This window comes from Moschus berezovskii, chromosome 5, assembly GCF_049115385.1.
Source record: "Moschus berezovskii isolate FMDL1 chromosome 5, NW_MosBer_1.0, whole genome shotgun sequence".
In the NCBI taxonomy this organism is placed as follows: Eukaryota; Metazoa; Chordata; class Mammalia; order Artiodactyla; family Moschidae; genus Moschus; species Moschus berezovskii.
The window spans coordinates 91301200-91373288 of record NC_142464.1 but is presented as its reverse complement, the minus strand read 5'-3'; positions in this window follow the sequence as shown (position 1 = coordinate 91373288).

Genomic DNA, 72089 nt, shown 5'->3' with positions numbered 1-72089 from the left:
TGAAAGATAATATTCCCTTTTTCTGACATTCAAAATTCTAGGAGCCTGTTTTCTATTTGTAATTTATATGCAAGGGATGATATACACATGCTAATGGAAATCTGTTATTTGTCTGAGCATATACAAAATTAATTCAAGTTCTTTGTATACTATGAACTCAGAGTTGAGCATCTATTTGAAAAACTAAACTTCCTTCCTGACTCCAAATAAAAGGATAAAGGGTTTAGGTATATGCTACTATTCATTTAAAAAATAGTAGATTCAAATATATTAATCTTTGAAAGCATGTTGGTGAAATTATTGATGAATATTCTGTCATTATCTGATAAAAATTATGAACTAAATGAAAAGAGAAACAGAGAATGTTAAATGAATGGATGGATGGAAGGAAGGGAGAAATAATTTCTGTGAGCAATGTGATAAGAAAAAAAAAAATCTATTCATCAGCATAAACATTACAATGTGACAGGAAAGGCAGAAGGAAGAAATTTGACAATCTAGCCATTTAACACATAAATCAAACTAATGGATGTAGAAATAAGGAAGCCACAGATAAAAGACTAGTGTAAGCAGTTATTCCATTTAAATGTGAAACAATTCTAGGTAGTACTTCAAGCTATTATTAAGAAAATGAATATTTTAAAGGGTGGAAGGTGAAAAACAAAAGATAACAGAACTAACAATCAGAACTAAGGAGTGGGAGGAAATGTAAGGACCTCATCACAGCAGAGGGGCAAATATGCCTGTAATCAAGACATATTTGAAAGAAATACAGTTATTCCAACCACATTAATTTTTGTCATAATATTTTGTTGTGTGTGTGTGTGTGTTAGTCACTCAGTCGTGTCTGACTTTTTGTGACCCTATGGACTGTAGCCATTCAGGCTTTTCTGTCCATGGAATTCTCCAGGCAAGAATACTGAAGTGGGTTGCCATTCCAGTTTCCAAATATTTTGTTACTAATAAAGAAATATTTTAAGTACTAGTATTACTTGCTTAGCAGATTGAGTTTTAGCCATTCCCTCTCTTTTGATTTAACTACTTTTCCTTGTAATCATTTAAATATAATTTAGTAATTGATATTCAAAGAGCTACATATAATATGGCCAAATTTTTATAGAAGTATTTTAATCTGATTGTAATTTTTCTATATGTAAAAAAAAAGTGTCTAGAAAGGTACTAACCTAATTTTAATGATAATCCCTATTTCCTGATAGCAAAATTTAAGCAGTTAATTATTTTTCCTTTTAATAAAGTCAATTTTCTAAAAGGAAAATTTACTATTTTTTTCAAAAATAATAATTTGAATTTTTTGTGGTGATTATAATTATTAGCAGCCAGAAACTTTTTTAAGGGATTGGAGAACAGAGAAAAATTTGTAACAGAAAGTTAAAGTAGGGATTTCATTACCTTTAAAAAATACTCTAAATGGAAATATAACATTGGATTACTGTGAAATAATCAGGACAACAGGAGCAAAAAAGAAATTGCAACGAAGTTTCATATTTGATTTTCTCTGATTTTTTTAAAGGACCACCAGCTTTTAGATGTGGTTTCTTCCCAAATATACTTACACTATGATATACTCTTTATGGAAGGTTAGTGAACACCACTTTAGGTAGAATCAGAGGCACGTTATAAATAATAAAATAAAAACGTTGTATGTGGATAATGAAACAGACACTTGGAAGTCTTTAATTAAGCATTCTGAATACTATAATAGTTTTTCTGTTTGCAAAGTGAATAAATTTTGATTATTTCCAGTATTTTAGATCCAGTCCTAAAACTTTGAAATGGTCTATAACCACAGGTTAATTTTATGAACATATATTTTTGAGCTCTAATCTGAAATAAGGCTAGAGCTGAAAAACCATGTTATTATCTAGAGTTTAGGTGAACCTTCCATCTTTCTTTAGGACCTGCCAACAAAGAGCCTCATAATGAATTAGGGTAATAATATGTTTAAATATGAAGATGCTTGCCCACTAATTCAAGTCTTGATTTGTGATTTTTTTTTTTTTTGCATTAGCATCTGTTCATGGAGATGACAAGTTGGTGTGGGAATAGGGAGTGCAAGTATATTCCCAATTGAGTTAATGGGTATTATATTATCTCCTATTAAAAAAATAGTTGACTTTAAAAATTCATTGCTAATATCTATATCACAGATTTGCCCAAGAGGGAAATTTACTATGGTTTCCTATGGTATATGTTAAATGAAAATATCATTTTAAACTGCCCTATATTGACAGATGGCTCAGCAGACAATTTTACTTCAGAGATCCCTGCTTGATTCTAGATTGTGCAGAGTGGGCCAAGATAACAACCATGGAAGCTCAAATCTCCTTCTTCATAAGGATTAGATAAGGAGTATGTAACCACATCAAGATTTGAAGACTTTGAAATACAGCAGCTGTATCTGGAACCTACCAGCACTTAGGATGATTAACATAATGAACAATGAAGAAAAGAGTTAATTGCAGAGGGCCACCAGGGTAGTCAAGAAAATTATCACAAGCATTCACTACAATAGATTAGATAAAAAGAGCATACTTTAGTGTATCATATAAAGCAATTTTAAGACGTTAGTTGCATGATGAAAGTCAATGTTTGCAAATTATTTCAGTCAGTTTATACTTTTACTTCAAACATTCAAGAAGGAAACCTCAAGTAGGTATTTCCTGAGTCTCATATCAGACTAAGATATTGAAATCTCCAAGTTAACTATTTTCCTCACATAAGAAAATGATTCAAAATTAAATATAGGGCAAATGACCACTGTATATCTTTTCAAAGCTATCCTAGCATATTGTCCAAAAATTTTGCCTCAAGTCATCTGAAGCCAGAGAGGTTTCCTACTATTTGATTATTTTATGTGCTGTTTATTGTGGTCCATTGTCTGCAATATTAGATGCTACTCAGAAGAATACTGATAATTTGCAAATAATTTTTAATTAGTAAAAACACTAATAATTTCTGTTAGAAAAGATAACCCCAAATATGTTTTTAAATTGATTTATAACTATTTTAACAATCATCCAATCTAATTTTAACTTTCTTTCTTTTATTGACTATGTATACCCTGGACTCTTTCTATTGATTTTTAAGACTAACTTTAGCATTCTGCTAATTTCTGCTTTAGTGACTTTAACTTTTGACATATGCTCACTATAAAATGAGCACTTTTGTACTTTCATATTTGTATTTCAATTTTTATATTTTGTATTTGCTTTTTGAAATGCCTACATAATCCACTTGCCTGTTAATTTGAGAGCAGGAACTTTGTTTTACCTCTATAACCCTAACAGCTCTATTGCAGCCATCCTCGCACTCGGTAGGCTCTCCATAGATGTATTTACACGTGTATATATGCTGTGTTTAGTCACTCAGTCATGTTGGACTCTTTGTGACCCCATGGACTATAACCCGCCAGGCTTCTCTGTCCATTGGGATTCTCCAGGCAAGAATACTGGAGTGGGTTGCCATGCCCTCCTCCAGGGAATCTTCCCAGGAATGTAACAGGGCTCTTCTGCATTGCAGGCAGATTCTTTACCAGCAGAGCTACTGGGGAAGCCCTATATGCCACACATAAAGTAAAAGTCACTCATTCGTGTCCAACTCTTTGTGACCCCATGTACTATACAGTCCATGGAATTCTCCAGGCCAGAATACTGGAGTGGGTAGCCTTTCACTTCTCCAGGGGATCTTCCCAACCCAGGGATAGAACACAGGTCTCCTGCATTGCAGGCAAATTCTTTACCAGCTGAGTCACAAGGTGAGCCCAGTATGTGTGCATATATGTGTGTATAATTTAATTTTGAAATACTTGTTTATATAGATATCTACCAGCTAAACCAAGATAGAAAGGGAATTATTTGTGTAGATTCAGACTATTCAGCTCGTATGTACAAGAAATGAGGGAATAAACCCAAAGCCATTGTACTTGGTTACCTCAGGAAAAGTTTTTTTTCCTAAAGACTTAACGTTAAGGGGAAAAGCTATCCTGGTAAGTACACATGACGTTTCTTCATTTGATCCTTATCTGACAAAATGTAAAACCGCTATGATATGCCTTTTAAACTTTTAACATAGAGCCATTGAATATAAAACCATTCAGAATATAACTCTGATCTGCTACGATGTGACTATCATAATCTTGCACTTTCTTTGGGTTCTACTGGATGCCTTTGAACAGTGCATCATAGACATATAATGTAGCTTAATCCGGACTGAAGTTGTCCTCAGAATCATAGGGAAGAAGGAGAAAGTGAGCATGGGGAAAAAAATCTCTTTAGGGTAGGGAATGGGAAGACATTATATGCTGACTGTAGACTAATGACAATAAGACGGTCATTTAGACAACAGAAAATGGGGTCTACCTCTTTGAAAAAAATCCAAGAAGTGTATGTTTCTAACCAGTCTATAAAATCCCCACAGCTACCACAACCAAACAAATGAGACTTCTCTGTCCCTCTTGGCCATTCATATATTTCTTGTTCCAGAAATTTTCTTGTGACTCTTAATTTTGTCAACACAGTAAAAATATGAGAACAGTTTTTAACAATTAGTAGGTACCTAAAGTGTGTCAGGTACTATGCTCTGCAATTTAAAAAAAAAAAAATTCAAAGGAACTCTAGGTGAAATTAAAGAAATTCAGGCACAGATAATTGCGAATTTGCCAAGTATTACAAACAAAAGTGGCTTTTATTTAAATGTATTTATTTTAAACTGAACATATGAGATTGGTTTATTTTGAATCTTGTGTCTCCCAGTTTGGGCTATAACTTTATCCTTCCAGGAGCTGTTATAATCCCAACTCACTCACACTAAGTTGTACATTAATAGGTCACTCTTCTCTCTGACAGAAAAGTATGTTTTAATTTAGGATACAGACTTAGCTTCTTAGATCTTCTGAGATTCTCAAAGTTCGGTCCAAGAAAATTTGAGCTGAAGTAGAGACTCCTGACTCTTATGCTAAGAAGTCAGTTAGTAGAAAATGTAAAGTAAGCTTCTATTATTAGAAAACAGAGAATTCGACATTAAACCAAACATACTTAAAACTTTTTTGGTGAGCATACCAAATCAAAAATTTTAAATAATTGTTAAGAATACAGAAAGAAAAGAAGCTATAAGAAACCACATACCTGCTTCTGATCTGAAGTACTTGATTAGACTTCTAAAGCTAGAGGTATGTGAGTCAGAAAATATATTTCTAGTGTAAAAATTTCCAAAAGAAAGAGGATTTTCCAATTAGAATCATTAAAAATTCCAGGTTTGGAGTTATGTTCAGTCTTCAACATATATTGACTTATTTTTTTTTAAGGATTTTTTTCCCCTCCATTTATCTTCCTTTCATTTTCTTAAGTCTGTTGTTGTTCAGTTGCTAAATCATGTCCTACTCTTTGCAACCCCATGGACTGCAGCACTCCAGGCTTCCCTGTCCTTCATTGTCTTTCGGAGGTTGCTCAAATTCATGTCTGTTGAGTCAGTGATGCTATCTAACCAAGTTAGTCACTCCAATATGACTCTTCTCTTGGTTCCACATTAAATCTCAATTTTTATTCTGTTTGTACTTCTAGTTTTGGGTTTCCCTCATAACTCAGTTGGTAAATCATCTGCCTGCAATGCAAGAGACCCAGATTAGATTCCTGGATCGGGAAGATCCCCTGGAGAAGGGAATGGCTACTCATTCCAGTATTCTTGCCTGGAGAACCACATGGACAGAGGAGCTTGGCAGGCTACAGTCCATGGGATCACAAGGGTTGGACATGACTTAGCGACAAAACCACCTCCATACTTACAGTTTAGCTAGAGCCTTCTTTCAGACCCATTAAATTTTGCAGAAATGATGTGGTCCCTATCTATATTCCCTAGTATCTCTATCTGAATCCTCATGTTTGCCATCTTCAAACAATGTGACATTATTGCTAATGATCTTTCCAAAAACCTTGTAAGAAAGTGAAATTTGGACAGATTAAAGAATTCACTCAAAGCTATGCTGCTGCAGCTATTGTATTGTTTACAATAACTTTTGGAGAAATTATGACATTTGATAGTTATAACCTAGTTATTTAAAATTTTTCTAGCCATTATTTCAAAAGAGATCTAACTTCGCTATCTTACAGTTAATGAGCATAGCATGTTTGCCTTTAATTTCAATGCCTTTCTTCATCTAGTCCTTTTATATACCAGGAAAAGTACAAAAACATTCTTAGGAATCTTTTTTTTTAATCATGTAGTTAGTGTTTTTCATTTTTCTTATATTCATTACAATTTAACTCCTCTCTTTTTCTTGATTATAATTAGTCTCTTTCATATATATGATACAAACTTTTAAAAAGCTGATATAATCTCAAATTCTGTTCCAGAAAAGAAGACATACCTTTTACTAGATATCTCACTATTAGAAAACCTTGGATGTTATATTTAAAAGAAATCCAAAATTTGGAAAGAAGAAAAACTAGTTAGACACCTCAGAACCCAGGAATAACAGTGCAGTGTTTCCTATGTTTCCTTATTGCCTTATACCACAGACTTTGAGGAAGAAAAACCTATAGCCTGGAAATGTCAATGGGCACAGTCAAAAAAGTCTCCAAAATGGCTGCTTTCTCTCACCTAAGGACAAAGAACGAAGCAGCCTAGAGAGAAAGAAAACTTTATATAAAAACTGTTCTACTCTATACAAACACCACAGAAGAAACTGTGGTGACACCCCACACATGCGAGCAAAGGCCAGATGGGGAGCCTAGATGTGGACTCTTTCTAGGCACATGGCACTACCTCCCTCAACCAAGCTGATATCAGAGAAGCAGAGTAATGGAGCCAGGATTTCTATGCCTGGCAGTGAGATAAATACCTACTTCCCCTGATTATGGCATCATTGAAGACCACACAGGGAGTCTGGCCTCCAACTGACACTTGTCTCTACCAAGTCATCCCTCCCCAATGAATGGTACCATCAAGTCAACTTGAAGAATAGTGAACTTGAAGACAGAATGACAGAAATACTCAGTCTGAGAAAACAGAATGAGAATATAATGAATAGAAGTTCAGGGACCTGTCAGACCTAATATTTGTGTCATTTGAGTTCCTTAAGGAAAGGGGAAAAAAAATGGGCAGGGTTAGAAAAGCACTCAAATCATGTTCTGAAAACATTCTATATTTGGCAAAAGACAAACACCTACAGATTCAAAAGGCTGAAACAAATCCACACTTCATTACCCCAAAACAATCTACATTAAGACAAATCATAGTAGAACTTCCAAAAACCAAAAACAAAAGAAATGTTTTGGGAATAAGAGAGAAATAACACCTTACCTATAAGGGGTAAATAATTCAGTTGAAAGGATTTCTCAAGAGGAATCATGGAGGTGAAAGAGATGTATAGCACAACATATTTCCAGTGCTGGAAGAAAGGACTGTCAGCACAGAATTTTCTATGTAGCAAAAACATGCTTAGGAATGAAGGGGAATTTAAGATATTCTTTTTTTGCTGTAGTTTAGTCACTCAGTCATGTCAAACTCTTTGAAATTCCATGGACTGTAGCCTACCAGTCTTCTCTGTCCATGGGATTTCCCAGGCAAGAATACTGGACTAGGTTGCCATTTCCTTTTCCAGGGGATCTTGCCTACCGGGGATCAAACCCATGTCTCCTGCATTATGGTGTATTCCTTACTGCTGAGCCACCAGGGAAACCCTAAAGTATTCTTTGATGAAAGAAAACCAAGAACATATCACCAATAGACAAGCCTTTAAAGAAAGGGTATTTTCTAAATAGGAAGAAAATGATAAAAGAAAAAAATCTTGTAACATCAAAAGACATATAATGGATAATTTTTAAAAATGGATAAATTAATCCTTTCTCCTCTTGAGTTTAAGTTGTGTTTGATGGGTGAATCAAAAATTATAAGATTGTCTCATATAGTACAAAATGTATGCAGAGATAATATTTAAGAAAATTATAAATGGGGAGGACAAAGGGGGACAAAAGAGGTAAGGTTTCCAAACAATTCAAAATGGCAGAGTACTGATAACAGTAGAATTGGTCAATCTGTGGATATTTATTGTAATGCCTAGAGCAACCAGTAAAATTTCTTTAGAAAGAGATACACTCAAAAATAATATAAATAAATCAAAAAAGAATTATAAGAATGGCCCAAGTAACTAACAAGTAAACAGGAAAAAGAAAACAGAAAAATAGAGACAATGAAAATAAGAAGGAAGTATTATACAATATATCAAGAAATATTTTAATGTAAATGGTTTAAACACAAATTAAAAGATAGCAACTTAATGAATTTAAAAAACTGAACTATATGCTGAATTTCTACTAGAAATTCACTTCAAATATTAAGATAATAGGTACATTTAAAATAAAGGGATGTAAAAATACATTTTGTAAAGATTAATCAAGAAAAACAAGTGTGGCTACATTAATATCAGGTAAAATCTACTTCAGATTATGGAGAATTATCAGATAAGAGAAGGAAATCTGATAATAATAAATAATTCAATCTATCCAAAGGCTATAGCAATCCTAAATATGTATGAACCAAAAAAAGCAAAGCTGATAGTGGTCTGAAGAAAACACTAATAGAATTAAAAAGAGAAATAGATGAATCCACAGCAACATTTTCTAATTTAAGTACTCTTCTCTCAGCAATTAATAAGACAACTAGACACAAAAACAGCAAGAGTATGGAAAAACTAAACAATGGTGTCAACTAATAAGATCTAATCAACATTTATGGAACACTTCAGCCAACAACAGCAGAATGTACATTATCCAAGTGATGTTAGGATATATACCAATAAACACCATATCCTGGGCCATAAAACAAATCTTTATAATTTAAGATAATAAAAAAATACAGTGTATTCTCAAAACTGGAATCACACTAGAAATCAAAAACAGAAAAAATACAGGAAAATCTCAAAATATGTGGGAACAAAGTAATTCAATTGTAAATAATTAATGGGTCAAAGAGGAAATCTCAACAAAAACAAGACAACAAAATCAGTGAAAATATGTATCAATATGGGTGCAAAATAGCTAAAGATATGCTGAGAGGAAGACTTATTGTACTTACTTTAATTAGTAATTGAGGAATATAAGTTTAATATTCAAAAATTAATATAATCCACCATATTAACAAGCTAAAGAATAAAAGTCTTTAGAATAAAGATTTGTTTAAAATGAATGATCTAAGTTTCCACTTCAAGAACCTAGTACAAGAACAAAATTATCAAAGACATTCACAAGAAAAGAAGAAAATAGAGCAGAAATCAATAAAATTGAAATAAGAATAATACAACAAAATTTTATTCTTTGAGAAGATAAATAAAATTGAGAAACCACTTGCATGATTGGCATAGTAAAAACATGAAAAGATAAGAATTATTAGCACCATGAATGAAATAATTGATTTTATTATAGACTCTGCAACATCAAAAAGATAGTAAGGACATAATGAACACTCACTACTACTTAACAAAAGAGAGGAAACAATTCCTCAAAACCCACCAACACTTGCATCCCTCAATTTTGAAAGTTTACTTTATGTCACTTTGCTTTAACAAAAGACCTACTTTAATACATTATCTCACTAACTGGAAGAGATCCAAAAGGATTTTCACTTTTACAGAAAGAGGCAAAAATGATTTTTTATTTTTTTTGCATCAAGCTGCTATAGAGAAGCAATAGTGGCAAGGTCCTTGCCCAGGAACTACAGTGAACATTTCAGCACTAAGGCATCACAGATTGAACTGTGTCTGAAAGCATTTGTGCTTTATCTCCATTTATTGTGTGCATCCATTAGCAAGACATGGCCCAAGGTAACTGCTTTTTTAGTTTATTTGTTTACTTTATACCATTTCAGCTTAAAGTTTTCATAGAAATGCTATTACTGTGGACAGCAGGGGAAACCTATACCAAAACACGCCAAATACAATGCAGGAGAGGTGGGTCCTATACCTGGGTCAGGAAGGTCCCTTGGAGGAGGAAACGGCAACCCACTCCAGAATTATTGCCTGGTAAATCTCATAGATGGGGGAATCTGGTGGATTACAGTCCATGGGGTCACAAAGTGTCAGACATGACTTAGTGACTCAACAACAAGAACAAACTATTAAATACATTAAATATATAATTTTAAAACTTATCAAAGAGAAATCTCTCAGTTCAGATATTGTCACTAGAGAATTGTGTTAAATCTTAAAGTGTTATTAGTGCTAATTCTAGAGACTATCTTAAGTAATATAGACACATAGGATACATTTCTTAATTTGATTTAAGAAGCAAGTATTATTGTGATACAAAAATGTGCCAAAGCGTAAAAAATAAAAGTGTAGATCAATATATATTATAAATTTACATTTTAAAATTCTAAACAAAATATTAGAAAATTGGATTTCACAATTACTAAAAATAATTATATACATGGATAAAGTGAGGTCATTCCAAGGATGCAGGACAGTTTCAATCAATGTAATATACCATACTAAGCAGTTCTATGTATCACAATAAGGCAAGAAAAGGATAAAAATGGCATACAGATTAAAGGAAGAAATAAAACCATTTTGAAGATGATCTAATATTCCAGTTTGCATATAAAATCCCAAGTAAGTTACCAAAAAAAAATCCCAAAATAAATAATAAAGTTCTAGAATTAATAAGTGAGTTTAGCAAGATTGCAGGATATAAGTTGAACTACGTAAATCAATTGTGTTTGTATGTTCACTAATAAATATGTGAAGACGAAAATTAAATATTGGAAAAGACTCTGATGCTGGGAAAGGTTGGGGGCGGGAGGAGAAGGGGACGACGGAGAATGAGATGGCTGGATGGCATCACCGACTCTGTGGACATGAGTTTGAGTGAACTCCGGGAGTTGGTGATGGACAGGGAGGCCTGGCGTGCTGTGATTCATGGGGTCGCGGAGAGTCGGACACGACTGAGCAACTGAACTGAACTGAACTGAACTATTTAAAATCATTCAGAGGGACATTGGCAAGATAGTAGAATAGGAGGCTTCTGACTTTCCCTCTTCCTATAACTACACCAAATATATAGTTAAACGTGTATCAAATACCTCAGTGAAATCCAGAAACTAGCTGAATGTTTTTCTTACATGATTGAGAAATTACCCATATAGAAATAGACAAAAAATGAGATAGTCATGTTATAAGCCTACACCTTGCACAGCTCCTTAAAGGAACCCGTAACTCCCACTTTATCCCTGAGGAGTATACCATTTGAATCATACTTAGCTTGCCATCTTTTGTGGATACTATGCAAAGGATGGCTCTCAAAACACTTTGCTTAAAGAGGCAATGGGGGTTAGTATTTGCAAGTCCCCTAGGACCAAAATAAACAAGCAATTTTTAAATGGGGATACAAGGACTTCCTTCAGGCTCAGGGCAAAGGGAGAAGGCAATGACCATAGGTTCCCAGTTTCTCCCTAGAAAGGGATTGCCTGCATACTTCCTAGCTGCTGCCCAATGATTGGACTTCTAATTAACCTCCATGTGGGAGCTTTTGGGGATCATAATTAGTAATCCTCTAGAAGCTTAAATGGGCATGTGGGGACTTCATGTGCCTTCATTCCCCAGCATGCCCCAGAACAAGAAAGCACATTTTTAGTTTTTCCTCTGAAAAGAGCTTGTCTATGTATTTGGTAACCCAACTTCTATAGCTCCCACCCAAGAGACTCCTAAATCACTTATCTCTGGGAACTGATCAAGCTCAGCATTCATGACTCCCCTGGTACAGCAGAGAACAAAGAAGCAGTTCTGTACATGAGCATTAGCATGCATAAGCATTAGCAGTGGCTAGTTCCCCTGGCTTAATATAAGTGAATATGAAAAACACCCAACTTACAATCTCTCCCTGATAGGGGCCAAACTTCATATGTAGTGTCCCAATTTTCCCTGATGCTGCAAAAATTTGAGTTTCTAGTTAGCTCACATCTAGGAACTAAAAGAGCAGGAAATTAGTGCTTCAGGAGTTTCAATAGGTATGTGGGCATTTTCTCTGCTCTTGGAATCTTGAGAGGACTTGGCATACTTTAAATTTTGGGGAGCCACAAAGAACAAAGATGGTGGTTTGGACAAGCACAAAAATTTGAGAAGTTCCTAGAATCATGGGCTAGGCTAATTGGGAAACTGCAGTTCCTACGTGATGCCAGTCTCTTAAGATGGGAAAAGGTGGTTCTTTTTATCTCATGCATAGAAACGATACAAAGAGTTAAAGAAAACAAAGAAAGGTGTACATCCCAAACAAAAGAACACAATCTCTAGAAGTTGACCCTAATGTAACAGAGATTAAGTAAATTAAACAACACAACTTATACGAGACAGCAAAAGAGACACAGTCTTTTTGACTCTGTGGGAGAGGGTGAGGGTGGGATGATTTGGGAGAATGGCATTGAAACATGTATATTATCATATGTGAACCGAATCGCCAGTCCAGGTTCGATGCATGATACAGGATGCTCGGGGCTGGTGCACTGGGATGACCCAGAGGGATGGGATGGGGAGGGAGGTGGGAGGGGGGTTCAAGATGGGGAACACTTGTACACCCGGGGCAGATTCATGTCAATGTATGTCAAAACAAATACAATATTGTTAAGTAATTAGCCTCCAATTAAAATTCAAGAATTTTTTTAAAAATTAAAGAAAAAATAATAATGGTCACAAAGATGTTCACAAGGTTAGGAGAGGAACACACGAATGAAGTGAGAATTTTAACAAAGAGAAAATATTAAAGAGTACCAAACAGAAATCATGGAACTGATTAATATAAGAGCTAAACTGAAAAATTCAATATGAGATTTGAAGACCAGCCTAGATAAGTCAGAAGAAAGGACTATAGAATCTGAAGACATGTTATTGAATATCAGTCAGAGGAGCAAAAAGAAAAGGGAAAAATAAATAAAAGACAGATAGTTTAAGGGATTTGGGCCATCATCAAGTTGAATAATAAACTAATGGGAGAGCGTCTGCCTCCAATGCGGGAGACCCGGGTTCGATCCCTGGGTCGGGAAGATCCCCTGGAGAAGGAAACGGTAACCCACTCCAGTATTCTTGCCTGGAGAATCCCATGGACGGAGAAGCCTGGTAGGCTACAGTCCACGGGGTCGCATAGAGTCGGACACGACTGAGCGATGGAACGGAATGGAATGGGAGATCCAGGAAGATAAGAGAAAGTATAGAAATCTAATTAAAACACTTAAACTAAAAAAAAAAAAAAAACTGGGGAAAATATAAATATATATTCAGATCCATGAAACCCCTCCAAAACATGAAATAAGATGCTCCCAAGGAGACCCACAGTGATAATGAATTACCCACAGTATGACTGAATTGTCAGAAGCTAAAGACAGAGAATTTTGAAAGCAGCAAGCTAAAGTTTACCCCGATGCTGGGAAACATTGAAGGCAAAAAGGAGAAGGAGGCAGCAAAGGATGAGGTGGTTGGATGACATCACTGACTCAAGGGACATGAGTTTGAGCAAACTTTGGGAGATAGTGAAGAACAGAGAAGCCTGGTGTGCTGCATTCATGGGGTTACAAAAAACTGGACACAACTTAGAGACTGAGCAACAAAACAGCAAAAATATGCAACCAAGACGTGGACAATTTTCTATAAATGTATAATACAAGACTGAACCAGGAAGAAATATAAAATATGATTAGACCAATTACCAGTAGCAAAATTGAATCAGTAATAATATTTTTAAAAAACTCCCCAAATTTAGCAGTACAGAATCATATGGATTCATAGGTGAATTCTACCAAATATTTAGAGATGAGTTAACATTCAGCCTTCTCAATCTGTTCCAAAAATATTTGCAGAGGAGGGAATTATCTCTTAAATCATTTTACAAAGCCAACATGTGTGCATGAATGTGTGCTCAGTTGCTCAGTCATGTCCAACTCTGTGCAACCCCGTGGATTGTGGATCACCAGGTTCCTCTGTCCATGGGATTTTTAAGGCAAGTATACTAGAGTGTGTTGCCATTTCCTCCTCCAGGTACAAAGCCAACATCCCTGATATGAAAACTAAACAAAATTCACCCCCCCCCAAAAAAAATTACAGGCTAATATCATTGATGAACACAGATGCAAAAATATTCAACACAATATTAGCAAACTTAATTCCACACTAAATTAAAAGGATCATACATCACAATCAAGTGAAATTTATCCCAGGGATGGAATGATGGCTCAATATCCACAGATCAAAGTGACATACAGAAATAAAAATCATAGGATCATCTCAATAGATGCAGAAAAAAAGCTCCTGAAAAAATTTGATAATCATTTATCATTAAAAACTCTAAATGAAGAGGGTATAGAAAGAACATATCTGAACAAAATAAAGCCCATATCTAACAAGTCCACATGATATTCAATGATAGAAAAATGAAAGAATTTCCTGTAAGGTTAGAAACAAGGCAAGGATACCCCCTCATTATTTTTATTCACCACAGTATTTACGTCCTAACCAGAGAAATCAGATAAGAAAAATCAAGGAACCAAAATTGAAAAGAAAGAAGTAAAATCATCACTGTTTGCAGATGGCATGATATTTTGCATTGAAAGTCCTAAAGATTACACCAAGAAAACCACTAGAACTCAATGAATTTGGTAAATTTTTAGAATAAAGTTTCAAAATGTAGAAATATAAAGAAACACATCAGCTCTAAAAGTTCCAAGACACTCAGAGAGGTAATTAGATGCTGGAGGAAATAAAACTCACCTTAATACTTACAAGTAGGTGTAACCAGAAAAACCGAAGAATTAAGAGATAAACAGAATGGGATTTATTGAAAAGAATTAGCCTACATAACTGTGGGAAGTGGCCAGCCAACTCTGGAATCTGTAAAGGCAGAGCAGCAGAAAGACCAGAAAGAATTTTGGGGTACAAAATGAAGCTGCTATTTACAGGCATAGTATCTTCTTATTCAGGGAAGCTTTATCTCTGTTCTTAAGGCTTTCCAATTAATGGGATCAGGGCTGCCTAGATTATTTAGGATAATCCTCCTCACTTAAAGTCAACTGACTATGGACTTTCATCACATCTACAAAACACCTTCACTGCAACAACTAGATTAGTATGTGATTGAGTAAGGGGAACTATAGTCTAGCCAAACTGACACATAAAACTGACTCACAGTAGGGATCACAACTCCTGCTTTATTTGTGAAGATGACTCAGAAAAAAAAAAGTAATGTGAACGCATATTAGTTTAATGGTGACCTTTAACCTATGGGTTAACAGTAGAATATGTTTATATGGTATTTTCCTAAAATGGCATGAAATGCATTATAGAATACAAATTCCTTTTATTATTCAGCACAACTTATCTCTCTTCAACAAAGCATACAAAGTAAAATTCTATATTTCTGAATTTGTTATAAAAAAAATAAGCTTAATGTTTGCATAGGTAAAACTTTTGTTTTATATCTCTTTCAAAAGTGCCTTCCTTCATTAAAGTTAACTTTAAGATAAAAATGCTTTGGAAAACAATATTTAGAGCATTTGTTTTTTATCCTGAGACAAGTTTTAATCTATTTCTCCACATAATTTGGCTAAAGCACAGAGAGAAAAACCCAAAATTTGGGCATCAAGACCCCAGAATACTGGGGACACAATTCAGGACTATTATTTCAGCAGTCTATTTTGCTTTGCTTTTTAGAGATAGGTGTTCTAATCTCTTTCTTTCAAGTCACTTTTTTTTTTCTTTTTGAGCAAATTTCTCATTTCATTGCAATTTCAATTCTGATAATTTTCCTTTAAAAGACTCAAAGTGAATGAAAAGAATACAATTAAATGCTCATTATCTCCAAGTATTACCACTTTTTAAATCTGATGTTTGATTTAACAATAGTATATTAATTTAAGGTATACAGCAGAGTGATTTGATATTTTTTAGATTATACCTCACATAAAGTTTTATAAAACATGAGCCATATTCCCTGCCTTCTCCATTATAGCTCTCATTTATTTTAAAGTATAACCATTTTAAATCAAATAAAGCATTTGCTCTAAGGCATTTAAGTTCTTCCAAAATTTATTAAAATTATAGGTAGTTATCATAGTTAACATTTTAAATACACAGAAAATATACTTTTTTTGAAAAGAGGGTCTAAAAGAATAGATACAATAAACAATTTAATTATTTTTAATTGATAAAAGAAAGCCAAAGTCATGATATTTAGTATAAGGATTTGCATCTGATTTGCCATTCCCAGATGAAAACTATTCTCCAAATGAGGCTACAATAGTAGGTGAACTGAGAACTTCTAGAAGTTCAAGCTGGATTTAGAAAAGACAGAAGAATCAAGAGGCTTGCTTCTTGGAAGAAAAGTTATGACCAACCTAGACAGCATATTAAAAAGAAGAAACATTCCTTTACCAAAAAAGGTCCATCTAGTCAAAGCTATATTTTTTTCAGTAGTCACATGTGGATGTGAGAGTTGGACTACAAAGAAATCTGAGTGCCCAAGAATTGATGCTTTTGAAATGTGGTGTTGGAGAATAATCTTCAGAGTCCCTTGGATTGCAAGGAGATCCAACTATTCCACTGTAAAAGAAATCAGTCCTGAATATTCATTGGAAGGTATGATGCTGAAACTCCAATACTTTGGCCACCTGATGCGAAGAACTGGCTCATTTGAAAAGACCCAGATTCAAGGAAAGATTGAAGGTGGGAGGAGAAGGGGACAACAGAGGATGAAATGGTTGGAAGTATCACCAACTCAATGGACATGAGTTTAAGTAAACTCTGGGAGTTGGTGATGTACATGGAGGCCTGACATGTGCAGTCCATGGGGTCGCAAAGAGTTGGCCATGATTGAATGACTGAACTGAACTAAACTGAGGATCCAGAGATCAATTGCCATCATCCATTGGATCATCAAAAAAACAAGAGAATTCCAGAAAAACATCTACTGCTTTACTGACTATGCCAAAGCCTTTGACAGTGTGGATCACAACAAACTGTGGAAAATTCTTAAAGACATGGGAATGCCAGACCACCTGACCTGCCTCCTGAGAAATCTGTATGCAGGTTAAGAAGCAGCAGTTAGAAACCATCATGGAACAATGGACTGGCTCAAAATTGGGGAAGAAGTACGTCAAGGTTTCATATGGTCAACCTGCTTATTTAACTTATATTCAAAGTTCATCATGAGAAATGCTAGCCTGGATGAAGCACAAGCTGGAATCAAGATTGCTGGGAGAAATATCAATAACCTCAGATATGAAGATGACAGCACCCTTATGGCAGAAAGCAGAGAACTAAAGAGCTTCTTGATGAAAGTGAAAGATGAGGGTGAAAAAGATGGCTTAAAACTCAACATTCAGAAAACTAAGATCAAGGCATCAGGTCCCATCACTTCATGACAAATAGATGGAGAAATAGTGGAAAAACAGACTTTATTGTTGGGGGTTCCAAATTCATGCAGATGTGACTGCAGCCATGAAATTAAAAGACACTTATTCCTTGGAAGGAAAGCTATAATCAACCTAGACAGCATATTAAAAAGCAGAGACATTACTTTGCCAACAAAGGTCCATTTAGTCAAAGCTATGGTTTTTCCAGTAGTCATGAATGGATATGAGAGTTGACTGTAAAGAAAGCTGAACGCTGAAGAACTGATGCTTTTGAAGTGTGGTGTTGGAGAAGACTCTTGAGAGTCCCTTGGACTGCAAGGAGATCCAAACAGTCCATCCTAAAGGAGATCAGTCCTGGGTGTTCATTGGAAGGACTGATAGTGAGCCTGAAACTCCAATACTTTGGCCACCTCACGTGAAGAGTTGCCTCAATGGAAAAGACCCTGATGCTGGGAGGGATTGAAGGCAGGAGGAGAAGAGGATGACATAGGATGAGATGGCTGGATGGCATCACCGACTAGATGCACATGAGTTTGGGTGAACTCTGGGAGTTGGTGATGGACAGGGAGGCCTGGTGTGCTCTGGTTCATGGGGTCACAAAGAGTTGGACAGGACTGAGCGACTGAATTGAAATGAACTGAACTGAACTGATAAAATATTGAGCGAGGCAAAAATTTGTGGGAATAGTCAGTCTGGGAAGGAGAAAGTTCCTTATATAGGAGAAACAATGTACAATGGCCTAGGTTCAAAGAAAGCAATGTATTCAAATAAGTGTATATATCTGTATTAAAATATAGAACATGAAAGAGCTTCCTCCTCCTTCTTGGTAGGCCTTAGTAGGAAATAAGGCCATAAATGTTATAAATTATCCTATTTGTCTTTGCAAGTAATTTATACTTTTATGGTAAATCAGTTAATTCGCTCAGTCCTGTTTGACTCTTTGTGACCCCATGGACTGCAGCAAATACCATTTACTAAATTGGCAGTGCCTATGATCCATCGACTAGCATTGTTCGTACAAAGCTACTGGTGATGGAATTCCAGTTGAGCTATTTCAAATCCTGAAAGATGATGCTGTGAAACTGCTACACTCAATATGCCAGCAAATTTGGAAAACTCAGCAGTGGCCACAGGACTGGAAAAGGTCAGTCTTCATTCCAATCCCAAAGAAAGGTAATGCCAAAGAATGCTCAAAGTACCGCACAATTGCACTCATCTCACACGCTAGTAAAATCAGGCTCAAAATTCTCCAAGCCAGGCTTCAGCAATACATGAACCGTGAACTTCCAGATGTTCAAATTGGTTTTAGAAAAGGCAGAGGAACCAGAGATCAAATTGCCAACATCCGATGGATCATGGAGAAAGCAAGAGAGTTCCAGAAAAACATCAATTTCTGCTTCATTGACTATGCCAAAGCCTTTGACTGTGTGGATCACAATAAACTGTGGAAAATTCTGAAAGAGATGGGAATCCTAGGCCACCTGACCTGCTTCTTGAGAAACCTGTAGGCAGGTCAGGAAGCAACAGTTAGAACTGGACATGGAACAACAGACTGGTTCCAAATAGGAAAAGGAGTACATCAAGGTTGTATATTGTCACCCTGCTTATTTAACTTATATGCAGAGTACATCATGAGGAACGCTGGGCTGGAAGAAGCACAAGCTGGAATTAAGATTGCTGGGAGAAATATCAATAACCTCAGATATGCAGATGACACCACCCTTATGGCAGAAAGTGAAGAGGAACTAAAAAGCCTCTTGAGGAAACTGAAAGAGGAGAGTAAAAAAGTTGGCTTGAAGCTCAATATTCAGAAAACTAAGATCATGGCATCTGGTCCCATGACTTCATAGGAAATAGATGGGGAAACAGTGTCAGACTTTATTCTTTTCAGCTCCAAAATCACTGCAGATGCTGATTGCAGCCATGAAATTAAAAGACCCTTACTCCTTGGAAGGAAAGTTATGACCAACCTAGACAGCATCTTAAAAAGCAGAGACATGACTTTGATAACAAAGGTCCATCTGGTCAAGGCTATGGTTTGTCCAGTGGTCGTGTATGGATGTGAAGAAATCTGATAGCCGAAGAATTGATGCTTTTGAACAGTGGTGTTGGAGAAGACTCTTGAGAATCCCTTTGACTTCAAGGAGATCCAACCAGTCCATTCTAAAGGAGATCAGTCCTGGGTGTTCATTGGAAGGACTGGTGCTAAAGGTGAAACTCCAATACTTTGGCCACCTCATGCAAAGTGTTGACTCACTGGAAAAGACTCTGATGCTGGGAGGGCTTTGGGGCAGGAGGAGAAGGGGACGACAGAGAATGAGATGGCTGGATGGCATCACCAACTCAATGGACATGAGTTTGAGTGAACTCCGGGAGTTGGTGATAGTCAGGGAGACCTGGCATGCTGTGATTCATGGGGTCTCAAAGAGTCAGACAGTACTGAGAGACTGAAAAGAACTGAACTGATGATCCATCCATATCCTATCCTTTCAAATCTTGCACCTCCTCATTCTAATAATCATTTCATCCACCTAATCACAACAACATGTTCCCAGAGTGAAAACCCAGACCACGTCATACACAAATGAATTATCTGAAATTCAATTTCAAGCTTTGTGCTCTCTAACAATCACCCACTTTTTAGGTCACTTATCTTATTACTCCTAATTAAAAACTACATTTTAACCTTATTCAGACATCCATTTCACTGACCATGCAATTTCTCTATTCATTTATCTTTTTATCATGTATTTTAGATCATTTGTGCAGAATTAGTATCTTTCCCTGATAAAGAGGCTTATTATTTCTTTTTCTTCTCTTTTCTTCATATTAACTTGTAATAGTGTAGTTTATTTACAGTAACATTCATATCACTCTCTTTGTAAGCTCTTATCCTTGGCTCAAGTGATAAAGAAATCAGACAAACATTTACTCCTTGCAATTATTACATTTCTGTTACAGGTCCTTTGAGGTTCTGATATATAACTTTTTTTAAAATTGAAATATAGTTAATTTACAATATTACAACATTAATAGCAAATAACATTTTTATTCGGTATATTTATAGCTTATACTCCATTTAAAATTATCATAAAATGTTGGCTATATTCCCTATGCTGTAGAATATATCCTAGTAGCTTATATTTTATAGGTAGTAGTTTGAACCTCCTAAACACCACCCTACCTTGCTCCTCCCAATTTGGTGCAGAGCTCTTTACCTCAGAACTTAAAATGTCAATAGCTCCAGTAACTATTTCAGAGAAGACATAAATTATATGCTAGCTTTTAGTGCTTCATCCAGAAGTTCAGTCACTCAGTTGTGTCTGACTCTTTGCGACCCCATGGACTGCAGCATGTCAGGCTTCCCTGTCCATCACCAACTCCCAAAGCCTACTCAAACTCATGTCTATTGAGTCAGTGTTGCCATCCAACCATTTCATCTTCTCCTTCAATCTTTCCTAGCATCAGGGTCTTTTCCAATGAGTCAGTTCTTCACATAAGGTGACCAAAGTATTGGAGTTTCAGCTTCAGCAGCAGTCCTTCCAATGAATATTCAGGACTGATTTCCTTTAGGATTGACTGGTGTTGTCTCCTTGCAGTCCAAGGGACTCAAGAGTTTTCTCCAACACCACAGTTCAAAAGCATCAATTATTTCGCCCTCAGCTTTCTTTATGGTCCCACTCTGACAGCCATACATGACTATAGGAGAAACCATAGCTTTGACTACATGGACATTTGTTGGCAAAGTAATGACTCTGCTTTTCAATATGCTATCTAAGTTTATCATAGCTTTTCTTCCAAGGAGGAAGCATCTTTTAATTTCATGGCTACTGTCACCATCTTCTGTGATTTTGGAGCCCAAGAAAAGAAAGTCTGTCTCTGTTTTCATTGTTTCCTATCTGTTTGCCATGAGTTGATGAAATCAGATGCCATGATCTTGGTTTTTTTGAATGTTGAGTTTTAAGCCAGCTTTTTCACCCTCCTCTTTCACTTTCATCAAGATGCTTTTTAGTTCCTGTCTGCTTTCTGCGTAAGGGTGGTGTCATCTGCGTATTTGAGATTATCAACATTTCTGCCAGCACCCAGAAGTTATATATGTCTGATTTTCTTACATATCTTCACAAAAAAAACCAAGTCACCTAATTACACTTATTTCCAAGGGATAAGGAAGTACAATCTTACTAAATATCTGGAATAGGAGAAAACTGGAGTCCTGCTGATAGCCCTAATGACAATCATGCCTGACCATATCTATCACTGGTTACATACAGCTAGCTCCCTGTTTTTTAAATGTATCTTCACTGTAACAACTGGAATCTCCAGGAAAACAAAGATAAAATTAGAAACTCCCCCAAAGATTTACTTTTATTCTTTTAACATTTATGCCAAGAAATAACTTTACTCAGTAATGCTACTATTACTTCCTAAAATATAAATCCCCCAATCTGCAAAACAAATATTCACAATCTCTTATCACTCCTTAAAAAGCAGCCCCTCTTACCTAATCTGATGACCTTCTATACAAACTTAGAAATAATAAGCAATCAGTAAAGAACCATTTAGTAATATTATACTCATATCCACTAATCTGCCGTTTATATCTTTATCTCCTAAAGCCCCAAACCTTCACTTATGCCATTGATCCGATCTCTCAGGGGTTATACAGAGATATTATTCTCCATTTTTCCTCTTTTTCTTATCAGTTTATCTTATACTCCTGGATCATTCTGTAGAGTACATAAACACCTTAGCAGGCCACATATTTTAAATAACAATTAAAAACAAAACCAATGGACCCAACTACAGAAATCTCTTAACCTGTAGCTATCTTCAACAAAAGTTGAATTTTTAACTTTCTTTCACAGCTTAAAACAGTTTCCTCAAGGAACTTTCCTGTCTTGCTTCCCATTCTTTCCACAGCTTACTACATTTGTCTGTCTTTTTTCTCTACTAAGAAACATTTTTCTTGCCAAACTTTCCATAGGCATGTTGCCAGGTCCTAGTTGTCACATGCTTATCTTATTTGACTTCACCAGCCACTTCAGTGACTGTTACCACAACCACATCTTTGAAACACTTTCTTGTTTTGCTTTCTGGTTTTCTCTTCGCTGAGTGACTTCTGTCTTAGTAGCTTCCCTCCATGGCTTATCCACTAAATATTGATATGTTAGAATTATTAATTCTGAGCCCAATTCTCTTTTCTTATTATTCCTTTTGACTATTGCTATCATATGGTCACATGCCTTTAAATGTATACATAAAGCAATTTTTAAAATCATCTTCCATTTTGTACTTCACACTTGTTTATCCACCTTAACACATTTATTTTGTTATCTCTAGTAAAATGTCTTCATTGAAGACCATGTAAATTATGATTCGTGGTGCTGTCTAATGTGCAGCACAAAATGGTTACTATATACATAAGATTAAGAGGTCCATAAAAGACTTTTTGATATCTAGCACTCTGTAATCTACTTTCCAACTAGTTTTTTTGTTTGTTTGTTTTTGCCTGAGGAAATAGTAATACCATTTACATTACCACTGAATTTTAACACTAATATTCTTCTTTTTATCTAGTTTTACTACAGTCTCAAATCAATTCAACACAGTCTTAAGCACTCTATCCTAAACTATACCCAGAATCAGATCAGCTTAGAGGATTCCACTGTGGTACTCTTGTCTAAGTCATCGGCATCATTTAGTTGAATTACTGTTATCGTCATTCTTTTTACCCTTTTGACTCTACTATTGGTTTCCTATTACAGAGTCAAAGGAAAATATATATTGTTAAAATATCAGAGTATGCCATCGTTCTGTTAATAGTCTACAGTATTTTTTATCCCATCTTCAATAAAATTCTGATAAACTCTTCTTACCACGTTCTTATTTTTGATTAAAGGAGACTAGACAGCACAGCTGAAGAACTATGGATGGAGGTTTGCGACATTGTACAGGAGGTGGTGATCAAAATCTTTCCCAAGAAAAACAAATGCAAAAAAAGGAAAATGGTTGTCTGAGGAGGCCTTACAAATAGCTGAGAAAAGAAGAGAATTGAAAGACAAAGGAGAAAAGGAAAGATACATCCACCTGAATGCAGAATTCCAGAGAATAGCAAGAAGAGATAAGAAAGCTTTCTTCAGTGATCAGTGCAAAGAAATAGAGGGAAAAAAATAGAAGGGGAAAGATTATAGATCTCTTCAAGAAAATTAGAGATAACAAGGGAGCATTTCATGCAAAGATGGGCACAATAAAGGACAGAAATGACCTAAAAGAAGCAGAAGATATTAAGAAGAGGTAGCAAGAATACACAGAAGAACTGTACAAAAAAGATCTTAATAACCAGATAGCCACCATGGTGTGATTAGTCACCTAAAGCCAGACATCCTTGAGTGTGAAGTCAAGGGGGCCTTAGGAATCATCACCACAAACAAAGCTACTGGAAGTAATGGAATTCCAGTTAAGCTATTTCAAATCCTAAAAGATGCTGCTGCTAAAATGCTGCACTTAATATCCCAGCAAATCTGGAAAATTCAAAACTAGAAAAGGTCAGTTTTCATTCCAATCCCAAAGAAAGACAAAGACAAAGAATTCTCAAACTACTACACAATTGCACTTATTTCACATGCCAGCAAAGTAATGCTCAAAATCCTTCAAACTAGGCTTCAACAGTATGTGAATTGAGAATTTTCAGGTGTACAAGCTGGATTTAGAAAAGGCAGAGGAATCAGAGATCAAATAGCCAACATCCACTGGGTCATAGAAAAAAAAGAATTCCAAAAGATTTCTGCTTCATTGACTACACTATTGACTGTGTTGATGACAACAAACTGTGGAAAACTCTTAAAGAGATGGAAATTCTGGACCACCTTGCCTGCCTCCTGAGAAACATGTATGCAGGTCAAGAAGCAACAGTTAGACCTGGACATGGAACAACAGACTGGTTCAAAACTGGCAAAGGAGCACATCATGGCTGAATATTGTCACCCTACTTGTTTAACTTATATACAGAACATCATGTGAAATGCCAGGCTGGATGAAGCACAAGCTGGAATTAAGACTGCTGCAAGAAATATCAATAACCTCAGATATGCAGATGACACCACCCTTATGGCAGAAAGCGAAGAGGAACTAAAGAGCCTCTTGATGAAACTGAAAGAGGAGAGTAAAAAAGCTGGCTTAAAACTCAGCATTCAAAAATGGAAGATCAAGGCATCAGGTCCCATCACTTCATGGCAAACAGATGGGAAAACAATGGAAACAGTGAGAGATGTTATTTTCTTGGGCTCCAAAATCACTGCAGATGGTGACGGCAGCCATGAAATTAAAAGATGCTTGCTGCTTGGAACGAAGAAGGCAGTGGCACCCCACTCCAGTATTCTTGCCTGGAAAATCCCATGGATGGAGGAGCCTGATAGGCTGCGGTCCATGGGGTCGCTAAGAATCGGACACGACTGAGCGACTTCACTTTCACTTTTCACTTTCATGCATTGGAGAAAGAAATGGCAACCTACTCCAGTGCTCTTGCCTGGAGAATCCCAGGGGCGGGGGAGCCTGGTGGGCTGACGTCTATGGGGTCGCACAGAGTCGGACACGACTGAAGTGATTTAGCAGCAGCAGCAGCTCCTTGGAAGAAAAGCAATGACAACCTAGGCAGTGTATTAAAAAGCAGAGACATTACTTCCCCTACAAAGGTCTGTATAGTCAAAGCTATGTTTTTTTCAGTAGTCATGTACAGATGTAAAATCTGGATAATAAAAAAGGCTAAGCACTGAATTGATGCCTTCAAACTGTGGTGCTGGAGACTTGTGAGTCCCTTGGACTGCAAGGAGATCAAATCAGTCCATCCTAAAGGAAATCAACTCTAAATATTCATTGTAAGAACTGATGCTGAAGCTGCAAAACTTTGGTCACCTCATTCAAAGAACCGACTCATTGGGAATGGCCATGATGCTGGAAAAGACTGAAGGCAGGAGCAGAAGGGGACGTCACAGGACTAAATGTCTGGAAGACATCACCAACTCAGTGAGTTTGAGCATGAGTTTGAGTTTGAGCAAGCTCTGAGAGATGGTGAAGGACAGGGAAGCCTGGCATGCTGCAGTTCATGGGATCGCCCAGTTTGACACAACTGAGTGACTGAACAATAAGATCTGTCTAGATCAAATCTAGTTTCAACGCTGAGGAGTGTAGTCTAATCTAGAAATAAATTTCTTGACACATATTTGGAAATATGTAAATCTTTCTACCAGTTGTTAATGTATTCATTTTTCAGGTTTTAAATTTCATAATAATTAGGGATTCCCTGATAGCACAGCTGGTAAAAGATCTGCCTGCAATACAGGAGACTCCGGTTCGATTCCTGGGTCAGGAATATCCCCTGGAAAAGGGATAGGCTACCCACACCAGTATTCTTGGGCTTCCCTGGTGGCTCAGCTGGAAAAGAATCTGCCTGCAATGCAGGACACCTGGGTTCAATTCCTGGATTGGGAAGACCCCGTGGAGAAAAGAATAGCTACCCACTCCAGTATTGGCCTGGAAAGTGCTACGATGTATACTGTCCTTGGGGTGGCAAAGTGCCTATAAATAATTACGATTTTTTTTTAATGTCTTCATTTTGCTTTTCCCTGTCCCCCTTCTCGCTCAGGGGGAAAAAAAATCCAAAGTAATTTTTTAATGAAAATACCCACTTAATATGGGCGTAAAATAGATAAGTGGATTAAATAGATAAATAAGCATAGCTGAATATATTACTACAATACAAAGGGTTTTTGTTGTTTATTTTTACTGAAGTGGCAAGAACTGAACATTTCCCCACTAAGAGGAACGGAGACAGAGCAAAAGGGAGAGAGGAGAGGAATAAGAACAATAGCACTGATGGTAGCAGGGCAGGTATTGAGAAGTAGCAGTGACGGAGTAAAAAAAGAAAATCCATTATCTTTCTGCCTCCTTATCTCCCATAGTCCTGGGTATCCAAAAGAATCTTATGTAATTGAACCTGTGATTTAATTTAGTCAGATGTTTCATCATCTTCATCTTTCTCCTGTTTGAGCCTTAGAGAAAAATAAATTAGCAATAAAGCAACCAGATTATCCTCTTAACTGGGTAAGTTCTAACATGCTAGAATGTGTAGTAGTTGAGGGGCTCCTCCTTTGTAATAAAGCTGTCAGTGCTGACACTCCCAGATTCATGGTCTCCTCCTTCCTCCTTCTTTAACAGGGTGAGGGGATTATGCAGATGAGTCATAACACTGTGTCTGCCTAGGAAATCTTGTCTTGTATACTTGGCATACTCCGAATTTGTTTCTATACCACTGAATGCCCACAGCTCAGAACTGTGTCTAGGGGGATAAACACCTTAACAAAACTGTTTAGCAGCTCCACTAAATGGTTCTGGCAGGCACAAACTTCTGGGGGATGGGAGAAAGCTTCCTCTCCTACTGTGTTCTTCTATTTGTCCTTATTCAAGTCTCTTTCCATGGTTCTTTTTTCCCCCCCTCTTTTCCTTTCTATTTCTCATCTGTTTGCTTCTTAAATGTCTATTTTTCATTCCATCCCTCTCCTCTACAGACTAAGTTTTTGTTCATATTATATATGAGCATTAAGATTTTTTAAGCATGAATATTTCCTTAGAATTCTTTCCCTAAAAGTGAGGAATCATTTTATTTTTTTATCTTTGCTAGCATGGAGAGAATAGAGAAGAAAGATGTTAGGAATGGGGCTGTGTTTGCCACCAAATAGTCATTAGTCAGCCTTACATTACAAAGCCTTTTAAACTGTGGTCCAGAGTTAAAATTTTATTCTGAGTGTGATGGAGAATCTTTATAGGGTTTTGAGCAGAAATGGTACATAATTTGATTTATACTTTAAAATATCAAGCGTTGGCTTAATGTGTAAAGAATACACATTAAAGAGGGTAGAAGGTAAGAACGGAAGCAAAGAGATAAGCTAGAATGCTGATACAGAAATTGACAGCTAAGATCCTGGCTAGAAATCAGTGCTATTTGTTTTGCAATTTTGTCTTTTTTTAGCTTCAAATAGTTAAGTGTCTTATGAATTTTTTTTTAAGCCACCATAAGTGGCTTACCTTTCTCTACCTTCTCGTTTCCCTGTGGATCTTACAGTTTTTCAGGTATTTCTTCAACAATGTCATCTACTTTAGAGCTTAGTGGAGTGGGTATATTTGCAACAATTTCCTCATCATTTCTTAGAGATTATGAAGAGTTATACAAAGTAAACCTTTCCCTGAAGACAAGAGCTTCAGTTTAAAGAAGGTTCTTAAGTTTTCTTCAAGGAAGAATCAGACATTGGAGCCAACTATTCAGTCTAAATTTGTATTTAATCCTTATTTTACAACAGAGTTAACCACACTACATTCCCCTGATAGCAACAGCATATAGAAAATGAAGTGAGATCTTAAGGATTTTTCTGTAGTGGTTTTGCCCAGATGAATCACTCACTGGCATTCTGTCATTTTTTCTTATCCTAAGGGGGCAAACAAATGTCTAAGAAGGCATTATCTCTTTTGCATTTTTTCCAGCAAATTATTTAACACTCCTAGAAATAAAATATCAAACACAAATTCATAAAAATTATAGGTCTGCTCTAAGACTTTTAGCACAAAATAGCTAAATTTAACTTCTAGAGAATTTGTGAACTAATAAAATGTTGGAATGATTAGTAAGCTTAATATTAAATAGCATTATTTCATATATGTTTCAGAAATTTAAAATTTTCTTATGTCAAGCCTTTTAGATATTAAGCCATGTACTCAGACTGACCTAATCATATGTAATCCCCATTTAAGAGTATTGAATTAAATTAGAATCTCATATTTTAAGGCAATAGGTTAACCATAAAATTGTCACTTTGTCTAGTTATCAAAATATTTTGATATCATTTGAACTTGATTCAAACTATATTTACATAAAGTGTTAGTTGCTTAGTCACGTCCAACTCTTTGTGACCCCATGGACTGTAGGCCACCAGACTCCTCTGTCCATGGGATTCTCCAGGCAAGAATATGGGAGTGGGTTGCCATTTCCTTCTCCAGGAGATCTTCCTGACCCAGGGATCAAACCTGGATCTCCTGCACTTCAGGCAGATTCTTTACCACCAGGGCCACCAGGGAAGTCCATATTTACATAAATAGTTTATAAACTGATTCAAATATAGATTTGGAAACACTTCAAATAGGCCTAAAGTGAAGTGAAAGTCACTCAATCGTGTCTGACTCTGCGACCCCATTAACTGTATAGTCCATGGAATTTTCTAGGCCAGAATACTGGAGTGGGTAGCTGTTCCCTTCTCCAGGGGATATTCCCAACCCAGGGATCAAATCCAGGTTTCCCACATTGCCTAATTTAAGTTTTTGTGAAAGTTGACAATAAAAGATACTTCTGGATAGATATGAAATTCTATAAACACATACTGTCTCTCATACTGTAATTTATGGATGTTTCCTTGTATCTAAGAATACAATTCCCTACTCTGAGTATCTCTTAAATCCTAGAACCAACAACATTCAATCTTTTTTGTTGTTGTTACTGTTCTTTTTGTTATGTCCCCCATTAATATAAATTCTACTGTTACTTTACAATATGTATCACTAGATCTGTCTTCCAAAGTCACTTTGTATTTAATTATGCAGTACACTCTTGGAGATTTTCTGCAGAAATTTTAAATATCATACATGCAAAAATAATATTTTCCCCTTTCTATCTTATTTTCTGCCATGTTCTTTTAAACCTTGGATGGTGACCACACTATGCACCCACTCAGAGGTCAAAAAAATCTTAATGTCAACCGTTGGTTCTCCTTCTTCAACTCCATTTTTGGTAAATCAACAAAATATACTGATTCTACTTCATAAATGAGTCTTAAATACTGACTCACTTTTCTACCTCCAATGATACTGTTTCAATTCAGATCCTCATCTTGCCTCTTCAGATTATTGCAAAGGATTCATAAAAGGTTTCCCTGATACTAGGTTTTTTCTCTTGGCAAAATGGTTAAGCATATATCTTCTTTTTGACAAAAGAAATAATTAAAATTTTCTACTGGCTCTCTTAAAAACTATTCAGATATAGTAGATATATAACATATTAGTTTCAGATGTACAACACAATGATATATGTATATATTGTGAAATGATCACCATAGTAAATTTCATTAACATCTATTATTACACATCCTTACAATTTTTTTTTCCTCCTTCAGATCAGAAATTTTAAGATCTACTCTAAGCAATTTTTAACTGTACAAGGGCTTTTGTTTTTGTATCTTGGACTATGGTTTTTCAGGTGATCATGTATGGATGTGAGAGTTGGACTGTGAAGAAAGCTGATCGCCAAAGAATTGATGCTTTTGAACTGTGGGGTTGGAGAAGACTCTTGAAAGTCCCTTGGACTGCAAGGAGATCCAACCAGTCCATTCTAAAGGAGATCAGTCCTGGTTGTTCATTGGAAGGACTGATGTTGACACTGAAACTCCCATACTTTGGCCACTTCATGAGAATAGTTGACTCACTGGAAAAGACTCTGATGCTGGGAGGGGTTGGGGGCAGGAGGAGAAGGGGATGACAGAGAATGAGATGGCTGGATGGCATTACGACAAGATGGAGGTGGGTCTGAGTGAACTCTGGGAGTTGGTGATGGACAGGGAGGCCTGGCATGCTGTGATTCATGGCATCGCAAAGAGTCGGACATGACTGAGTGACTGAACTGAACTGAAAGATATAGAGCATTCTTTATTTCTTACACATATTAGAAACATTTTAAATTATAGTACAGATTCTCTGAGGTCCATATCAAGGGTAAAATTGGGAAAACCCAGAAAAACTGGGTGGAGGGAATCTTTCAGGATGAAGCACTTGCTGAGATATCCTGTTTAAGCACTTTGCTCAACAAACTTGGAAGGCCATGTGGGTCCCTGAGAAAAGGAGTCATTCTGACTCAGGACCTAAAGGATTGCTACTCTGTACTTCTTGCTGAGACTGTGCCCATAAAGGGCCTCAAAATGAGAGGTCCCTGATGAATGATCAATAGTAAAGTCCTAATGGAGAGGAAATTACTTTGTGAAGTAGTAGTAGGGAGTATTTTCTTCTGAATCAGAGTACATCACTGGAATTAAAATATGCCAGCTATTCTACATTAGTCAGATAATTTTGTGGGACGCACGCATAATTAGCAGCAGTCACATTCTCTGATCACTCGTGATGTATTTTCTGGTTAGATTTTGGGTCTTCAGGTTCAAGCAGATGAACAGAACAAGAAGGTCACAGAGAGACTTAGGGGGATGGAGGTAAAGTATCCTGTAGAGGAGTGTAGAATGATCTCTGTTCATTTCCAAGCAAACCATTCAATATCACAGTAATCCAAGTCTATGTCCCAACCAGTAACACTGAAGAAGCTGAAGCTGAATGTTTTTTGAAGACCTACAAGACCTTTTAGAACTAATGCCCAAAAAACATGCCCTTTTCATAATAGGGGACAGGAATGCAAAAGTAGGAAGTCAAGAAACACCTGGAGTAACAGGCAAATTTGGCCTTGGAGTACAGAATGAAGCAGGGCAAAGACTAACAGAGTTTTGCCAAGAGACTGCACTGGTCATAGCAAATACCTTTTTCCAACAACACAAGAGAAGACTCTATACATGGATATCACCAGATGGCCAACACTGAAATCAGATTGATTATATTCTTTTCAGCCAAAGATGGAGAAGTTCTATACAGTCAGCAAAGCCAAGACCAGGAGCTGACTGGGGCTCGGATCATGAACTCCTTATTGCCAAATTCAGACTAAAATTGAAGACAGTGGTGAAAACCACTAGATCATTCAGGTATGACCGAAATAAAATCCCTCATGATTATACAGAGGAAGTGAGAAATAGATTTAAGGGACTAGATCTGATAGACTGCCTGATGAACTATGGATGGAGATTTGTGACATTGTACAGGAGACAGGGATCAAAACCAACTCCAAGAAAAAGAAATGCAAGAAAGAAAAGTGGCTGTCTGAGGAGGCCTTACAAATAGCTGTGAAAAGAAGAGAAGTGAAAAGAAAAGGAGAAAAGGAAAGATATAGGCGAAGTTCCAGAGATCAGCAAGGAGAGATAAGAAAGCCATTTTCAGTGATCAATGCAAAGAAATAGAGGAAAAGAATAGAATGGGAAAGACTAGAGATCTCTTCAAGAAAATTAGAGATACCAAGTGAACATTTCATGCAAAGATGGGCTCAATAAAGGACAGAAATGGTATGGACCTAACAGGAGCAGAAGATTTTAAGAAGAGGTGGCAACAATACACAGCAGAACTGTACAGAAAGGCCTTCACAGCCCAGATAATCATGAGTGTGATCACTCACTTAGAACCAGACATCCAGGAATGGGAACTCAAGTGGGCCTTAGGAAGCATCACTATGAACAAAGCTAGTGGAAGTGATGAAATTCCAGTTGAGCTATTTCAAATCCTGAAAGGTGATGCTGTGAAAGTACTGCACTCAATATGCTAGCAAATTTGGAAAACTCAGCAGTGGCCACATGACTGCAAAAGGTCAATTTTCATTCCAATCCCAAAGAAAGGTAATGCCAAAAAATGCTCAAACTACCGCACAATTGAACTCATCTCACATGTTGGTAAAGTAATGCTCAAAATTCTCTAAGCCAGGCTTCAACAGTACGTGAACCGTGAACCGTGAACTTCCAGATGTTCAATCAGGTTTTAGAAAAGGCAGAGGAACCAGAGATCAAATTGTTAACATCTGCTGGATCATCAAAAAAGCAAGAGAGTTCCAGAAAAACATTTATTTCTGCTTTATTGACTATGCCAAAGTCTTTGACTGTGTGGGTCACAATAAACTGGAAAATTCTGAAAGAGATGGGAATACCAGACCACCTGACCTGCCTCTTGAGAAACCTGTATGCAGGTCAGGAAGCAACAGTTAGAACTGGACATGGAACAACAGACTGGTTCCAAATAGGAAAAGGTGTACGTCAAGGTTGTATATTGTAACCTTGCTTATTTAACTTATATGCAGAGTACATCATGAGGAAGACTGGGCTGGAAGAAGCACAAGCTGGAATCAAGATTGCCGGAAGAAATATCAATAAACTCAGATATGCAGATGACATTACCATTATGGCAGAAAGTGAAGAGGTACTCAAAAGCCTCTTGAAGAAAGTGAAAGAGGAGAGTGAAAATGTTGGCTTGAAGCTCAACATTCAGAAAACTAAGATCATGGCATCCAGTCCCATCACTTCATGGGAAATAGATGGGGAAACAGTGGAAACAGTGACTAACTTTATTTTTCTGGGCTCCAAAATCACTGCAGTTGGTGGTTGCAGCCATGAAATTAAAAGACGCTTACTCCTTGGAAGGAAAGTTATGACCAACCTAGACAGTATATTAAAAAGCAGAGACATTACTTTGCCAACAAAGGTCCATCTAGTCAAGGCTATTATTTTTCCAGTTGTCATAAATGGATGTGAGAGTCGTGGTATAAAGCAAGCTGAGTGTCAAATAATTTATGCTTTTGAACTGTGGTATTGGAGAAGACTCTCGAGAGTCCCTAGGACTGCAAGGAGATCCAACCAGTCCATCCTAAAGGAGATCAGTCCTGGGTGTTCATTGGAAGGACTAATGTTGATACTGAAACCGCAATACTTTGGTCACCTGATGCAAAGATCTGAATCATTTGAAACGACCCTGATGCTGGGAAAGATTGGAGGCAGGAGGAGAAGGGGACAACAGAGAATGAGATGATTTGATGCATCACCAACTCAATGGACATGAGTTTGGGTGGACTCTGGGAGTTGGTGATGGACAGCGAGGCCTGGCGTGCTGCAGTTCATTGGGTCGCAGAGTTGGACACGACTGAGCAAGTGAACTGAACTGAGAGGAGTGTATTCCCCAAACAGAAGAGCCAAACTTAAGAAAATTAAGCCTATTTGGTGGTTGTCTTTCTTTTGACAGACTTCTCAGAAAACTAAAGACATGCCCTGGTGGGTACTACTATCTTAAAATACATCCTATCTAATCTTGCCTTAAATATATGGACATCCTCACTTCTTGCCAAGCCACCATATTTTGTTTTTCTGGAACTCTGAAATATCCCTCATTACTACCATATGTTGAGATTATTAGCATTATTGTTATTTACATTATATTTTTTGTATCATATTTTTTTAATATTTTCTGTTTCTTCTGCTCAGTGACTTGCCTTTATTCCTTGGTAATTCCCTACTCTTTCTTCAGAACCAAGTTAAAAACCTCAACTCATGAAATCTTTTCTAACTCTAGAAGGAGTTATCCTTTTTGTGTTACTAAAGCAAACTATGATGTATTATAAGCTATTTTGTTAGTCTTGAGTGTGCAACTTTGGCAAAGTTAATATAAGACATGTTAGTTCCTCAAAAAAATGTTTGTATAATATAAATAGGTATTCCAATTATCAATTTTTTACAAGTCCTTTGTAAGACAGACTAACTCTTCTATTAATTAAAATTTACTTCAAGTTAAAAAATGTATTTCTATAATTGAGAACTAATATTTGGTAAGGTGGTATATATTAAAAGATATGGTCTGTTTTGTAGATAATAAGCACTTAAATATTAAATTTGACTCTTATTGTACTTATATATTTATTAATATGATAGATAATATTTGTTTCAATGTAGAAACATTACTCAAAAAACAATGAAATCTCAAGCTTCTTTTAAAGATTACAATTTTATGGTGAGAAGAGGTACAAAGTTTTTCCTTTTTTGGTACTAGATAGCAATAAATCTACAGATGTTATTTTATTAAATTAAGTTTCTTCATCCATATCATTCTGCTGAAAAGATGAAGATTAAATAAATCAAAGATTCTAACTTTCAAGGTGAAAAGCATAATGTTCCCCCCAAAAAAGAAAAGGTAAAACCTGCATGTTGTTTTCTTTGAATTCATTTTACTTGATTTGTGTTCAGTGTAAGGACTAACACTGATTGCAGTGAACCTGCTCTACACAGGGCCTATGATCCCTGTGGATTTCATTGTGGGGTAGGTGTCCAGCCTGATTTTTATTCTCTTTTAGAATACCTTACAAGGAGAACAATATAATGTGATGAATTTTAAACTTAATAAGCCATAAATAATATTCTCAAAACATTGCTTTCTTGTTCTCTCTAGTCAGTACTTTAAGGATGCATAGTTGTGGAAAGACAAAAGATGCTAAATTCAAAGAGCTTGTAATGAAGTGGGAATATATAACTACTTTTGAAACAGTAGTTTCATTCCAAAACTTGCAATAAAAGATACTAAAATTCAAGATTCAAAATAGTTTATTAACACTTTAGAGCAAATCATTAAGCTCATCTCATTTTTGCACTGGAAACAATCACTCAAAGACGACTAATTTATTGACATGTATTTGATATTTTATACTTTGTGTCACTTAATCACAGTGACTCCAAATTTATATATTATTTTCTCCTGAGATGTTTGCTAGGTCATGTTTCCTGTGCAGCCAATGACATGTGAGGTCTTATTTTCAGAATAACCCAAAGAGTGGAGGAAACAAACATTCAACTAAAGAATGGGACATGGCAAGTGTTGTTTTTTTGTTTACAAATTATTCCAATAATACAGGTTTTTCTAATTATTTTTCGCTCCCCCCCCCCACAATTTCTAGAGCCTGAAATGTAGGCCACAAGACCTCAAAATTCAGTGAGATCAGTTTGTACTGTAACATTGCCACATAGGCATTACACTGTCCTCACTGGTTCTAGCCTGAGAAGAATCAAGACCTAAGTAAGAAAGAAGAAATTAACAAAACAGAAAAAGAGTAGATCTAATAATAAACCACAGTCTTGGTCTTGGAAAATATTAGCAAGTTTAACAAACTGACAGCTAACTTATTCCATTTAGCAAGGTAGAAATCACGAATATGCTAAGTAAGAAATGACAAAGGTAAATAACTATTAGAAGACACAAAATTTCCAGAAGTGTCTATTTTATAGAATTCTAGGCAAACACATAAATAAAACTCAATAAGAGGAAAATTTTACTTGAAAAATGCAATTTTTCAATTTACCACAATAGAAATTGTAAGCTGAAATACATTAATTAGAATGAATAGAGAAGACAATCAAGGAATTATGTCCAAAACCACCAACCCCAGTTACTTTCACAGAATTGAACTTTGAAAACCAGATAGTCCAAATGACAAATTGTTCCAAAGAATATGCAATAAAGGGAAATGTCTGAATTTATTTCCTAAAGCAATTACATCACACAATCATCAGCAGATATTTGCCTCACAGAGAAAACAGACGATATTGAGGAAAATCTCTTTCATCTTCCTTTTAGACTTATTATTTTCTACTATTATTGTTACTGAAGATAATCATTTGACTGGGTAATGGAGCTCATTCTTATCTAACATCTCAGAATTCTATCTAGTGTTTTTCCTAATGTTCTTAATGAATGTATTTTTATTTGTAGAAATCAAGCACAAAGGTAATATGAACTACAATACAGAATTAAATTTTATCATACTAAAATGCGACATTAATTCAAATGTATTTTCTCAATTTGACTTCCTTCACCACTGCTATATTCTATCAGAATGCACATTTTATTTTATTTTTTTTTACTGTATTCAGGTTTATATTATTTATTTTAATTTTTTAAAAAATTTTTATTGGAGGCTAATTACTTTACAATATTATATTGGTTGGTTTTGCTATACATTGACATGAATCTGCCCCAGGTGTACATGAGTTCCCCTTCTGGAACCCCCCTCCCACCTCGCTCCTCCCCTTATCCTCCTCATATTTTAATTAAAAAAACTTTTACAAAACTACGAGTGCTATTTCACAGAAAATAATTTAAAATGTCTAGTGATCTTCATCCCAATTCAAGTAGAAGAAATGTAAGTTTAAAAAATGATAAAGCATTTCTCAATTTGTAAGAACTGAAAAAGTATTTTAAAGATTGAAATTTTAATACTTATAATAGAAAGCAAGAGAGTTCCAGAAAAACATCTATTTCTGCTTCATTGACTATGCCAAAGCCTTTGACTGTGTGGATCACAATAAACTGTGGAACATTCTGAAAGAGATGGGAATACCAGACCACCTGACCTGCCTCTTGAGAAACCTGTATGCAGGTCAGGAAGCAACAGTTAGAACTGGACATGGAAAAACAGACTGGTTCCAAATAGGAAAAGGAGTACGTCAAGGCTGTATATTGTCACCCTGCTTATTTAACTTATATGCAGAGTACATCATGAGGAACGCTGGGCTGGAAAAAGCACAAGCTGGAATCGAGATTGCTGGGAGAAATATCAATAATCTCAATATGCAGATGACACCACCCTTATGGCAGAAAGTGAAGAGGAACTCAAAGGCCTCTTGATGAAAGTGAAAGAGGAGAGTGAAAAGGTTGGCTTGAAGCTCAACATTCAGAAAACAAAGATCATGGCATCTGGTCCCATCACTTCATGGGAGATAGATGGAAAAACAGTGGAAACCATGTCAGACTTTAATTTTTGTGGCTCCAAAATCACTGCGGATGCTGATTGCAGCCATGAAATTAAAAGACGCTTACTCCTTGGAAGGAAAGTTATGACCAGCCTAGACAGCATATTAAAAAGCAGAGACATTACTTTGCCAACAAAGGTCCGTCTAGTCAAGGCTATGGCTTTTCCTGTGGTCATGTATGGATGTGAGACTTGGACTGTGAAGAAAGCTGATCGCCAAAGAATTGATGCTTTTGAACTGTGGTACTGGAGAAGACTCTTGAGAATCTCTTGGACTGCAAGGAAATCCAACCAATCCATTCTCAAGGAGATCAATCCTTGGTGTTCATTGGAAGGATTGATGCTAAAGCTGAAACTGCAATACTTTGGCCACCTCATGCGACGAGTTGACTCACTGGAAAAGAGTCTGATGCTAGGAGGGATTGGGGGTAGGAGGAGATGGGGATGACAGGCTGAGAATGAGATGGCTGGATGGCATCACCGACTCGATGGACATGAGTTTGAGTGAACTCCGGGAGTTGGTGATGGACAGGGAGGCCTGGCGTGCTGTGGTTCATGGGGTCACAAAGAGTCAGACATGACTAAGTGACTGAACTGAACTGAACTGAACTGATAATAGTATGGAGAAGTGAAAAATACCATGCAAAAATGTGGAGGTTTATATGGTGATATCCATTTAATTTACAAATACACGTGACCCTTGTTATGTCAAAGCAATTCCACTGTAAGAATTTGTCTATGCATATATAAACAAAACTGTGGCAATTACCTATGTGAAATATTTGCTTCAATATTAGTTGTAGTTGGAGATAAATGTAGGCAACCTATGTTTCCATCAGTTTGGAAATGTTTAAATAATAAAGAACATACCAAAAAAAGTATACTTAAAAACTATAACAAAAACAGACCAAACATTCATCATGGAAAAATTGTTTCAATAATTAGTGACATATCCATAAAATAAATTCTGTTCCTTGGAAAAAAATAAATCTATATAAGTTGACTGGCAAAAAATTCAATGATAAATTAAAATTACAAAAGTTGCTTTAAAGTATGAAAATTATGAAGATATAAATATAAACCATATGCGTGGTGGTAAATGCATACAAATAGTAGGGAAAAATTGACAAAACCCATAATATTAATCACATTAACTGATGGGGTGGTTGGAGAAGTCAGGAAGTTTATTTTGTTTATTATTATCAGTCAGTTCATTTCAGTTCAGTCATTCAGTTGTGTCTGGATCTTGGTGACCCCATGGACTGCAGCACGCCAGGCCTCCCTGTCCATCACCAACTCCCTTAGTTTACTCAAACTCATGTCCATCAAGTCGGTGATGCCATCCAACCATCTCATTTTGTGTCATCCCCTTCTCCTCCCGCCTTCAATCTTCCCCAGCATTAGGGTCTTTTCAAGTGAGTAAGCACTTCTCATCAGGTGGCCAAAGTATTGGAGTTTCAGCTTCAACATCAGTCCTTCCAATAAATATTCAAGACTGATTTCCCTTAGGATGGACTGGTTGGATCTCCTTGCAGTTCAAGGGACTATCAAGATACTTCTCCAACACCACAGTTCAAAAGCATCAATTCTTCGTCACTCAATGAAAGAGGAAATTGAAAATTAAAGTTTGTTATTTTATATATATACCATTTACAGTTATCAACTGTTTTAAAATAATTTTGTATTTATGATTCCCTGGTGGTTCAGATGGTAAAGAATCTGCCTGCAATGAAAGAGATCTGCATTCCATCCCTGGGTTGGGAGATTCCTGAAGGAGGGATTGGCAATCCACTCCAGTATTATTGCCAATAATACTGTATCCATCTGACTGGTTGGATGTCCTTGCTATCCAAGGGACTCTCAAGAGTATTTTCCAACACTACAGTTCAAAAACATCAATTCTTTGATGCTCAGCTTTATGGTCCAACTCTCACATCCATACATGACTACTGGGAAAACCATAGCTTTGGACCTTTGTTGGTAAAGTAATGTCTCTTCTTTTTAATAGGCTGTCTAGGTTGGTCAAAGCTTTTCTTCCAAGGAGGAAGCATCTTTTAATTTCATGGCTGCAGTACCATCTGCAATGATTTTGGAACCCTGAAAAATAAATTCTCTCTATGTTTCCATTGTTTTCCCATCTATTTGCCATGAACTGATTGGACCGGTTGCCATGATTTTAGTTTTCTGAATGTTTACTTTTGAGCCAACTTTTTCACTCTCCTCTTTCAATTTCATCAAGAGGCACTTTTTCTTCTTTTTCTGCCATAAGGGCGGTGTCTTCTGTGTATCTAAGGTTATTGATATTTCTTCTGGAAATCTTGATTCCACCTTGTGCTTCATCCAGCCCAGTGTTTCTCATGATGTATTATTCATATAAGTTAAATAAGCAGGATGGCAATATACAGCCTGGACATACTCCTTTCCTGATTTGGAACCAGTCTGTTGTTCCATGTCCAATTATAACTGTTCCTTCCTGACCTGCATACAGATTTCTCAAGAGGCAGGTCATGTGGTCTGGTATTCCCATCTCTTGAAGAATTGTTGTGGTACACACAATTAAAGGCATTGGCATATGCTTCCAGCATAGCTCAGTTGGTAAAGAATCTGCCGGTAATACTGGGGACCTGGGTTCAATTCCAGGTTTGGGAAGATTCCCTGGAGAAGGAAATTGCAACCCACTCCAGTACTTTTGCCTAGATAATCCCATGGACAGAGGAGCCTAGCAGGCTACATTCCATAGGGTTGCAAGAGTGAGACACGATTTAGTGCTATCTTTCTGACTTCCCTGGTGGCTCAGACGGTAAAAGCATCTGCCTACAATGAGGGAGACTGTGTTTAATCCCTGGGTAGGGAAGATCCCCTTGGAGAAGGAAATGGCAATCCACTCCAGTACTCTTGCCTGGAAAATCCCAGTGATGGACGTAGGAGCCTGATAGGCTACAGTTCATGGGGTCACAAAGAGTTGCATATGACTGAGCAACTTCACTTTCACTATAGTCAATAAAGCAGAAATAGATGTTTTTCTGGAACTCTTTTGCTTTTTCAATGATCCAACGGATGTTGGCAATTTGACCTCTGATTCCTCTGCCTTTTTAAAATCCAGTCTGAACATCTGTAAGTTCACGGTTCACGTACTGCTGAGGCCTAGCTTGGCAAATTTTGAGCATTACTTTACTAGAATGGGAGATGAGTATAATTTTGCAGTAGTGTAAACATTCTTGGGCATTGCCTTTCTTTGGGATTGGAATGAAAACTGACCTTTCCAGTCCTGTGGTCACTGCTGAGTTTTCCATATTTGCTGGCATATTGAATGCAGCACTTTCACAGCATCATTTTTTTAAGATTTGAAATAGCTCAACTGGGATTCCATCATCTCCACTAGCTTTGTTCATAGTGATGTTTCCTAAGGCCCACTTGACTTTTGCATTCTAGGTTGTCTGAGTGATCACACCATCATGGTTATCTAGGTCTTGAAGATCTTTTTTGCATAGCTCTTCTGTGTATTCTTGCCACCTCTTCTTAATATCTTCAGCTTCAGTTAGATCCATACCATTTCTGTCCTTTATTGTGCTCATCTTTGCATGAAATGTTCCCTTGGTATCTCTAATTTTCCTGACGAGATCTCTACTATTTTCCATTCTATTGTTTTCCTCTCTTTCTTCGCATTGATCACTGAGGAAGGCTTTCTTATCTCTCCTTACTGTTCTTTGGAACTCTGCATTCAAACGGGTATATCTTTCCTTTTCTCCTTTACCTTTTGATTATCTTCTTTTTCTCAGCTATTTGTAAGGGCTTTGTTCACCGACTCTGTGGACATGAGTTTGAGTGCACTCCGGGAGTTGGTGATGGACAGGGAGGCCTGGCGTGCTATAATTCATGGGGTCACAGAGAGTCGGACACGACTGAGCGACTGAACTGAACTGAACCGAGACAACCAAGTTGCCTTTTTGCATTTCTTCTTCTTGGGGATGGTTGATCACTTCCTCCTGTACAGTGTCACGAACCTCCATCCATAGTTCTTCTGACACTCTATGAGATCTATTCCCTTGAAACTGTCACTTCCACTGTGTAATTATAAGGGATTTGCTTTACATTATACCTTAATGGTCTAGTGGTTTTCCCTACTTTCTTCAATTTAAGGCTGAATTTGGCAATAAGGAGTTCATGATCTGAGCCATAGTCAGTTCCCGGTCTTGTTTTTGCTGCTTGTATAGAGCTTCTCCATCTTTGGCTACAAAGAATATAATCAATCTGATTTCAGTGTTGGCCATCTGGCGATGTTCATGTGTAGAGTCTTCTCTCATCTTGTTGGAAGAGGGTATTTGCTATGACCAATACGTTCTAAAACCTCTTTTAGCCTTTGCCCTGCTTCATTTTGTACTCCAAGGCCAAATTTGCCTGTTACTTCAGGTAACTCTTACTTCCTACTTTTGCAATCCAATCCCCTATAATAAAGAGGACATATTTTTTGGGTGTTACTTCTAGAAGGTCTTGTAGGTCTTCATAGAACCATTTAGCTTCAGCTTCTTTAGGATTACTGTTTGGGGAATAGACTTGGATTACTGTGATATTGAATGGTTTGCTTAGAAATGAACATAGATCATTCTGTCATTTTTGACATTGCATCCAAGTACTGCATTTTGGACTGTTTTGTTGACTATGATGGCTACTCCATTTCTTCTAAGGGATTCTTGCACACAGTAGTAGATATATTGGTCATCTGAGTTAAATTCACCCATTCCAGTCCATTTTAGTTCACTGATTCCTAAAATGTCTATGTTCACTCTTACCATCTCCTGTTTGACCACCTCCAATTTGTCTTGATTCATGGACTTAGCATTCCAGGTTCCTACGTAATATTTCCCTTTACAGCATCGAACTTTACTTTCATCACCCATCACATCCATACCTGGGTGTCATTTTAGTTTTGGATCTGTCTCTTTATTCTTTCTAGAGTTATTTCTCCACTGATCTCCAGTAGCATATTTGGCACCTACTGACCTGGGGAGTTCATCTTTCAGCATCATACCTTTTTGCCTTTTCATATTGTTTATGGGGTTCTCAAGGCAAGAATACTCAAGTGGTTTGCCATTCTCTTTCCAGTGGACCGTGTTTTGTCAGAACTCTCCTCTATGACCTGTCTATCCAGAGGCAGACAGGCAGGTTTGCAACACCCAGAGCTGGAAGGCAATGGGCTGCTACATTCTTAGATCCAAAGATGGCATCTTCCAAAAAACTTTGGGCAGGCTCCCAGCTGCTAACCACGTTTTCCTGATATCCTGGATGACTGACATCTGGCAAGATGGTCACAGCCTGAGATCAGCTTTCCAGAGGAGACATATGGCACACCTCAGATGTTGCTCTCGCAGCAAACTTAGGAAACCGAGTGGTTGAGACCTAGGAGGTGATTAAGATGCATGGCCCACCTGGAACAGTGTGCTCACCAGCACCTGGTTGCCTGAGCTACTCAGACCTGGGGAGGGCACAAAAATGCATGCCTAACCCACAGAGACTGAGCCAGAACTGTGTCTGAGTGTCTCATGTGGGTGTATGGGTCAGCAGTGGACTGCTGCAGGCACTCTGGGTGCAGCAGACCTGGTATGGCATAAGCCCTCTTAGAGGAGGTAGCCATTAACCCCACCATGGAACCACTGGAACTTACACAGGACTGGGGAAACAGACTCTTAGAGGGTACAAACAAAACCTTGTGTGAACCAGGACCCAGGAGAAAGGAACAGTGACCCCACAAGAAACTGATCCAGACATGTCCATGAGTGTCCAGGTGTCTCTGGTGGAGGCATGGGATGGTGGTGGCCTTCTTCAGGGTCAGAGGCACTGAGTGCAGCAGTTTTGAAGTATACCTTTTGAAGGTCGCCATTATCATTACCTTCACCATAGTTTGGCCTCAGGTTAAGCAAACAGGAGGGAACACAGCCCTGCCTATCAACAGAAAATTGGATTAAAGATTTACTGAACATGACTCCACTCTTCAGAACAAGACCCTGTTTCCCCCTCAGTCTCTCCCTTCAGGAAGCTTCCATAAGCTTATTATCCTTATCCATCAGAGGGAAGACAGAATGAAAACCACAGCCACAGAAAACTAACCAAACTGATCACATGGACCACAGCCTTATCTCACTCAATGAAACTATGAGTCATTTACAGTCATCACACTGTTTTAAAACAAATTTATAAATAAAGGTGAATTAAACCACACTATTTGATGTGAATTTGACTTCCTGTGATTGTTGCAATGGAGATATATCTTATTTAATTTCCAAAAAGTAAATTTTCAAAAAAAATTAAAAAACATAAAAAGATGAAGGAAAGAGAGGAAAAGAAAAACAAGTATGGGAGGACAGGTAGAGTTAGAGAGAAAAAAAGAAAAAGGAGGAAGGGAAGGAAAGAAAAATCCTTTACTCCTGACTTGGGTTTTTACCTTAAAAATTCTACTGTTGACCAGGTGATATTGCAGTATAATCAATCTTGAATGATATTACTTTTGTTACTACTATGAAAGATAATAACAAATCAGCTGAATTTTTTAAAGTAGGAAATATAACAAAAACATGTAGTTCTAACTCTATTTATCACAATACATGCTGCTGTTTTTTTTTAATTTAAATCATTGTACACAAGGCAAACTATTAATACTGAAGATAATCTAAACTATAATATATATTTAATAGCCAAGCCATTAATACATCTTAAGCCAATTTTAACATTTGTTTTAAAGTGATAAGGAATTTAAGTGAAAGTGAAGTCGCTCAGTTGTGTCCAACTCTTTGCGACCCCTTAGACTGTAGCCTACTGGGCTTCTCTGTCCATGGGATTTTCCAGGCAAGAATACTGGAGTGGGTTGCCATTTCCTTCTCCAGGGGATCTTCCTGACCCAGGGATTAAACCCAGGTCTCCTGAATTGTAGGCAGACACTTTACCATCTGAGCCACCAGGGAGGCCCCCATAAGATTGCAATTTAACATAAGTAATAGTGTAACAGTGGCACCTTTATCTTTTTTTTAGTGTAAAAGCTGCACATTCTTTGATTTGGTTAAAAGTAATCTTTTTGTTAAAAAGGATCAAATTTATTTATTAATGATAATTAAAGATACATTTTTGGCCTCAGTGACAGTTTTGGTTGCAGACAGATTACATGTAATGTGATCTCCAACAATTCTAATTTAAGTTCAGAATACTACACATAATATACCCTAAAGATAAAAATAAAACAGGACAAAGGAGGAACATTTTAAGTGTTCTTTTTAAGTGAAACTAGATTTGTTAAAGTACCTGCTACTGTCACAGTTTGAAATTAAAATCGCAAACTGAAGTTTCTCTTTTATAAGGACTGCAAACAAATATCTATGTACATCTTAAGAATTCCTATATTGGAAGCTTGAAATAATTCAACAAATTCTATCTGTAGAAATTTAAAATGATATTATGCGTTGACATTTTTAATAAAGAAAATCATAATATATAATCAGCAGTTGATACTTTTCTTTATAAATATATATTTATGCTCATTCTTCCTACCTGGGAAATAAAATACGTACATGTATTCAAATAATTTACTTACCTTTGGTGTTTAGCATAGTAATTCCTTCCTTTTGTAGGTATTCTGACATCTTCTTGGAATTCAAGTCAAAAGGACAACTAAAATGTCTCCTGCTTTTAATGAGCTTGGTTACACGCAATAAAAACTTTGTGACAGGGAAGAGGGACCTGGAAAATACTAGAGAAAACTAATAAAGGTAGAAAGATACAAATATAAATCTAACCATATGCCTCTTAACGGAAAAGGTACAATTTAGCCTATTACTAAACAATGAAATTGGAAATTAACAAATATGGGATGTATAGATAAAAGTTATAGAATGCCATTTACTATAGGATTTTTAAGGCAAATTCATGTGACCACCTAAAAGAAAATATAGATGTACATTTACACATGTTTGTGGGTTCACAACTTGGTGCTCTGAAGTTGTCCTCAAAAATTGTCATATCTAAGCTACAAAGATTTTTTTTTCATCGTATTGGATTTAGTCTAAGACTTCTAATCTCTCTCTAGTATTGATTTGAGCAACCCTCAAAAATCACTGTAGCTTGCTCTAATTTGCATTTTACTGGGTAGCATCAGTAGAATTGACAATATTTGCTTGTGGAATTTTCCCAATAAAAACTTTAAAAATAACTATTCAGTTATTCAGAATCCATTTTTATTCACGTACCTGTGCTCCTCTAATCCTGTTATGTCAATTCTCTAAATTAACAATCCACCTCGTTCTTATGAATTCCCTACAAAATATTCAGTAGACATCTATAAAGGAGGGTGATATTGCATTCAGAAGTAGGTGCTTGCTATTTGCCATATGTTAACTTTCACATCCCAGTGCATGCTTTAGGAAATAATTTTACCTTGATGGTGTGTATTTTTATGATAAAGTTTCATTGTTTCTCACCAAATCTTATTACTGAAAATTGAAAACTGAATCCACCTTATTGATTTTATCGATTTTCAGTTTATTTAATATGTGAATTTTCCATGGTTAATTCTAATCACAAAGAACATGAGCACGAGAGACAAAGCAGATCAAGTCAGAAAAGCTATAACTGCAAATATGGATGGCTATCGGAGAAGGCACTGGCAAGCCACTCCAGTAATCTTGCCTAGAAAATCCCATGGATGGAGGAGCCTGGTAGGCTGCAGTCCGTGGGGTCGCTAAGGGTCGGACACAACTGAGCGAGTTCACTTCCACTTTTCACTTTCACACATTGGAGAAGGAAATGGCAACCCACTCCAGTGTTCTTGCCGGGAGAATCCCAGGGAAAGGGGAGCCTGGTGGGCTTCCGTCTATGAGGTCACACAGAGTCGGACACGACTGAAGTGACTTTGCAGTAGCATACTTCATGAAGGAGGCTCAAGTCTTGGATCTTGGAGACAAAAGGAGAAAGTCATAAAACTCCTGACTTCTACATCAATGACATATGGGGATAATAACTATACAGTGAAACTTCCATAGCAATACAAAAGTAGCAGTTATTTCTCCATTTTAAATACATCTGTGTGTTAGCCTGTATGGCTCTGCTTTGGGGTTTTTGTTGAATTTAAGTTAGTTACACAGATCTTATCTGAGGTAAGGCTGAAAGGTCAGCATGAAAAGGGGCTTGTGTTTCTTATGGTAAAGACTAAAAGCCTCAGAAAGATGAGGAAAAGCCAGCACAACGTGAATTAGGAATCGGTACTTTATCACTTTCATCATGATTTTGGACACAGTCAGTGACATAGTCAAGGCCAAAATTAATGGATCATGAAGGTAGAGGGGGGAGAACAATATTTGCTGGACATTAGTTAATCTATTATAGCAGTTATTAGGATAGAGATCAAAACAACCCAATGAGTTGCTTTACAAATGCCCTATACTGAAATGAGCTTCCCTGGTCGCTCAGATGGTAAAGCATCTGCCTGCAATGCAGGAGACCTGGGTTTGATCCCTGGGTTGGGAAGATCTCCTGGAGAAGGAAACGGCAACCCACTCAAGTACTCTTGCTTGGAGAATCCCATGGATGGAGGAGCCTGGTAGGCTACAGTCTATGGGGTCGCAAAGAATCAGACACGCCTGAGCAACTTCACTCACTTCACTATATTGAAATAGAGTCAGTCACTTAATTTAATATAAGGAGTTTGTGGTCTTTAATATCCATAGGTAAAGTAACTTCTTATTTCTTTTATTTCTATCCTATACAACTTTATGATAATGTCATGGGAAACCCAGCTTGATCATCAAAATACTTCATCAGGTGAATCCAAACCTGTAGGACTAGTGTACAGCAGGGTCAAGGATCAAGAAGTTTATTCCCTGAGGTAAAGAACAGCCAAGGAAGGCATCAATCTCTGCTGACCTGGAATTTGCCAGACACTCTCGGCTCCAAAACAAATTCAGATACCAAAAGAAGGAAAAAGTTAAGTATTCTATGTTATCTGAGTCCCAGATTTGTGCTCAGTTTAGGTCACAGACTGATAACTGGATTTTGCTGAGAGAAGAGGGAGGACATAGGTAGAAATATAAATTTTTAATTTGGAAAACACTTCAGTATGAGATTGGGAGATAAGTTATCATTTACATGTTATGTACATTCTTCTCTACTTTGCCTTAGAATTCTGTATAGCTGTGACTCCAGTGGTTAGTAATAGCCATGGTCATGAAGGAATCCTGATGAAACTTCCATCAAGAGGAACTACTACCAAGAGAATAGCTCACTTGTGTACACTACCTTTATCCCTTTAGATATATGAGGGTAGACACAGTGGGGCCACACTTCTCAGTCAGTGAGTGACCATGGCTGAGTGAAGTGATATTAAAGCTGGCTCACTCAAGCCAAACTCAGGACTATGCAATTTTGCTTACAGACACCACATGGGCTGTGCCTGGGCTTTCTCAGAACCATGTTGCAGTTAGACCATTTCTGCCCAACCTTTCTTTTCCTCTCTTTTTTCACAGGAGTCAGCCTGCCTTGTGGGCTGGAGGCTCTCACTATCTACTCAACCACCTCCCTGCTTTATCCTTCACAGCATCTCTCCTAATATACCTTTGGAATATCTCATCTTATATAGAATCTCCAATACTTGGCCATCTGATAAAAAGAACCAACTCAATGAGAAAGACCCCAGTGCTGGGAAAGATTGAAGGTAAAAGGAGAAGGGGTGGCAGATGATGAGATGGTTAGATAGAATCACCAGCTCAAAGGACATGAATTTGAGCAAACTCTGGGAGAGAGTGAAGAACAGATGAGCCTGGCATCCTGCAGTCTATGGGGTCAAAAAGAGTCAGACACAACCTAGTGACCGAACAACAGTCTTATATAGGTATCATTTTCAAAGCGAGCCCAAAGCGACATAGTAACCAAGAGTAGAATAGTGTTCATAGTAAGACTGCTTAGTAATATTACTGTCTTAATAAGACTGTGCTTGATATAAGAAGTAGTGCATTTCGCATGGACAAAAGTGTTACCTGCCATCTGCTACTGCTGTTGCCCTGATGATGTGCCTTGAGGTGAATTCAGGTTGGAGTAAAACAGAATACTGGCCCTAGGTAGCTGAGATGCCTATCAAAGGAATAATTTCAATGAGTCCAGATTTTTGCCTCTTCCTATACACAGAAATGGAGAAGGCAATGGCAAGCCACTCCAGTACTCTTGCCTAGAAAATCCCATGGATGGAGGAGCCTGGTAGGCTGCAGTCTGTGGGGTCGCTAAGGGTTAGACACAACTGAGCAACTTCACTTTCACTTTTCACTTTCACACATTGTAGAAGGAAATAGCAACCCACTCCAGTGTTCTTGCCTGGAGAATCCCAGGGAAGGGGGAGCCTGGTGGGCTTCTGTCTATGGGGTCACACAGAGTCAGACACGACTGAAGTGACTTAGCAACAGCAGCAGCATACACAGAAAATCACTAAAATCATTAACTTGAGGTAAATATTTTTTGGTGACTAAAAGCAATCTTTTAATGTTCAGCTACATTTTTTTTTTGGTCACCCAGCAAAACTTCTGCATAAATTAGCTCCTTCCTTACTTCTTTAAAATAGTTTTTCAGAGCTGAGAGGCTGTCTCCTAGGCTCTAGTCTTCAGTAAAGTCCTGAAATAAACATAAGTCTCAGCTTTTAGCCTGTGTTTTGTTTGTTTGTTTTTAGCTGACATTTAGAAGGCACATAGTGTTGTATAGAAGGAGGGTCTGCCCTTCAACACCTTATGGAAAGAACACCTCTCTATGCTCTACACTGCCTGTTAGCTGCATAGGTTTAATTCCCCTGATGGGCATAGCTTGAAGATGAAGCTGGGTAAAACAGAAACAAGTGGTAAAACCCAGCAGAGGGAGTAGTCATGTTTGACAGAGCATGCACTGCTCAGGGAAAGTGGACATAAGGATGGAAGAGGCAATGAGGCCTGGGGGATATAACCATACTTGGAATTGGTGGTAGCAAAGCATGAGGAATAGAGCCTAATAAAAGTCAAGTGGAAGTGAATTTTCAGTGGGCACCAAAGAGGTTTATCAAGGCATCCTTATATAGTTCAATAGATGCTAGAAGATTTGGATCAGAGTTAAGGGCAGGATAGCTTGCATTGGGAATGAAGAGAAAAAAAAAGGAAGAACTGCAGACATATAGAACCATACTTTATAAGTAAACAATAAGAACATTTTACTAAAGGAATAACTGGAAAAATGTGATAATAGTTATCAATAAATCAATGACCTGTAATTGTGGGTTGTTACAAGAATCACTGAAACATGATTTTTAAAAGGATTCTATACAGACTTCATGCCGTTTACCCTGATAATAAAACCAGTTTATGACACTGTGTTAATATTCCTAAACACATGTCAACTTCATTTCCTCACACATTAAGAGAAGGTAGTTGATTTAGTGTATGAATTTAGTTAGTATTAGTCGCTCAGGCATGCCTAACACTTTACAACCCCATGGACTATAGCCTGCCAGGCTCCTCTGTCCTTGGAATTCTCCGGGCAAGAATACTTAAATAGATTGCCATTCCCTACTCCAGGGGTTTTCTCAACCCAGGGGTTGAACCTGGTTCTCCAGCATTGCAGGCAAATTCTTTACCATCAGAGCCACCATGGGAGATCCCAGTGTATGAATTAGATAATCCTAATAAAATAGCATCACACTCGGGAGACATTTGGATTGCTATCTCTAACTCTATCAAGATTCAAAATCTATTCTTGTCAGTTAATGGTTCAGAACTTTTTTTTTCCTGTTGGACACAACTCAGCACACACTTTTTTTTTCTGTAGATATGGAAATCCATAAAACATGTTTGGTATTTTTTTTAAAACTTTCTGTTGCTGCTGTTGATGTTGACATTATTGAGTGATTGATATTGACATACTCATGATGGCTTCTTGGGGAAAAAATAAATATCTATAAGATGAATAGGAGGAAGAGAATGCATACAAGTTTCAGGCTATTTTGAATGGCATGAATCAAATGATAAGACTAGTTGCCAGACAGGCAAGTTGCTATGTTGTCAAGAATCAGCATTGGGTTTAGTAGGTGAGAACATATCCAATGTCTGAGAGGAAATGAAACCAAGTTACAAATCAAGAGTGATCTGTCATTGTCTATTTCTGTATTTTAAAAAAAATAATGAACATTGTGTTTAAAAAAATAAATGAAACATGACAGGCTATATCATAATAAAGCTAAGCACAGAGGTTTAAAAAAAACTGAATGAAAGCAGATTTAGAAGTTAAAAATTTGGATGTAGAGGAAATGGCTTTTGACAGGACAAATATTAAATCAAAATGTGTCCCGTTACTGATTTATTGTTTCAACCCCTTGTTCATGGATAGTGCTTCCTATCTCACATTAAAGAATTTAAAGTCATTGAGTTCCTTGTAATAAACTGGGGTCAGGTTAGATATTGCAATATTGCAATTGTTAATTGAAAATAGGGGTTCTTAGATAAGGTAATATCAATAGTTAATTGACAGTAGGAGTCCTGAGAAATATGTATGCAGGTCAAGAAGCAACAGTTAATACCAGACATGGAACAGCAGACTGATTCAAAATTGGGAAAGGAGTACATCATGGCTGTATATTGTCACCCTTCTTATTTAATTTATATGCAGAGTAGATCATGCAAAATGCTGGGCTGGATGAAGCACAAGCTGGAATCAAGATTGCAGGGAGAAATATCAATAGCCTCAGATATACAGATGACACCACCCATATGGCAGAAAGTGAAGAGGAACTAAAACAGCCTCTTGATGAAAGTGAAAGAGGAGAGTGAAAAAGCTGGCTTAAAACTCAACATTCAAAAAATGAAGATTATGGCATCTGATCCCATCACTTCATGGCAAATAGATGGGGAAACAATGAGACTTTGTTTGGGGAGGACTCCAAAATCACTGCAGATGGTGACTGAGGCCATGAAATTAAAAGATGTTTGCTCCTTGGAAGAAAAGCGATGACAAACCTAAACAGCATATTAAAAAGCAGAGACGTTACTTTGCCAACAACAGTCTATCTACTTAAAGCTATGATTTTTCCAGTAGTCATGTAGGGATGTAAGAGTTGGCCCATAAAGAAAGCAGAGCACTGATGAATTTATGCTTTTGAACTTTGGTGTTGGAGAAGACTCTTGAGAGTCCTGGGCTTTCCTGGTAACTCAGACGATAAAGCGTCCACCTACAATGCATGAGATGCAGGTTCGATCCCTGGGTCCAAAAGATCCCCTGGAGAAAGAAATGACAACCCACTCCAGTATTCTTGCCTGGAAAATCCCATGGACCAAGAAACTTGGTAGGCTACAGTCCATGGGGTCGCAAAGAGTTGGACGCGACTAAGCGACTTCACTTTCTTTCTTTCTTTCTTGAGAGTCCCTTAGACTGCAAAGAGATCAAACCAATCAATCCTAAGGAAATCAGCCCTGTATGCTCATTGGAAGGACTGATGCTGAAGCTGAAACTCCAATACTGTGGCCACCTGATGGGAAGAACTGAGTCATTGGAAAAGACCATGATGCTCAGAAAGACTGAAGACAGGAGGAGAAGGGGACATAGAAGATGAGATGGTTGGATGGCATCACTGACACGATGGATCTGAGTTTGAGCAAGGTTCAGGAGCTGGTGATGGACAAGGAAGCCTGGCATGTTGCAGTCCATGGGGTTGCTATTGTCACCCTGCTTATTTAACTTATATGCAGAGTATATCATGAGGAACGCTGGGCTGGAAGAAGCACAAGCTGGAATTAAGATTGCCGGGAGAAATATCAATCACCTCAGATATGCAGATGACACCACCCTTATGGCAGAAAGTGAAGAGGAACTCAAAAGTCTCTTGATGAAAGTGAAAGAGGAGAGTGAAAAGGTTGGCTTGAAGCTCAACATTCAGAAAACAAAGATCATGGCATCTGGTCCCATCACTTCATGGGAAATAGATGGAAAAACAGTGGAGACAGTGTCAGACTATTTTTTTGGGCTCCAAAATCACTGCAGATGCTGATTGCAGCCATGAAATTAAAAGACGCTTACTCCTTGGAAGGAAAGTTATGATCAACCTAGATAGCATATTAAAAAGCAGAGACATTACTTTGCCAACCAAGCTCCGTCTAGTCAAGGCTATGGTTTTTCCCATGGTCACATATGGATGTGAGAGTTGGACTATGAAGAAGGCTGATCGCCGAAGAATTGATGCTTTTGAACTGTGGTGCTGGAGAAGACTCTTGAGAGTCCCTTGTACTGCAAGGAGATCCAACCAGTCCATTCTAGAGGAGATCAATCCTAGGTGTTCATTGGAGGGACTGATGCTAAAGCTGAAACTCCAATACTTTGGCCACCTCATGAGACGAGTTGACTCACTGGAAAAGACTCTGATCCTGGGAAAGGTTGGGGGCGGGAAGAGAAGGGGACGACAGAGAATGAGATGGCTGGATGGCATCACCGACTCTATGGACATGAGTTTGGGTGAACTCCGGGAGTTGGTGATGGACAGGGAGGCCTGGCGTGCTGTGATTCATGAGGTTGCAGAGAGTCGGACATGACTGAGCGACTGAACTGAACTGAACTGATATACCTATATATATATATATATATATATACACACATACACGTATACACACACACACACACATGACACTAGTGGTAAAGACCGGAGAAGGAAATGGCAACCCACTCCAATATTCTTGCCTGGAGAATTCCAGGGACAGAGGAGCCTAGTGGGCTGCCCTCTATGGGGTCACACAGAGTCAGACACAACTGAAGCGACTTAGTAGCAGCAGCAGCAGTGGTAAAGTATCTGCCTGCCAACGGAGGCGGGCTTTGATGCCTGGGTCGGGAAGGTCCCCTGGATGAGGGCATGGCAACCCACTTCAGTATTCTTGTCTGAGAAATCCCATGGACATAAGGACTTGGTGGGGTACAGTCCATGGGCTTGCAAAGAGACAGACACGACTGAATCAACTTAGCATGCATGTGTGTGTGTAAAAATTTACTTAAATTTCAATATCTGAAATTTTAGTTGCTTGGAATTTAAAGTTAATAGCCGTTAGACTGTTAAAGCCTTAAATAGGAGAAAATATACAGGAACATTTAATTGTTGTTCAGTCGTCCAGTTGTGTCTGATTCTTGGCAACCCCATGGCCATGGAATGCAGCATGCCAGGGCTCCCTGTTCCTCACCATCTCCCAGAGTTTGCCCAAGTTCAAGCTCATTGAATTGGTGATGCCGTCCAGCCATCTTATCCTCTGACACCCTCTTCTCCTTCTATTCTCAAACTTTCACAGCATCAGGGACTTTTCCAATGTGTTGTCTGTTCATATCAGATGGCCAAAATACTGGAGCTTCAGCTTCAGCATCAGAACTTCCAGTGAGTATTCAGAGTTGATCTCTCTTAATATTGACTGGTTTGATCTCCTTGCTGTCCAAGGGACTTTCAGGAGTCTTCAGCACCATAGTTTGAAGGCATCAATTCTTTGGCATTCTGCCTTCTTTATGGTCCAACTCTCACAACTGTATGTGACCACCAGGAAGACCATAGCCTTGACTATATGGACTTTTGCTGGCAGAGTAATATCTGTGCTTTTCAACACACTGTCTAGGTTTGTCATTGCTTTCCTGCCAAGAAGCAGCTGTTTTCTGATTTTATATCTATACAAATGACAATTATGACAGTTAAATTTTTTACTATGTGTTTTCTTTTCAAACCACTAGATTTTCTACATGTATAAAGTCAATTCCAGAGGCTTTTCAGTTGACAGGCTCAAAAGTTTAAAAAGAAACTTAACCTTTTATAGATGCCATTCTGTTGAAACGCTTCTTATATCCTCTGGGTGGATAAGTGGTTTTAAAAGACAGTTAGAAATAAATTATAATACTGAATGTTTAAAAGAAAAGTGTAGCTTGGAATTTGAATTCCTCATTGGTTCTTAACTATTCTAAGAACTTCAACTTAAAACTTTGATGCAGATACTTAAATCTCATACATACTATTGCTTAGAAAGTTTATTTATTTGCATAAATTCCAGGTTCTCTTTCTAAAGTCTCAACCAGGGAGATAGTTCAAATACACTTTTAAAAACCAATACACTATTCTAGGCTACAGTAAACTGTCATTGTTTCTTGTTCTCCCAATGTATTTATATATACATTTTAGAAGATGACCAAAAACCCAAAAATGACCATGACAATAATGAAAATTTTTCAAGAAGAAATTAAAAAGTTGTTACAAATCAACTTAATAATACTCTGTCTCTTTCAACATCTTTTGATATTAATCTGTATCAATGTATTTTTTCTTTTATCAAGAACTTTGAAGCAACCCCAGCTCTGAAAACCATCACTATACTGTGAACACATTCCAGTCTTCTCAAACACCTCTTCATCACTGTTTTATAAACTTTGATTACCCTATGAAAAGGAAGACCAAACATAATGTAATGGATTTTGACATAAAACTTAGTATTTAGATGTATCCAAGTTTTCTATCCAAAGCAATAACTCACAGGAAGTTTGCCACAATTGAATTAGTCTGTTTTATGGCTAAGAGATTTATGTCTCTTATTCAATAATATCTTCTTTCTTGGGTTCCCTTTGAATAATTCTCACATATAAAAATACACTAGAACATTTGAGACACGCCTTTTAGTTCTCTCCTTTAAATGTCCCATTAATCATAAGGTGAATGCAACTGTAAAGTATATAATTCTTTACTTGATATAGGTTAACTGCTTTCTCAGATAGTTATCAGTATCAAGTTTTATTGTGTGGCTTGCCTTCAGTTAATTTTTTAAGGTTAATAAGATTTTTTCCTTTTCTGAAACAGTAGCAACAATTAAGTGCTTTTTTAAGCAGTAAATATACCTTCTTGTTTGATTACACCATTTATTGCATCTAATAAATGGCACACACTGAGGGTAAGGAAGTAAGACAAGTCTCTGTCATTCATAAGAGTGTCCAAAGAGTCACTGTGAAGATGAGCAACTCAAACTTCAATGCAGTGTAATAATGGACCTGAAGAAGGCAGGCTACAAATGCTACCAGAGGATATGAGAAACATGACTGGAGGTTAACAAGGAGTAAGCAAGTTTTAAGGAGGAAGTAAAACAGGATGGAAGGAAGAGATAACACTCCTAGGTAAAGAAAAATAAATAATAATAGTAATACCTCTAGTCCATCTGAGTATTTCTTTCCCCTCCTCCTCCATATTAAGTGAATTATCTTAGTCCCAAAAGTTTTTCCTTTTGTTCTCCTCACAGCCCACAAAATTAAAAAATGAGTTAACAACTGCAGTGACAAAGAAGTACATATCTACGCAGTGAATTTACATGAAAACAGGCTAGATGAGCTTAAAAATAATAATCAGTCATGAAGATAGATGAAGGGAAATAAAACTAAAGAAAGCATAAAGTTTTGGGGAGGATATATTGTTCGATCTGGTCACCAAGTGAAAGCTGACTCAAGTTGGCCACCATCCCTGTTATCTTAAAATCTCCTTCAAACTCTGAGGATCAGCCTGGGGCCTGTTGGTCATGTAAGTTTCAGAGACATTGATTGTCCATAGAGATCCTGCCCAACCTCAGACCAATTAGCATATGCAAATTTTCTACTGCTAATTTATTCCTTAAATGTGTGCAAGTTCACAGAGAATTAAGTCACAGGCATGAAAAGCACTTTTCTATTAAGATCTTGTACAGAATAACAGTCTAACAAAAAAAAAAAGGGAGAGAAAAATCACAGACAGATGAAAAAACATTTGATGGGATTAAAGTTAATGCCACATATGGTAGAAAGTAAGTAAGTGTGCACCACCAAGAGTGAGGCTGAGGTTTTTGTATAGCCAAACGAACTGTTTAGATTTTATCCCCTGGGCCCATATTTTCAAACATTTCCTCTAAAGTGTATCTTCATGCTGAGCTGAGATTACATGAACCACAATGACTCTGGGTATATTGCCCACAGTTCAGAGCATTTTGATATAAAAATATAATTTCTTTTGACATTCATGTTCTCCCCTTAGATTTTTTGCATATTTTGCCATGTATTACTTAATATATACATAGTAACTTTAATTTATTCCAAATAAGTAAAACAAATGTGCAAAAGTTGTGTCATGATGACCCTGTGACTTTATGACATTATTTCATTTTACCCTACACTGAAAAGCATATAAAGCCTGAGTTTAGAACATATATTGAAAGGATTTAAGAAAAGTCATATCATTCAACTTGCAGTTTAAGAAATTGCTCTTGTAGTAAGAAAATGGACACTATTAGAACATTGATGAGATGAATTTTCAAAAGACTGAACCGAGGCAAGACATTGACACTATTCATTTAAAGTACTTAAGCAGATGTCCAGAGGTGAAGTTACCACTTGGGGTAATCTCAGTAATAACTGAGAGGGGAGAAACAGGAACCTCAGCAAAAGGTTTCACATAGCTACTCTGGTCTGATACCTTCAAATAGTATGGCCTTAATAGAACACTGCAGAAGATTCTCAAGTGGCTGAAGCTGAAGGCAGGTTCCTTTCTGAAGGAATAATTGAGTGATTCACTTTTAAGGCTCCCACGGGTAAACATCTTTGATGCATGGACCCACTTCTCCATAAATATTTGGAGGGAAACTCCTATAGATTTCTAGTCAGCCTCATTTCCTGAGGGAGACAGAAGGTGAAAGGCCTTACTTTATACTGACCATATTTTTGCTTCAATATTCCTTCCAAATTTCCTTTACCCACCGCTACTATTTCGGCTAGTTTTGATGACTTACCTAGTGGACTGTCACACATTTTCATTCCTGAAGAAATAAGATTCCTTTGTGTGAAATCCCACACCTAAGAAATATGCACTTCATGGGTCTTTGGATGGGCTTCCCAGGTGGTGACAATGGTAAAGAACACGTCTGCCAATGCCAAGAGACATAAAGGACATAGGTTCGATCCCTGAGTTGGGAAGATGGAGGACAGCATGGCAACCCACTCTAGTATTCTTGCCTGGAGAATCCCATGGACAGAAGATATTGGTGGTCCATGGAGTCACAAACAGCTGCACATGACTTAAGCAACTTAGCACCCATGCAGACAGGTCTCTGGATAGCGGTGCCAGTTGAGGCTCTCTAAGCAGAAACGGTGGCTCAGAGGTTAAAGCGTCTGCCTCCAATGCGGGAGACCCGGGTTCGATCCCTGGGTCGGGAAGATCCCCTGGAGAAGGAAACGATAACCCACTCCAGTATTCTTGCCTGGAGAATCCCATGGACGGAGAAGCCTGGTAGGCTACAGTCCACGGGGTTGCAAAGAGTTGGACACTACTGAGCGACGGAACGGAACGGACGGAAGCAGAAAACACAAACCCATACCCAGAATACAGTATTTGGTAAAAGCAAACTGACAAACAAGTAACTGGTTGGTTCCTTTATGGAACGATCAAAGATTCATCATTTGTTTCTGTTGCAGGTGTGTTGGGCATGCAGAGATGCAATATCCAGATAAGCTTTGGTAAGTAAGAATCCATGTTGATGTGCCCATGCAGTCTCTACTGTTACCACCACAAATACTCCATTTGTAGGCCCATTATGCCTTGTGAATGAGAAGTGTTTGTCATGCATTCTTCATTGAAATTAAACACAGACACACTCCACTCAAAGATCCATACCATGTACTCAGCCTGTATTAATCTGCTCTAATAAAGATAACTAAAAATATCTTGGCTGTTGTAACTGGGACTACCACTTGATTGAGCTTGCAGGAGTCTACAGGAATTCTCCAGAACACATTTGGTTACTGCAGTGGCTAGACTGGTGAAGTAATGAAAGTATGAAAAGGAATATCACCCTGTAGTCTTGAGATACTTAAAAGTGGCAATAAACATCACTCTCCCTGCCCTCCTCAACACACAGAAGGATCTTATCCTGTTTTTGAGTTACTCCCTCAGAGTTTGTGGTTTCAGAAGCTCCTTTTTGGCCTTCCTCACTCTAATAGCTTTACTCCACAAACAAAGAGTCTAATATAAAAGTTGCTTTAAATACCAAGTACAGTATCTCTGTCTCAATTACATATTCAGAGTCTTGGGAACTGACCCAAAGTGAGTACACAGAACTTGTTGGCTCACTGTTGTCTGGACTTGAGCCATATCTTCATATTTTACATGACTAATACGCCAGCCATTTATCAGAGAACTGATTTTAAATTCTGAGTATTAATATCACCTGAAACACTGCTGTCAGTAGTGATTAAAATATCTGCTACTCCCCTTTCCTCAGCAAAACATACACAAGAGCAAATGGCATTAGGGTCCATTGAGGAAAGATCAGGGAATCATTCATGCATACACTTGCTCTGTGACTGCAGAGTCCTTTCTCCTGGGGACCAGGAATATTTCATTCAAGTTTAGGATCTGAAGACTCTCTTTTCAGAAATTGGGTAAGGGTCCTTGAAGTTTTACTGAAGTAACTACCCTTGGATTCCTACTCATCCATTTTCCATTCCTTTATTTATATTAGGTAGTAACCTCATGGGCTGCCCATTATTTTGCACTTGTGCTCAGTCATGTCCAACTCTTTGTGACCCCATGAACTGTAGCCCACCAGGCTCATTTTGCCCTTAGGGATGTTGCATTCTAGTATTCATTTGCAGAATCCTATGTCGGTCTAACTTCTTTACGAACAACTGAGACTGTGCTGGTATGAGAATTGTGACCATCTAGTGTGTGGCATTTCAGCAAGCTTATTTGATGTCTATTTATTTGCATCCCATAAACCCAAACCAACCAAGCTTTGTGACAGTTTCTCCTGCCATTAGCCCTCATTATAGATAAGGACCAACCACCACTGAAGTTATTAGTTAAATTAATGCACCTATCATCAGCTCCTTCTTGATGACTTTAGTGAATAGTGTGGTAGTTCTTCTAATACATATACTTCACCATGCCAACTTTCCTAAACTTTTTAATTCCTTTAACTACCACCTGCTATAGAAATATAAACCTTTGCATATCACTCAGTAGGGTTAACACTTTCTCAGGTTTACAGAAGTCATCCAAACAACTAGTTAGCATCTTCTGGGTTTCTTACTAAGGTATTATATACAATATATCAGAAATATCCTAAAATTTATAAGTTCTCTTTTATAGAGAATTTATAAACAGTCTATGTTTCTGTTCTCTTGATTATCAAGCACCCTTTTAATCTAGTCACACTGGCAGTGTCCCAGCTCCTGATTAAATGTGTTGGCTAACTTTCACAGCTCCTTTGAGTCACTGACTCTTCCCTCCCTCATCAGATTTAGCATATGCCTGACTGGATTATGCCACAGTTGGCAGTGATCAAGGAGCTGGGAAAAGATATTAAGGAGATAGAACCTTTTAATGTTGTGGGAGAGAACCCACGTCAGTGACTTTCTGCTTGAGGAAAGTGAGGGTCTTAGTAGGGAAGGGTGGACCACCTCTGTAAACTTAGGGTTTAAAAGGCTGAGGAACCAAAATGTTAGCTCCACATGCACTCCTTTGCCCTCATTCCATGGGTCAGAGTGCCTGGATTTTTGAACCAGGATCCTAACTTTAGCATAAAGGACCTTTATCAACTATACATTCCATGGGTCTCTGAAGCTCAGGAACTCTAAATATTAAATCCCAAGTTTAGTATTTACATTCTCCTGCACTCCCACAGGAGCAGACAAGGGCTTCTTTGTAAGCTACCAAAAGGCCCTCGACCTTCACACTTAGTTTTCAATCTTTTATTAACATTTCTGTTTTTCATTTGCTGTAGGATGTCAGTGCAACTTAATATCAGTTAGCCAATTCCATTGCCCGTATATGCATTGCACCCCCACCCCAATACTTTTCAATCTCCTGAATTATTGTCCTGAGAAAGAATGTTTCTTCTACTGGAACTTTCTTCCAAGTACTTGAAGTTCATAAAGTAATTATATATTGGAAAGTCCATTTCCTGATTTTGATACTGAGCTGTAAAATTTCCAGCGGTTAAAAAGTTCACAAAATTATGTATATGAAAAATTAACAGCTACAAAAATTATAATACTTACCATATAAAATGAAATAATTATACAAGATATGACCTATTTAACATGAATATAGAAGCCAAAACAATGAGCTAAATATTTTTTAATGAATATCTGTCAATACAGGAGCTTTAATTAAGAATTCAAAACAAGAAACCAAAATAATTACTCAAGAGTAAAGCATAACCTATAAGTATCAGGAGACTCGCAGTAAGTAGATAAATATTTTGCTTCTTAAAAATACAAATGCATAGGATTACATATTCAAATACTGCTAAAACTCTATTTACCATATTATAACAAAAGCAAATAAATTCCTTTCCCAGTGAATTGTCTCCAATTGTATTGATATATCCTTGAATGTTCAGAGGATATTAATGGCAAAATTTGTTTATCCAAGTAGGATCAAAAAGTAAAAATCTATCTGATAATAATTGCATGGTCTTACACACATTTTAAGGCATTTTCTTACACTATTGCATAAGAAAAGTATTATTTCTGTACTTGTGTAAATTTTTCTGTACCCTTGAAGGAGTATGAGACATAAAGAGACTAAAAGAAAAATAAAGGAAGGAAACTATAAGGCAAGGATAAACTTATCTCTAATATAAGGTTTTCTGGAGAAATTGCTTATGATAATGACAGTAATTAACTTGCTGACCTAAACATAGAACATAAAGCTGATTGGGAAAAAAAAATAGAAACAGGAATTTCTGGTAATGTATCAATAGAAGTATTTATATTCTGCATTATAAGAAAAAAAATCCCCAATCTATCCAGGAAGAAGTGGGATTATTTGAGGATGAAAGAGCTTGAGGGAAATACTTGAAATTAGCAAAAGCTAAATATCTATTACTTCAATACTCCCCAACTGGAGTCAGAAATAATTTTGCAATCAGAAGGAAATACAAACACATGCACACACAAATTCTCACAAGCTAATGCTCAAAGTATAGATGTTCTTTTTGTCTAAAGATATTTTTAAACCCAACTAAATTGCCATAGATAATTTTCACAAATATATTTATGTAAAATTAGTAAGTTTATGTATTAATTTAATGCTATAATCAGTTTTTATTTTGAACAATATTATAGTAAATTTACTGTAAACTATTAGATTATCTTAATTTTGTTGTATATTATATTGATGTTTTTAGTATATACATAATTGTTTATTTGAAAATATTAAGCTTTACTGATCATATATTATGAATTCTGAATACTTTTGAACTCTGAGTCCTTATACTGATTATTACTTGCTATAATCTCTAACCTCTTATTAATTCTGAGCATTTCAAACCTAATGTTGACAGATTTTATTCTACTCTTCAATTACTCCAAGGGAGAAGCACAAGTAACAATGGATTATGCTACCCATTGCATTTTTAGTGCATAAGGACATGACTTTCCTTTACTAAAAAAAAAAAAAAAATTCTAGCCTGTTATCTTTTGTCATATTGTCATCAAGCTTTTTGACAATTGTTCTTTTGGAGAATGGCATGGTAATCTTTATCTAAAACTCTCCTGTCTCTCTATGTTCTAGTATTGTGTTTCAAAATAAGCGGTACATATTTCCCCATCACCTCATATGCAATATGTCCAAGACATTTTTATTTTTCCCCCCTCAAATGAGACCTCTGTACCAATTTATCTGTCTCTTAAAAATGGACCCCAATGCTCCAATTATTCTTGAAGCAAATATTTCACTTCTTGTCATTTAGTCACAGAGACCCAACATTTTCCTTCAAATGATATGGTATTTCTTTTCCACATTTCTGTCCTTTTCTCATGTCATCAACCTGACTCATACCTTTAGCTTTTGTCTTACATTATTAAAATAGTCTATGTAACCTTCCACAATAAAGTTGCTATTTACCCTGTCAGATAAATCCCATATACTATAGATATGAAAATGATACCTGAAAATTGCAGCGCTGAATTTTGTCATCTGAGTATTATTTCCTCTTAATATATACCTTGTTTATCATTATTATCATTGGTTTTTAGATGTCACCCCTCCTCTTTCAGTGCAAGCATCAATGCCTTCAAGTAGGATAACTCAGAACGAGTTGGATCATTTAAACAATTTGCTGATAGTGAATGGAAATAAACACCAAGAGATGAAAGAGGTTAGATCTTGTGATTCTTAAACATTTAAAATATTTTTCATAACTTGGACTACACTGAGGTAATAATTCCATGTCTAGGGTTCAGTCTGCCTCTATGTTTCAAAGCCCTCCTGTTATCTACTACACAGTATAAGCTTAACTAGATTAAACCTTGGACTCTTCCAAATTCAAGCCTAAGAGATCAGGAAAGAGCTAGACTTGCCTTTTGCTAACTGAGATTGCATTTTCTTGAACACATATTTGTCATTTTTATTGGCTATTCAGGATCAGAACAACTCTGTTTGGGAAACCCTGAACATATGAGTTAAGCTACCTACCTAAGTTGTCGTACAGCTCATTTAACATGGGAGCTAGGCTTTGCCAAACAAATGCAGCTACCTGTGCACTGCATCATGGGAGGTGACCCATGGGGTGCTGCAAAGGAGACCTTTGTCATAGTTTAGAAAACAATTGTGGATCTTCCCTGGTAAGCCAGTGATTGGGAGTCTGCCTGCAAATACAGGGGACATGGGCTTGACTCCTGGTCTGGGAGGAGTCCACATGCTACAAGGAGGCTGGGCCCATGCATCACAACTCCTGAGCAGATACCCTAGAGCTTGTGTTCCGCAACAAGAGAAGCCACTGCCATGAGAAGCCCATAAATGGCAATGTAGTAAAGTAGGCTCCCTCTGTGCCCCACACCACACCCCCCAACCCCTGCAACCATGAAAGAAAGCCCACATGCAGCAAAGAAGACCCAGCACAGCCAAAAGAGTAAAACCATTGCTTTTCTAAGGAACAGTAGTGATGTCAGAGCTAATGGAGTTTCTGGAGTCCTGGGTGTGGGTAATCTGAACTTTAGGGTATAGCATTTGAAGGCTGATGTTGTGGTTTGTTCTGATTTAGTGTAATGTTTTTGAAATATTTCTTATACCAGCCACAACAGTATCACCTGACTTGTTAGAGAAGTAAATTCCAGATCTACCGTACCAGAAGCAGCTCTGGGCATGGGACTCTACAGTGTCCAGATGAGCAACCTCTGCAGGTGACTTCAGTTCAGTTCAGTCTCTCAGTCGTGTCCAACTCTTTGCAACCCCATGCACTGCAGAATGCCAGGCTTCCCTATCCATCACCCTCTGCAGGTGACTTCAGTTCAGTTCAGTCACTCAGTCATGTCCAACTCTTTGCAACCCCATGCACTGCAGAATGCCAGGCTTCCCTATCCATCACCAGCTCCCAGAGTTCACCCAAACCCATGTCTATTGAGTCGGTGATGCCATCCAACCATCTCATCCTCTGTCATCCCCTTCTCCTCCTGCCCTCAATATTTCCCAGCATCAGGGTCTTTTCAAATGAGTCAGCTCTTCGCATGAGGTGGCCAAAGTATTGGAGTCTCAGTTTCAAAATCAGTCCTACCAATGAACACCCAGGACTGATCTCCTTTAGGATGGACTGGTTGGATCTCCTTGCAGTCCAAGGGACTCTCAAGAGTCTTCTCCAACACCACAGTTCAAAAGCATCAATTTTTCAGTGCTCAGCTTGCTTTATAGTCCAACTCTCACATCCACACATGACCACTAGAAAAACAATAGCCTTGACTAGATGGACCTTTGTTGACAAAAAGTAATGTCTCTGCTGTTTAATATGCTGTCTAGGTTGGTCATAACTTTCCTTCCAAGGAGTAAGTGTCTTTGAGTTTCATGGCTGCAATCACCATCTGCAGTGATTTTGGAGCCCAGAAAAATAAAGTCAGCCACAGTTTCCACTTTCCCCATCCATTTGCCATGAAGTGATGGGACCAGATGCCATCATCTCAGTTTTCTGAATGTTGAGCTTTAAGCCAACTTTTTCACTCTCCTCTTTCCCTTTCATCAAGAGGCTCTTTAGTTCTTTCACTTTCTGCCATAAGGGTGGTGTCATCTGCATATCTGAGGTTATTGATATTTCTCCTGGCAATCTTGATTCCAGCTTGTGCTTCTTCCAGCCCAGCGTTCCTCATGATGTCCTCTGCATATAAGTTAAATAAGCAGGGTGACAATATACAACCTTGACGTACTCCTTTTCCTATTTGGAACCAGTCTGTTGTTCCATGTCCAGTTCTGACTGTTGCTTCCTGACCTGCATACAGGTTTCTCAAGAGGCAGGTCAGGTGGTCTGGTATTCCCATCTCTTTCAGAATTTTCCACAGTTTGTTGTGATCCACATAGTCAAAGGCTTTGGTGTAGTCAATAAAGCAGAACTAGATGTTTTTCTGGAACTCTCTTGCTTTTTCCATGATCCAGCGGATGTTGGCAATTTGATCTCTGGTGCCTCTGCCTTTTCTAAAACCAGCTTGAACATCTGGAAATTCACAGTTTATGTATTGCTAAAGCCTGGCTTGGAGAATTTTGAGCATTACTTTACTAGCGTGTGATATGAGTGCAATTATGTGGTCGTTTGAGCATTCTTTGGCATTGCCTTTCTTGGAATTGGAATGAATACTGACCTTTTCCAGTCCTGTGGCTACTGCTGAGTTTTCCAAATTTGCTGGCATATTGAGTGCAGCATTTTCACAGCATCATCTCTCAGGATTTGAAATAGCTCAACTTGAATTCCATCACCTCCACTAGCTTTGTTCATAGTGCTTCCTAAGGCCCACTTGACTTCACTTTCCAGGATGGCAGGTGACTTCAATGGATACTAAATGTTGAGCATCACAGTTTTAAGACATTATTTCAGGCTGCCTTTAGTGTGAAATTTGGCTCTCACATAGAAACCATACTACGTATATATGCGTGGGAGTGTGTATGTGCCGATTCCTATGTTTCTCCATAATGTCAGCTACTTTAACAGACCTTGGCATGGTTAAACTAGTAGCCACAGACATTGCAATAAAAACCATCAAAAATGTCTAAACTTTACCCTGAAGGATTTTTTTTCACTTTGCTTTCTAGCTGTGTGATGAACCTATGAATCATCTTTCCCTGTTCTTACCACAGTTTGTTTAAACTTCAGTTGCTGCCTCTTATCTAGTGATGTGACAGTCGCTCAGTTGTCAGATTCTTTGTGACCCCATGGACTGTATAATCCTTGAATTCTCCAGGCCAGAATACTGCAATGGTTAGCCTTTCCCTTCTCCATGGGATCTCCCCAACCCAGGGATTGAACCCAGGTCTCCCACATTGTGGTCAGATTCTTTACCAGCTGACCCATAAGGGAAGCCCAAGAATACTGGAATGGGTAGCCTATCCCTTCTCCAGTGGATCTTCCTGACCCAGGAATCGAACCGGAGTCTCCTGAATTGCAGGCAGATTCTTTACCGAGTTGTGAGGGAAGCCCACCTCTTATCTAATCCTGCTCAAATTTGGTGATGTCATCTTACTTTACAAATCTTGTCTATGATTTGATAAGGGTGCTAATGTTAGTAACTAATCTGGCTACTATATTATTAGTAGCATGTCCAGGGCACTATACACCTATAAAAATAATTTTGAGCCATTTAATATATTTGTATATTATTCCCCTTAGAGACTAGAAAGTCTACATGGGAAGTCATTTGCTTTGTCCATTTATATTCTACTCATTAACCAGCACACTGATGCCCAGTCAAATTGATAAAATATTCACTGAATAAGTAATTTTGGTTATTACTTCCAAGTTGATTAGACCAACTGTTTTCTTCCTATTTTACTTCTTTTTTCTGGCAAAATAAAGCACAAAACAAGAGACTATAGGAAAAAGAACTATGTGACACACACACACATAACCCATCACAATGGATTTTATATAGATTGATTTTGGGGTTTCCCTGGTGGCTCAGACAACAAATCTGCCTTCAATGCAGGAGATGTAAGTTCAATTGATTTTTTATTTGTTATTAAATTAGTAATCTTCTACCTGTAAATCTACACCTTGTTATAAAGTCTTGAACACCATCTTTGTGACCCATAACTTACTGCAAAATTTGATGAAGTAATCTTATAGTCCTATGGTAAATGAAATATGGTCATAGATTTATACAGCTTCTCTAGTTAAAAAGTGAATCCTGTTCCCCAAACTCCTGAAACTTCGTAGTCCTTATAGCATGCTTTGAATAACAAACAGTAGTAGAAGTGACACTGTGTGAATTTTGAAGGCTTCATAAAGTTTTGCAACTTCTACCTTGACACTCTTGGAACAGCTCTGCTGCTGTTGCTGCTGCTGCTGCTAAGTCACTTCAGTCGTGTCCGACTCTGTGTGACCCCATAGACAGAAGGCCACAAGGCTCCCCCCTCCCTGGGATTCTCCAGGCAAGAACACTGGAATGGGTTGCCATTTCCTTCTCTAACTATCACAAAACGAATCATATCCTTACCTCCAGCTAAGTTGAGAGGTCCTGTAGAGAAGAACCAAAGTGCTGAAGCGGACGACCAGCCAGCAGCTCTGAGGCGCATGAGTAAAGCCATCGTGAACCTCTCAGACAAGCTGATACCCTTTTTGAAGGCAAGCACGTGAATGAGCCCAGGTGCAACCAACGGGGGAAATGACAAACTAAACAACTGAATTGGGAGAAATAACAATTTAGGTTTAACCCAAAACATTTGGGATAGTTGGTGTTGCATCAACAGTAATCTAAAATTTAAAAATTCTAATTATCTGCAGGTATATGTATGACTCAGCCCCTTTGCTGTGCACCTGAAAGTATCAAAACATTGATAAGCAACTATATGCAATACAAATAAAAAATTTAAAAAGATTCAAAAATAAATAAAAAATACTAATTATATTATGGATTTTAAAATAATTGTCTATAATTTATTTTTAGCTTATATGCCAGTGATTGTTGATCAGACACTTTAAAGGGAAACTTTTGAACTTGCTTTCATTAAAACTTATTTTAAATTAACTAAAGGAAAAACACTGGAAAATATGTTATTAATGATCTAGGAAAATCTGATCTCACTCCCAACTGTGTACTTCCAAAGAAAGATTCTATCATTCTAACTACTATTCCACTGTTTTCTTCTTTGACAAGGTCACAGTTAATGGGCTTCTCACTGTGTATCTGAAATATGATGACAATTAAAGAGAAATCCCACTTCAAGCATATGCAGCATTATAAAAATAACTTCCAAATAACAAACTGACATAACACTTATGTCTGGGATATACTAAATGCTTAAGCTACCTACTTGGTCTTTTTCCTCAAGAGTGTAGTTTGATGACTCTTTTATAAATCTGTTAAAGTGTAAAAAGAGAAGTACTATTCATGTTATTTATTTTTATAAATCAATAATATATATTGTTTTATTTGTAATTAAATTTTGTGACATATTTCATACTTTAATGCAATAGTTCAGATAATAAGTATGGGGCTAAAAATATCATAGCATATTACTGGTTTGGCCAATAAGTTTGTTTGAGGTTTTCCATAAAATACTACGGAAGAATCTGAATGAACTTTTTGGCCAACTCAATATTTAGGCACACACAGAAACATTCTCTCTAAAATTTCATATTAAACCACTGAAAATAATTTTTAAACATTGTTCATTTATGTAACTTTGTTTAAATTATCCAACATAACTGAATTCCTACCATGTGCCAGATAACTATTCTCAACACCAGATACAAAAGTGAATAAAAGGGAAAAATAATAAAACAAAACCTCTTTACTACGTGAGCTTACATTCTAGAGTAGACCAAGGCAGACAATAAATAAATACATTATACAAAATACATTATAAATCTTATACATGTTGAATGGTAGGTCATGTTAGATGTTTGATAGTAATAAGGTTGTAAGAAAAGTAACATAGGAAATGGGAATAATAAACACTGAACTTATAAAAAGGGAGATGGAGTGGTGCCATTTTGCACAGACTTGTTACAGAAAGCCTCACTGAAAATATGGCATTTCACCAAAACCTTAGTGGATGCAAGGAATAGTTCTATTTGAAAAGTTCCAATTTAGAGGGAAAAGTAAGCATAAAGAGTTGAAATAGAAGTTCAAGGAATATCTGGGAGGAATATATAGATGAAAAATAGTGTAAGATGCCAAAAGTAATAGATAGTTTTGGAGATAAGGCAAGGACACTTCATCTGTAGCCTTGTAGACTGTTGTAAAGACTTTGGCTTTTCCTCTTCACAATGAATGAAAAATGATTTAGATCATTTTTGAGCAGGATATTCTTTTGAATTCATTTTATCTTTAAATGATTATTTGATAAGTATAATATAGACTGAATGAAGAGAGGATTTCACAATGGTGGAAGTGTGGACTAGTGTGTAGAGCAGAACTTAGAGGTAAAGGGTAGGATTTCTAGGTGTTGTTTAAAAAGTGAGCCCAACATAGAGTTAACAAGAGATGTCAGAGTTACAGAAGACAGGATGACTTCAAGTTATATATTTAAAATGCTATGGATATCTTTTCATGATATGACCATCTGTACAATCATTTCTTATATAACATTATGCTAAATGGTTTATAAATGGTCACAACTGTTCCCATATGGCTGAATGTTTGTCACATTTTAATAAGCATATGTTTACTGAGAAAATATGTTAGACTTAAAAATGAATGAAACATATTCCTGTCCTTGAGGAGACTATTTGTGAGAGACAAACATATGTAAAAATACTTTTAATTTAGTGTAGGAAATAATTCGATATGTATACAACCATATTGATACTTAAAAAGGAATAAAGTACAGTGATCTGATCTGAACACATGGAAAGCATAGGTGTTAATTTTAAGGTTGGGCAAGGATTTCTCAGGCAAAATTATGTAAATTTATAGATAAAATGAAAAAATAACTAAATAAATGGGGAGATCATTCATGTTATTAGACTGGAAAACTGAATATTGTAAAAATGACAATTTCCCAAGAGTCATAATAGGTTAAAGCACTCCTACTAAAACTATCAATAGAATTGTTATTTTTTATTATAGAATTCAGAGCTGAATCTAAAGGTAAATAATAAGACTAATTGATCAAAGGACAAAGTGGAAGAATTTATTCTGAAACGAGCAAGACAGAATTAGACTTATTATAGTTAAGATGTTTCTTCAAGTGCAGAAAATTAAATTGCCCATGTAAATGGAAGAAATAATTAGAAAAAAATGACTGATAGACTTATGGACTAGTGTAAGAACAAGATGGCATGGCATAAATAATCAACAGGAAAAGATCACCTTTTGAAATAAATGATAGTAGGGCAAGTGGTGTCTATAAGAAATAGAATGAAATCACAGCATCTCATCCTGCCATATAAAAAAAAATCAATTTCAAGTAAAGAAAAGCCAAAATTTTAAATATTTAGGACATAATGAGGTGGGATAATTTCAATAACCTCCTGCAAGGGAAAAACGTTTAAATGAGAACTCTGACCTCAAAGTAAAAGACTAATAAATTAAAATACAGTAAAATTATGAATTATAGTCACCAAAAGAGATTATAAGCAGAACAAAAATAACAAATGCAATATAGGAGAAAACATCAAAAATGAACAAAACTATCAAAGAACTAGTGTCCAAAATATGAAATTAACAATTTCCAACTTGTAAAACATTAACCAAATGAAAAAGTTAAAAAAACTCCAAAGACTTGTGAAGAAACTTTACTAAAAGGAAACTGAAATAATCAAATTTGTAATCAGATAAAACCAAATTAAAACCTTAAGCTAATACCACTATTGAAAGTATCTATTGTTAACGAGGATGTGGAGTGTTACGAACTACTATATTCTTTAGACGGTTTTTGACATTATCTATTAAATTATAAGATTTGCATACCTTCTGATCCAGAAATTCTACCACTCTGTATACATTCTGTACAAACTGCCAAGCACCAAAAATTCACATCCAAACAGCATTGCTTAGGACAGACAGTAAATAGAAAACAGCTCAAATGTTCACCTAGAGTAGAATGGATTAAATAAACACGTGGTATAATCAGTGGGAGATTATATGATAATAAAAATAATAAGCTCAATCTATATGCTATAATCTGGATGAATTTTACAAAAATATATTTTTTTAGTTTTCTTTTTTAAAATTTTTAATTTAATTGGAAGCTAATTACTTTACAGTATTGTAGTCAGGATGAGGGACACATGTACAAATATAATTTTGAACAAAAGAAATCAGGTATAATGGAAGTAAGTACTCTTTGAGTCCATTGTTATAAATTTCAGAAACAAGTAAAACTTGAAAAGCATTGTTTCAGAATGCATACATCAATCTAAATTAAAGAAATACAAACAATGATTAATGATTATCACAGAACTCAAGATAGTTGTTAATTCTGGGGAAAAGATCAAGTTTATGATAAAAGAAGAGAATCTGGGTTGCTCCTAGAGTTCTGATAATGTCCTATTATTTTTCCACATACCATAATAAGATTATTCACTTTATTAATTTATTTACACTGAGCATATATGTTCTAGTCAGCATTATGTTCTATATATTATACATATATTTTTAAATTATATAAAAAGTTGATAATTTGGTATGTGACTCTTTCAAATAATTTAAATTTCTTTTTTCAAGTAGTAAATGAAAAAAAAAATCTGTATATGAATGCCAAATTACCACATGATAGAGTCATTCTCAGAAATCATTATTTCATCATACTTTTTCATAGCTAATAATATGAGGAAATAAAGCATATACAAATTAATTTATACAACATATACATCTAATATATTAATATTGGGAAACAAATAAGCAGCAGAATTCAGTTCCAAAAATGGCAGCATGAGAAGTTTGAGGAAATTTGCCCAACAGATAAGAATAATATGACTGAGCCAAGTTATCATAAACAATGATATCAGGACACTGGAAAATGAGTGTGGTCAACAAGTTGAGAAGTACAGTTTATTCTTATTACTCATGGTTATGTTCTGGAAAGTTGCTACGCACCTGAGTTGGTAAGCATTGAGTTATTACCCTCAAGAAAAAAATAGGGATAAGTTCTGCTAGCCTCTGTTTGGAACTTTCATCAACAGATCAGTACCTTATTTTACATCGGTTTGGACTGATGCTAAAGCTGAAACTCCAATACTTTGGCCACCTCATGCGACGAGTTGACTCACTGGAAAAGACTCTGATGCTGGGAGGGATTGGGGGCAGGAGGAGAAGGAGATGACAGAGGATGAGATGGCTGGATGGCATCACTGACTTGATGGACATGAGTTTGAGTGAACTCCGGGAGTTGGTGATGAACAGGGAGGCCTGGCGTGCTGTGATTCATGGGGTCGCAAAGAGTCGGACACGACTGAGCGGCTGAACTGAACTGAACTGTTTAAAGATATTTTATTGAATATATTTATTGATTCATTAGCATAAAACTCATGGTCAACAGCATTATAACTCATGACTGAATGGAGTTTGTGTAACTAAACATATTTCTTGGCAAGGTACATCATAGCCTATTGTGCTTGGGTTAACTAGACAGCCCTTCAGCACAATGCTTGGGGGACATTTTGAACAATGAAATCACCAAAAAAAAAAAAAAGGAAAAAAAAGACACAAGGTAGAGCATTACCTTGTTTGACCTCAGCTAGGAATGTGTGCCACTCAGTTTTTACCATTCCATATATATCTGAGTAAGTGCTGAAGACCATGAGCAATAATTTGGGGATTATAAACTATTTTTAGTTAGTGGGCAAACTCAAATATTTAGAATAGTTGAATAATGAAGATTGACTGTTATCTATTCATAAAAATCTGCTAACTTGTATAAGATCCATGAGTCTGTGAGCCTCTTACCTGATGGACCTTTCATTCCCTTACCAAAGGTGCCCACATCCACAACTTTATCTGCCAGAAGTGATGATTTTTTATTTAATGCCAAGATTCTGGAAGTGAGAGAGCCATGAAGCACTGTGATATTAATACTGCCCCCAACCCTGGTTGACTGCTATGATACACATGCACAAAGGAGAGCATAGGAAGTTCAGCTAAAATGCAAGACCAGAAAAAAGTTACAAATCTGTTGCATTTCTAAATGCAATTTAGACAACAAAGGGTGACTATTTTATTGCCTTTAGGTTTTTGATCATAATCTTTGCCTACA